We start from the raw sequence: 71604 nt of genomic DNA, 5'->3' as shown, positions 1-71604 counted from the left end.
AATCATGATCTTGTGCCGGTATCAAGTTCACATTTTTTGAGGTCACAGAGAACAATAAAACCTTCTCAAGCTGGATTGATTAATCAAATGCACTCATCAGGGATAAAGCCATCACAAATCTTTTCATACATGACCACCGAAGCTGAAGGGCATGAACATCTAAATTTCCTTCAAGCTGACTGCAACAATTTCATAATGAGAAGGCGCACTGAATTTCTAAAAAGAGGTGATTCAAGATGCTTGCTTGCTTTAGTCTCACAGTGACCACATTGAAGTCAAACTAGCAAAAATGCAGAATCTCTGCCCCCAACCAGAAGAAGTCATAGCCAACAACGAAGACCTCCTTACACAAATCCTCCTGTGGTTGCCAGCTCGATCTCCGCCCCTCTGCAAATGCATCTCCAAGCAATGGCACTCTCTTATATCAAATTGCAAATTCTGTGACCGCCACACCGTCCAAAACCCAAACTCTAAGATCTCTGCTTTCTTCTTCAACAAGTCAAAAACTGAATCCTACTACATATCTCTTCCTTACAATGAAAACCCATCCGGGTGCCCCCCAACACCTCTCAGTTTCATCCAAGACCCTGCAGGCATTCAGATTCTGCAGTCCTGCAATGGCTTGCTCTTGTGCAGCACCTGCTGCCAAGTAAACACAACACGCAGATATTATGTTGTCAATCCCACAACCAACCAGTTCTTCAAACTTCCAGCTACTAGTAAATCCACAAACAATTGGTGTGTTTCTTTGGCTTTTGACCCTTCCAAATCGCTTCATTACATGGTGATATGTGTTCGAAACGCTGCTGCATATTTAGACTATCCACAATTACAAGTTGAGCTTGAGATATATGTCTTCGGAGTTGGAGGTTGGGCATAGCTACTTTCGTTGATGCAGTTGATGCATTTGGTATAGACTTCAGCCACGGGGTATACTGCAATTCATTGGATTAACAGGGCAGGTGTGCTGTTACACTGAGACATAGATGAAGTGCGTTTCCGGGTGGTGCATAGTTTACCAGGTTATGAGAATGGGGAGCATAGATATTCTGGTGAGTCCGGTGGCCATTTGTATCATGTTGAAACTTTTCGGCCTTATATTACTCAATTTGTTGTGCTTGAGATGGAGAGGGACTACTCTGCTGGTCTGTAAAGTACCATGTTGATCTTCACCTGATAATATCCGCGTTTCCTGAGATGGTTCGGGACTACTATGACCCTAGTGATTGTTACTCTTATTCATTTGTTGTTCTCTTTGTTGCTATAGAGGAAAGTGAAGAGGATTCATCCCTTTTGCTGCATATTCCATGTAAGCTCATCTAATATAATCTTAGAGATAAGACCTTTAAAAAACTTTGTGACTTAACTCCCATAGGCACTCAGACTAAGAAATGTTTACAGGTTGGATGGAATACTTATCATTACATGGAGACTTTGGCTTGTGTCTGATGGTATTTCTTTCGAATACAGACTTGTGTTTGATTTTAGCTAGTTGTCTGAATTGTCTATCCTACTTTCAATTTTATTTATGTGAATACAGACTTGTGTTTGATTTTAGCTAGTTTTCCTTGCAACTATTGATATGCTATCTTCAATGAATTTACCCTGTCCATACAATGATTCTCAATTTACATTGTTTAACTTACAATGACAAAGACAACTCTACAAAATATAAATACATAAAAGTAAGCTTAATTGTGCTTAAAATTAAAAGACAAACAATAATGACTTACTGAGGAAACAGGAACCTTAATCAGATTCTTTAGCCAAATTGATCTTCCAGAGCAAAAAGCAATCACATGTAACATTTAATTATCAGCCTTCTCACATTGTTTTCACAACCATTAACTCCAGGCTTCTATTGGGAGTCTATGACTCATCAATGCACAAGGGCATTTTCAATTTCAAGCATCTGCTAAACCCAACATGGATACCCCTGTCTGATCTTTAACTTCTATCACAGAATGCAAACGTGAACCCTCTGGAATTCCTAAGGGAGGGTCCAAACATGAACAATTATTAACTGTATACAGCTCCCACTCTTTAATTCCACACTTCTCCAAAGCAGAAACCAACCTCCTCCTATGCACATCATTTGGGTATGCCCCATCTGGACTGACAAGCACAGCGCCAGTGTAACATTGGCCTGCAACTCGAGCAGCGCCACTATAATAAAACAAACCCCAACTAAGATCATCGGCGACATCCACAATTGTCCAAAACTCATTTGAAACAACCCCGTTGTCCAAGACACTGAAGTGGAATGTCCCAGGGATTTTACTTCTCTTGACACGATACTTTCGCCTCCTCCAAACCATCTTCCCCTCCAATGTTTTCACCTGAAAAACTGGTTCATACCAAAATGATCCTCTTGCCTTCCCCCTGTAAAAGAGCTGGAACTGGCAAGGAAATTGATCATAAGCTGGGTTCTGCCCTGCCACAACACGCCAACTCCAATTCAAACTCCCCAACCAACCAACAAAAAGATCTTCAGCAGTTTCATGGCACAAGTCCTTCCCTTGAAATTTAACCATGGGTGGCACATAAGGTTTGTCAGGGATCTTTGCATCCAACCCAAGACAATTGTTCTTCTGCAACACACACAGAGAAAATGCTTCTAGATTTGGACTCTCATACGAAGCAATGCACCGATAGTTACAGACTTGATCCACGGGACTGCACTCATTCAAGCACTGAAGAGCTTTCCTACAGTTGGGATCCAGGAGGCAGTTTAGTATCTGAGGCCCACAGTTGTTCACCATGCAGCTCAGGGTAGAAAGACCTTTCGATCTTAGATTCTTCAGGATTGGTACCGGCCTTATATAAGCATTGATTATAACCAATAAACAAAACCTTATATCATCAGAATTATTCCGACCCCATGCCTGTGATACAGTCTGAACCACTTCCACTGATTCCCTGTTTTTTTTGGATTGAGAAGTGTCAAAGATTTTTCCAAATATACTTCCCTTGGTTTCACTGTGAATATAAGACCCTCCTAATTTGTTAGTCAAATTGGGAGATGAGTCAAAGCAGATTATGTTTCCAATATTCTCACTATTGGATTGAACCCATTTGACCGATTCTTGATTCGTGACAGAAACCATCACCAAAATATCTGCACGTCGTACCTCCCTCTGGAAATTTGCGGCATTTTGGTTATTAGATTGGCAGATATCATCAGTAAAAACAAGCATTTCATATCCTTCGTCTACCCATTTCAGTCTTTTTGCCTGTTTAAGTACAGAGAAAGCATAATGGCAAAAAAAAAAAAATACGGAGAAAGCATCAGGAAAAAATACAAAACAACCATGCTTTCAGATAACTAGAAACCAAGCACAATCCAAAGCACAAGGATAACTGATAAACAGGGAAGGGTGAGGTCCTTAAGTTATAAACAATCAAAAATGGAAATATACAGGCAAAAGCTGCTACCTTTTGCATAAAAGATTATGGTTCTAAAACAAAAGAGGTGTTGAGAACCTAGACAGCATGATCGCTACCTTTTCTATGTTTTCTCATATGGGTTTGTCTCAGCTAGTAAAGATAATCAACATTTACACCACAAGCTCTATTTTACCAACAATGAAGGCACACCATTTGTAATTAGAAACTTCCCTTTTATGGTGCAATTGATATTAATTCACCTTTTTCTCTTAAAAAAATCAAGACTAGAGAAAGAGAAGTGAGTATTGCGAGTTTCAATTCAATCATTTGTTAAAACTATACCAACAACAAAGTACAATTTTCCTTAAATTGTTTACAAATTTGACATTGAAAAAGAACAACTCCAATACAAAGCAAGTGATATATTGAGAAATATTAATTTTGGGTTTTAATTACTTACAGTGTGGAGCATGACCTCTTCCCAAGGTGCGTCTTTCAGAGGGCTGAGGCTACCTTGGCCCACGAGTGCTACTATTCTCACCGGCTTTTGGTCTGACTGCATCTCCTCCTCCCCCGTCACCGCACCCGCCTTCAATTCCTTAACCGCCAACAAGGTGGTAGCTGGCAAACGGCAAGTCGTTTTCGTTTTCCGAATGGAAAATGGGGAAGCTGGAAAACCGGCTGCATAGGCGGCGACCCGGCGGCGATTCAATGAAATTCTGGTTTCCGGTTTGAGAAGTGGTGGGGGAGCTTCCAGAGCCATGACGACGTGCCTTCTCAATAGTCACTGCTCTCTGTCTCACTCTTTAATATGTTTGGATTATTGTAACAATTTTCTTTCAATTTCTTTTGATAATAGGCCGCTCAACTACATGTTAATGATTAATCCCACATTCCCACTACAAGATATTTTAATATTTTTATTATTATTTTGCTGTACACGTGGCTTATCAATCCACATGGAGAACATATGGCATCCATGTCATTACAAGAGGCCCGTCAGCAAAAGCCACGTAGGCAATTCACATTTTTACTGACAGAAACGTTGACGGTAGCGCCTCATGCTTAGTGTGTGACTCGTTGGCTTTTATTAGAATGAGGATTGAATTAGTGTTTGACTTGTTGGTTTTGTTTAGGATGATGTTTCAGAAAACAATTAAATGTCAACTTTCTAAAATGCCCAAAAGAATGAAAGATTGGGATTAGTTTTATAACTTTAATAACAAAAGTACAGTGTTTTTTTTTTTTTTTTTTTTTTCAAATTTGTCTCAAGCGTTTGAATTTGAAATGGCAAAAAGTATAATACAATGATATTTATTGGGTGATTAATTATAGGTGATTTAGGTTTTTAAGAGTGTTATAGTATAGACATAGTTTAGAAGATTTACTACCTCCCCCTCTCTAAAACCTTTTTTTTCAATCTCTTTCTTCCTCCATCTCTTTTGGGTTGATACTTTTCTCCAATCTTTGACTGAGACGGCTTACATGCGCTCAAATTCAGCTAGCGGCTTCGACATCATGGTTCTCATGATCACTTCACAGTACTGTTTTGTTGGTGGTGCTAAGCGGATTAGGACTATCTAGTTTCGAGAGTTTCTCGCGCTTGAGACTTTCTTGGTGAGTTTGTGGGACTAGCTAAGTGCATGGGTATAATCTACAAATTCTCTACAACTTTTTTCTCGTCCTCGGGCTTGTGGTGCTTTTGGTTTCGTTTGGTGTTGTACTGATAGCTGTTGTTTGCGTGTGCTGGTGTTTTTGTCGATGGCTCTTGTATAGCATCGAGTTGGTGGTGATCTGGCTTAGGCAGAAAGCTAATTGCTTTGTGTTGAGAGTAATGTGGAGCAATGTTCCACATCGGAAAACAAGGCTTAGCATATGTGTTTATAAGTCTTGGGCCTCTCCACCCATTGCCAATTGGTTTTGGGTTGGATGCTCTAATTCTATCATGGTATCAGAGCTTGGTTATCCGCGTGTAAGGCCCAACGGCCACACGTGCTCCCACGTCACCCAATACAATTTACAATTTGTTCACGTGTAACGTGCGGGGGCGTGTTGAGAGTAATGTGGAGCAATGTCCCACATCGGAAAACAAGGCTTAGCATATGTGTTTATAAGTCTTGGGCCTCTCCACCCATTGCCAATTGGTTTTGGGTTGGATGCTCTAATTCTATCACTTTGTTTAGGGTTTGAATTCAATATTTTGAGGAATTTGTAGTTGTTTTGTGTCACTGTAGCAGCCGTTTTCCTTTTTTGTTACTTAGTTTTTTGTTTGGTTGGCTTTTGGGCCATCTATGCATGTTTGTAGTTATGCCGTTGGGATTCTTTCAATATATTTTGTTGACAAAAAGAAAAAAAGGTCTATGATTTAAAATTTATAGCTTTTTCAAACAGTTTTGAATTTATTTTTTTTTAGTTTGTGCAACTAGCATTAGAATTTTTTAGGGCTTTCAACTAAAAGCTAGGCCTATTAATCCTTTAAGTAACTGAACAACTATGATCAAAAGCTCCTGACAAAGTTATTAGAGACTAATACACCATCATGTGGTGGTATTAGATAGATTAGGACATTATTAATATTTTTTTATAACTCCTACACCCATGATACTAAGGCCGTGTGATTTAGGCCCCGTTTGGTATTGCGGTGGAGGACCCAAAAGCTGATGTGGATAACAATTCTCAATACCTTACAACAGTTTTGGTGTTTGGTAAAAAAATAAAAAACTAATTTCCCCCACAATTCTTAACTCCCTACCGCAAAAACAGAAAGCAGGTTTCTAGGTGCTTTTGAAAACTGCAGTGAATCACAACAACAATGAATATTTTATTTTACCCATACTACCCTTATTGATTTCTATAATTTTTATTTGTTTATTTTAAATTAAAAAATATGTTCATTGTTAGTTATATTTTATATTATGATAATTAATTATGATATTTTATTTGTACGAGTAAAATTATAATATACTTAAAAAAATAATAGGAATACGTATTTAATAATGTTATTCTTAAAAACATTAATGCTAATAAAAATTTGTAGCCACAAATTTAAAAAATAAGTAAAAAAACATTTTAGTTTTACCAAACAAATAAGTGAAAGACACTTTCAGCATCATGTCCATTTTAGTAATTATACACAGTCACAGCACTTTTACATTAACATTTACTAAACACGATACTGTTTTTTGCACTCACAGCACTTTTGAAAACATAGTTTATCAAACACTCAACTGCTTTACTTTACTACTGACTTTACTTCACATCTGTTTTACTTCACAGCTGTTTTTTCTCACAATAATACCAAATTGGCCCTTAATGTGCTTTACCCAGGTGTATCTTAGTAGAATATGAGTTTATTATTTTTATTAGATAGGTTAGTACGTGATTAGATTATTCTTTCTTCGTTTCTTTTACTTTTTGTTTTTCAATTTTTCAATTTTATTTTCAAGATTGTCTTAGTATGCCAAATTAAAGGAATTTATTTCTAATATAACAATTGTTTAAAATTCGAGTAGATGTGCAATAACACTCCACTGCCATTACGTACACAGTTTCATTGCAGTAACACTTGCACTACAATAACACCCCATTGTATTGCACTGCGGTTAAACACTTTGGTATTCCTAATAACAATTGTAAATACTTAAGCTAAACTCGTAAGTTCTATAATCCATATGTTTTACGCTTGCATGTGTTTTAATGTCTTTTTTGGATGATTGGGCCTTATTAGTCACCTTTCTTATTTTTTACGAGAAATTATTATGTGTGACTGTAATATCACGTAACATGATGATATAGTGTTACTAATACATTTAAATTATAACACGTGTATAATAATCTCTAATTAATTTCTAAAACCTTAAAATCTAGGAAAACCCCTTAAAATTTAGGAAAAAAATCCTTAAAATCGTTTACGTGTTATAATTTTAATAAATTGTTAACACCACGTCATTATTTCATATGGTATTACGGTTACATATAATAATTTTTCATTTTTTACAATGTAATTACACTTAAGAATGGATGCATTCTTGCAATATATGCAGTTATACACTCAAGAGTCAATGTATTCTTGCAATGCAATTACACGGCTTTTAACTAAAAGGCCTATATACATATTTTAAGTTATAACTGAAAAACTAGGGACATAATCTTTACTATTATAAAGCCAGAAAAGAGATTTAGTGTTATAGGTTTCATTAAAAATGGAATTGCCTAAATTATTTTTCATTCAACAAACAGTCTCATAACAAAAAAAAACCTAATAAATGAGGGCATAGTTGTGAACCATTAAAATAAACTTTAAAAAATAAAAATAAATACAGCTCATTACCTTAAAATATGAAGATAGTTGTAAAAAATTATAAAACTAAGAACAAAATAAAATAAAATAAACACAGTTAATTTGTCAATTGACACATGCGGAGGTGCCAAGAAACTAGTAATATTAATTGAAAAGTCTCTGTTGACTTTTCAACCTAACTGCATGTCAATACATAAGCACTAGACCCACAGTCCGCAGATTACTTCAACATATTTACTTGTTGTATCTAGCTTCTTTTTTGTTTTATAAGGATGACCGTATAATTTTTTATTTAGTTAATTTTTTATAAGGAAATGATTTTGTGCCCTATTAGGGCATAAAGATTTTGTGCCTTAATCTGATATGACAAGATTATTTTGTACACATCACTATTTAATTGCCACATCAAATTAATATCATTTTTGTTAAAAGACTATTTTGCCCAACCTAAATTTAATGATTGAAATTACTACTTAATTGATAAGAGATATGTTAACTTCTTAGATCATGAGTATATAGGGTGTGCTCAATTTCTTCAAAGACATGGAGGTGAGAGAGTGCCATCACAAAAAGTGATAGCATTGCTTTCAAGATCGAATACTAACTGACCATTCATCCACAAAAAAATCTCATTGGGGTCCCTACATTGTTCTTGATCCGAGTCATAAAGCCTTGGTTGAACCGTTGAGCATACTGTAAATTTGCATTTCGGTCTCCATCAGTAGGCCAACCGATCTCTCCAACAATAATTATGGACAAGTTTCCAAATCCATTTTTCTGTAAGGCATAATCAAGAGGGAAATCAGCATCATTGTAGAGGCTTATGAAGGGATATATATTGACAGTGAATGCAGCACCATTGTCGCTCAAGAACTTGATAATTTCCACCATGAGATCCTTGGTGTCGGCCCGAAAGTCAATTTTTGTAATTTAAGTTTTGCAGGTAGAAGTTCAGTAAAACTTACCCATGTGGCTAAGGAGGAAAGGTGAAATTTACAAAAAAGATAGAAAAAATGGTTGAAAGTATTTTCTGTTGTAACACGAAATCTCCAAGTAGCTTGAGTCCAGAAATCTTCGGTCCTGAAAACATAGAAAACCTTCGGAGATAAAGGGGCACCGGTGTGGTGCCGGCCAAAGCTTCTCCGACGGTCAAGTTAGAAAACAAGATCAATTATCAACTCAGAGCATTAGCTTAGAGCTTTGGAATTACTTACTTTTGTGTGATCTTATGAGAGTCTATTTATAGGGGATGATTTAATCCCTATGGCCTTAGGATTGTAAATTGGTTAGACTTGTAATCACCAGAAAGTATAATCCATATTGGATTGAACTCCTATTCTTGAATCCTTGTTTGGAGAGGATTCAAGCCATTTAATTCGTATGAGAGTTGGTTTCCTAGTAGAACATGGAGTTCTTAGGTCCCATTAGTCGCGGGTGGTATGGAAATACCTTCATGAGTTCGCACTTGGATGCCTCCGTGAGTTTTGGGTGCATACCCGGATGTATCCACGAGCTCGGATAGGTCCGGCCCCTAGGCACGGATGGATCCATAGGTTCGGATGTATTCCCGTGTTTGGGTGCATCCGACCCCCTAAGTGAGTGTGAGGGTAGTTGCCCTTTGCTCTATATTTAATGGATCATTTAACTCGTGGTGATCTATACCTCCGGTCCCTTTGCTTGCATGTTATTGGAGAACATCCATAACTTGTAGGTCTCTCAAAACATAGGTCGTATTCTTCTAACATCATGGGTCCTATATTTTCATGCCTTTTCCAATGGACTCATGAGAATGGATAGGTCCTCTCCTTTCTTTATGAGAATGGATAGGTCTCATGCTAGAATAAACCATGGTCCTATGCTAGAATATTTCATGGTCCCACATTTTCTTTTGTAAAGAAGAGAGATCTGAATAGACCAAAACAAAAAGAGGAGGGATCTGAAGGTATATGTAGAGAGTTTAATTTTCTAGTTTCAATCTCGATCATGAGCAATGTTTAGTACGTAATTTGAGATTTTGCATTTTGTTTTTTATAATTCAGATTTCTTAAGATTTATAATAAAGGTTATAATAGTCTTTATATGACAAGTGATTAATGAGATGAAGTCAATAATATTAATATTTTAAATGAAAAGACATTTTCGTATCATTAGGGCACTTTAGCATTGCCCTTTTTTATATGAATGGTCCATAAATAAGGACTTAACATATAGACAATTCGAATCATTAGATTAATTGCAGTGAGAGTTTAGGCGATCTCATTTTATTCTTATCAAAAGAGAGCACCTTAAGAAACTCCTCCTGTTAATGACCATGTATATGAGTAATCTAGTTCAAATTTATTGTAAATAAAAAATAACATTGTTTGACTAATCCAGCTTCTCAATCCTATATTACAGAAAATGCAACGTAGTATTAAAGTTATCCTCTCCAACTCCTTACACTCGCAAGGCCTTACATTATTAATGTGAAGAAGCACATCAAAAATAGTCCTGCAAAGATACTCAATGCATAAGCCACCCTATTCCTCTCTCCGGCACTCTCAATCTGTACCCAGAACCAGCAATCCTCTTTCGAGGGGTTTTGCTCTACAATCACTGCCATCCCATTAAAATCACATACCCGATGGTCTTGGTCTTTGTTTTGGAAGTAGGCATTGAAAGCATAAGAGACTTTCCCGTGGGTGTCCAAATCGCACAACCTTTGAGACCCCAAGCTTGTGCAGTCAGCTTGGGAGCAAGCATATTGGAGTTCAACTAGAGCCAAACTCAAGTTCTTGACATCGCTTTTCAGCACACACCACTGCTGATCCAAGTACTGCACGCCTTTGACGGCGTGCAGCATTTGGGTCCCGGGACCTCTCCCGGAGAGGTCCATAGGGAACTTGGGCTGCCCGTAGAAGCGGAAGATGCCCCAGTAGTGTTCAAAGTCTCTCGGGGCAATACTCTTGAGGTCCTCATCAAAAAGGCCAAACAAAGTAAACTTCGATATCCTCGTTCTTTCGGAGAGGGGTTCCCTCCCCTTTGGCGGGTTTCTGTAGTAGACCATCGTAGAACTTCTTGGCCATGGTCTTATTCGCGCTCTTGTCGCCATGGTCCTCACCTACGTACATACAAAAACAAAAACAAAAACAAAAACAAAAAAAACCAAAAAGGATGTATATAAGAAAGTAAACAATACAAGGAAGGCTAATTAGAGATATGGTGCTTCTCTTACCACATCGTTGTTGATCCTTTATGGGGGTGACAGCTCCTTTGTCCCTCCAGTCCATGCTAGCTTGAACATCACTCAGGCTTTGGTACCTAAAAGATTGATTTGCTGTTGAGTCTGAGAAGGTATCCTCTTGCATTCTGTACCCAGTACGATGTCTGAGGAATTCTTCATGGCTCCTATCAGAAAACGCATTGATACTTAACTTGTAAGTCCTATTCTCTTCACTGTTGAATTTCTCCACAAATTCAACATTTTTCTTGAATATGGCCAAACGCCTCCCCTTCTCTGCGCTGTCAGGGTAAATGCCCAAACTTTTGCATCCACTGCTCATGCTTTTCAGCAATGGAAGCTTCAGACAATTTGCGGGACGTGGCTTGAGATGCCAGAGTCCCAAAGACGATGAATATGGAAATAATCAAAAGGTTTCTTTCAAAAGCCATTGTTTACAGAGTACTCTTCTCAGAACAGGGGCTCTGTAAGAATGGCTTTGATTCTAAGTAGTGATGGATTCGCAAGGTGTGAAGAAGCAAGCATACCGACTTGGGTATATAGAAGACGAGCATATGTATGTTATGCAGAGATGTGCACTTTGATGTAGGGGAGTAAACGAGCCGAGCCAAGCCGAATACCACCGTGCTCAAGCTTGGTTTGTTTTAAATTTTTCGAACAAGCTAAAAAAAAATCGAACCCGATACGAACTTATTAGCTACTTTTTTTAAACAATTAATATTAATTTCTATCGAACATTTTCTTCTTGAAATCATTATAATATGTTAATTTAACTTAGAGTTAATATATATTTTTAATTAAATTAGAGAGGCACTAAAGACTTCTTTAAAACATCATATAGATGAATATGGTTTCCATGAAATACAACTGTACTAAATAATTTTATCTAAACATTGATAAGTTATAATATTTGCAAAAATTCTCATTAAAAAAAGAGACGTAAAGTAATAGAAGTCTTATAACCAAACATTACAAAAACAAAATAGGAAATAAAAATAGCAATTCCTCATATAAGCTATGAAAAACGAGGTATAAAACATATAAACTAGAAAATAAGAGCGCTCACGAACTTTTCAAGCCAAACATACTAAAGCTCAAACTTAGCTTGTTTCTTAAACAAACGAGCTTCGGTTTGGCTTATTTTTTTTCGAGCTGAGCTTAAACGAACCAAGCAGTAGCTGAACTTGATATGAACTCGAGCTGTATCGAGCCGATTTACAGCCTGTAATTCTTACGGTGGCAATTAATGGAGCCAAATTTCCAGCCACCTTCCAAAAGATGATGACGAAAGTTACAGTCAGTCTTGCTGCTAAAAGTAGTTGCTAATTTGCTTTCTGGTGTTCTTCGTGGAGTATACGCACGAAGATCAAATCCAAATTCGGCATGCATGCAGCCAAATCGTAATTAATTAATCCGTCAATTAGCGTACGTGTTCACTGTTCCTGATAGTACTAATTCGGCATGCATGCATGCACGCTGGTTGGTTTGGTTTTTAGTCCCCAATTCCTTGCCGTGTTCACTGGTCATATGCATGGAACATGTTTCATCCAACTAGCTTTCACATTGACAATACAATTGCAGTCCTTGACGTGAACTTGATGTTAAGTTGATGGTGGCAAATAACAATAAAGCTTGATGTTAAGTATTTTCTTTTGTAAAGAGGAGGGATCTGAAGGTATATGTGGAGAGTTTAATTTCCTAGTTTCAATATCAATCATCAGCAATGTTTAATTAATAATTTGGGATTTTGCATTTTGTTTTTTATAATTTAGATAAAAGATTTATAATAAAAGTTATAATAGTTTTTATATGACAAGTGATTAATGAGATGGATTTAATAATATTAATATTTTAAATGGAAAGACATTTCCATATCATTAGGACACTTTAGCATTGTCCTTTTTTATATGGATGGACGTCCTTAACGGATAAACAGTTCGGATCATTAGATTAATTGAAGTGAGCGTTTAACCCACATGCGATCTCGTTTTATTCTTATCAAAAGAGATCACCTTAAGAAACTCCTCCTGTTAATGACTATGTATATGATCAGTAATCTAGCTAGTTCAAATTTATTGTAAATAAAAAATAACATTGTTTGCCTAATCCAGCTTCTCAATCCTATATTACAGAAAATGCAACGTACGTAGTATTAAAGTTATCCTCTCCAGCTCCTTACACTCGCAAGGCCTTATATTATTAATGTGAAGAAGCTCATCAAAAATAGTCCTGCAAAGATACTCAATGCATAAGCCACCCTATTCCTCTCTCCGGCACTCTCAATCTGTACCCAGAACCAGCAATCTCCTTTCGAGGGGTTTTGTTCTACAATCGCTGCCATCCCATTAAAATCACATGCCCGATGGTCTTGGTCTTTGTTTTGGAAGTAGGCATTGAAAGCATAAGAGACTTTCCCGTCGGTGTCCAAATCGCAGGACCTTTGGGACCCCAAGCTTGTGCAGTCAGCTTGGGAGCAAGCATATTGGAGTTCAACTAGAGCCGAACTCAAGTTCTTGACATCGCTTTTCAGCACACACCACTGCTGATCCAAGTACTGCACGCCTTTGACGGCGTGCAGCATTTGGGTCCCGGGACCCTTCCCGGAGAGGTCCATAGGGAACTTGGGCTGCCCGTCGAAGCGGAAGATGCCCCAGTGGTGTTCAAAGTCTCCCGGGGCAATACTCTTGAGGTCCTCATCAAAAAGGCCAAACAAGTAAACTTCGATATCCTTGTTCTTTCGGAGAGGGGTTCCCTCCCCTTTGGCGAGTTTCTGCAGTAGACCATCGTAGAACTTCTTGGCCATGGTCTTATTCGCGCTCTTGTCGCCATCCGTAGGCCACCCCACCTCCCCAATTATGATGTCCATGTTTGGGTAACCCTCCTTTTTAAGTGCATAAATCAATGTGTCATGGTTTGCATCAAACACATTCTTGTACTCGATGTTGTTGTCTCTAACGGGCTGGCTCTGGCCTTCGAAGAAAGCGAATTCGACGGGGAAATGATCGCTCTGGTAGAGGCTAAGGAAGGGGTATATGTTGGTAACAAATGGAGCCTTATGGTCTTGGAGGAACTGCAAAATCTGGACCATTTGCTGCTGAATATCCTTTCGGAAGTGACCTTCGGATGGCTTGCCGGAAGCAGAATCGTAGACGTCAGCATTGAAGGGCACTACGGTTTTCAGTTTTCCCCCATGTCCAGCCTCGTCTATGGCCTTTTGAATGTTCTTCATTGACGGAAGAACTAGCTTCACATAACTGCCATTGTAACTTTTTAAGAATGGCTCGTTACCAACCGCCACATATCTGTTTCCAAAAGTTGAAGCACACCCAATTATTAAACAATAAAAGTAGATCAAGTAACTATTATTCAATAGATGGAATTTTTACATAACATTATTTGAGAGACTAACTCTCAAACTCATTTTTCATTGTAATTCAATGATTTCAAATGTCAAACTCATTTCTCATTTAAGGATCACTGTTGCAAAAAATTAGACAAATTAAGAATCATCTAACAATTTGACTCAATGATTTTTTACACTTACACTACCAAACTTTAGGGGTCATCTTCTACCCAAAAAAAAATTGAACCACATTTCTACCCAAATTAAAATTTGTTGCAATGACTGATACCTAAGTCTATTAAGATTTTTGTTTAAATATAGCAAGCAGTTCGCACGTGATACCTTTTTAAGGGGTATATTTTTCATTTTCTTAATTAGACACATTTTATTGCTACTTGCTTCATTTGAGCCTCATTTTGTTGTTTCTTAGAAGATGGAAAACCTAACGGAATTAGCTAGGCCTAGGTCCCACGTACGTTGCAATAGATCGATATTTAATTCATGTGTCAATGGGGCCGGATCAATTTTTTGTTTTTTCATTGGAGGCAATATGAGATGGCCGGCCCCCAAGTTAGAGTGGTATAGGTGTAAAAAACTCTTTAATTGAATGGTGATCATCTCAGTGGTTATTGGAAGCACTGTATCCATGAACAAGGACTTGAAAAACAGAAGGTTCAGATTATTAAACTATATAGAATGTAGCTAATATTTTTTTGTCTTAAATAAAGTTATAAAAGAGATCATCACATAATGGAAGTTCTCTATGTATATATATAGGTATTGTGGGAGCTTATTCAAGGGATTCCTTGTCGAACAGACTCTACATTGTAACTTGATGATCGAAATATATATTCTCTACTTTAAATCTTCATTCAAGGATCATCTATTTTTTTTTTTTACTATTTGATGAATTGGTGATAATTTTAGTGTTTATCGGAAACATTATGTTCGTCTATTTATTCGATTACAATTTGATGTTTTAATAGTTTCTAATTTGTTTAATTTTTTCAAAGATGATCCTTAAATATAGATTTAAAAAACAAATAGCTTGATCTACAAACTACATTGCGGAGTGAGCCTTATAAGAGATCTCATATATAAAATTATTTGAAGATTGAAAAATTGAGGATAAATGCATGTATTGCATATATGCTAGCTAATTAATATTTTTTTTTTAGCTTTATTCATCAAAATCAAGTTCAGATTTTTCTTTCAAAATGTGTTCATTACAACACCAACATCTCAGATTGAAAACATATAGAACATTTTGAGTTAGTACGTATATGATCTAGATTAATTGTCTGCATATATATATCGTTCCCTTGATCAAAATGCACGGTGACTTAATTATTTTTGTTTAGCATCTTGCCATGCATAACAAACTCAGATTTTGTTTTCTTTTGTATAATATATATGTTTTCAAACCAAAGCAATGATGGAAAAAACAAACCCAAACCTGATATCAACGCCCCCTTTATGAAGATATTTGGTGGCATTTTTTTTCACCCAGTCTTGGGCAGCTCCGTAATCGGAAGAAAGTTCATCCAATTTTTCATTGGGGATTCCCACCATGACCTGGATACCCGACCCGGACAGCGCGTTCATCATCGAGGCCTCTGCGTCGAAAAGCTTCACTTTCTTGATACCGTTTTCCTTAAGCATCTGAACAACACTGTCGGGAGGCAAAGGGTGTGACGCCATTCCACCCCAGTTGATGCCTAAATTTGCATGTGCAAGATCGGCCCAGACCCACATTATGGAAAACATCCATACAACAAACACCGCTCGAGCCATATGGTTAATTTCACCTGACTCTCAGATGTACTATATATATGGTGGTTTAATGTAAACAAGACACAGAAACCAGTGTTTGATACTTAGATAGTGTTGTATAATTAGCTAGGTCTAGGGTTAAGTATGGTGAATATGTTAGGGATTTGACAAGTTTCTTGGATTGAAGAAATTAAGATCGAGTTTGCGAATTGATATGGTTGCAATGGAGTTAGGCAAATCACGGAGTTTGCTAAAGCCATTTGGGGCAAGTGTTACACAGGCCTCTCATTAAGTAACTAATCATTTTCTAATTTTAGTAGCTCATACAGCTTTGGGCAATTTTACCAAAAAAAATTGCACGTAAAACTGATCAATATGTGAGCATTGCACGTACGTAGTTAAAATTGAGATGGAAAATTGTAACAAAAAACTTGTGATGGAAAAACAGAGAAAAGTGTATAGCATTTTAAGGATAGTGGAATTATCAATGCCATATATACTGATAGCCTTGCGGACTTGCACACATTACAAACTTTGCATTTCCTCCACACACACACAAAAAAAAAAAAAAAAACCAAATTAAAGATCATAATTAACAATGTCTTGTGTATATACACTGACAGCTTTAATTGCTTAATTCTGATCTTCATATGATCAATATATGACAATCATATATATGAATAATGTTATCGGATTATAAGTTTGTATTCCAAATAATGTGTACTACATATTGACATGCATTTGACTTATAGTTAATAAATGAGTCACATAGTAGAACTTTTAAATATGAATTAAAGAAATTTGGAATCCAAATGTAGAATCTCTAGTAGTATTTATATGCATATATATTCTCCTTACATTAATGTGAAGAAGGTGGTCAACAATAGCCCTGCAGAGATACTGAATGCATAAGCCAGGCCAAGCCTCTCTCCAGCACTCAGAATCTGTATGGGGAATATGCAGTCTCCTTTTGATAAATTTTGGTTTACAATCTGTCCCATCCCATTGAAATCACAGGCCCTCACGTCTTGGTCTTTCCTCTGGAAGAAGGAATTGAAAGCATACGACACTTTCCCAGCCATGTCCAAATCGCACGACCTTCCGGGTCCTAAGACCGTGCAATCTGCCTCGGCACAAGCGTAGTTGAGCTCTACTTGCGCAACACTCAAGTTCTTAACATCGCTGTTCAGCACACACCATTGCTTCTCCAAGTACTGCACTCCCTCCACGCCTTTAAGCATGTGAGTCCCTTGCCCTTTTCCCGTCAGGTCGATCGGGAACTTGGGCTGCCCGTCGTAGCGGAAGATGCCCCAGTGGCGTTCAAAGTCCCCTGGGGCAATACTTTTCTGGTCCTCGTCGAAGAGCCCGAAAAGGTACACTTCCATGCCCCCTTTTCGGAGAGGAGTTCCCTCATTGCTTGCCAATTCCTTCAGTAGTCCATCGTAAAACTTTTTCGCATTTTTGATATTGGCGTGTTTGTTGCCATCCGTAGGCCACCCGACTTCCCCGATTACAATGCTCAAATCGGGGACGCCGGCCTTTTTAAGTGCACTAACCAATGTGTCCAAGTTGGCCTCAAACACGTTTTTGTACTCTTGATTGTTGTCTCTCACGGGCTGGCTTCCGCCGTCAAAGAAGGCGAATTGTTCGGGGAAGCCCGAGCTCTGGTAGAGACTGAGGAAGGGGTATATGTTGACAAAAAATGGAGCCTTGTGATCCTGGAGGAAACGTGAAACCTGGTGCATGTTGTCCTTGATGTCATGTCGGAAACGACCGTCCGATGGCTTGTTTGAAGGAGATTCGTAAACATCTGCATTGAACGGTACCACGGCTTTGATTTTGCCTCCATAGCCAGCTTCATCTAGGGCCTTTTGAATGTTTTTCAGGGCCGGAAAAAGAGTCTTCACATATGTACCATTGTAACTTGTTAAGTATGGCTCGTTCCCCACACCCACATACCTGTAAAAGTTAATAACACGCCCAAACTCAACAACAGATCAAATAAATTTCATTCAATTTATATATACAGACAACTTCTATAACCAATGTCCAGCCAACAAGAGAGTTAGGACTCCTAAGTCGTCAGTTTAAATTAAAGAATTGCATGAGTATATAGGTCCAAGAGTAATATTAGGAGACAACATTTTGAGTATTATATGTGTACCGTTTATCTAATAAATGTGAATACAAGTAGGTCTTTCTGTTAGAAAATTAGTACATATGTGATACCTAAAATATTGTCTCCCCAATATATATTGCAAAATTAAAAGAATTGATGGTAGCTAACTACTTAATTATATATATATTTTTCCCTTAATTAAAAACCAAATTCTGATATTCTCTCAAAATGTGTTACTTACTACGACAGCATGCAGTATCTTATACGAGGCCTTATAAGATTGTTTTAATCACCATTTTCTTGGAAGTTGATTTCCTAAAGATAATTCTCAACATATATGTCTCTGTAAATTTGTAAGTTCTGTTTGCAAATTCTATAGATTAAAATGCATGATGACCTAATTCACAACATATGTACGTATTTAAAAGACAAGTTAATTCTATCCTTGAATTTTATCAGAATGAATGGTAACATGCATAAGTCACAAAATCCAGAATGTTTATTATTATTATTTTCTGTACAAGTTTTGAAACAAAAAAATATCATGGTTAAAGGAAAAGAGAAAGAATAGAAATCAAAACCTGATATTGACGCCTCCATCATAAAGATATTTGGTGACATTTTCTTTCACCCAGTCTTTAGCATTGCCAAGACTATCCGAAAGCTCTTCCAACTTGTCATTGGGGATTCCAACCATGACCTGAATACCCGACCCGGCCAAAGCAGACATGGGTCCAGGGTCCGCGTCGAAGAGCTTCACTTTCTTGAAACCGTTGTCCTTGAGCATCTTGACAACATTGCTTGGAGGCAAAGGGTGTGACGTTATTGACCCCCAGTTGACACCTATATTCTCATTACCTTGTGCAAGGTCGACCATGGTCCAGACCATCATTATGGAAACGACGAACCATACTAGAGACACGGCTCGAGCCATATATGGTTGGTTTGAGCCAGCTCCGATATGGCAGGCTATTGGGAAGAGAACGAAAACAATGGCTGCTAGTGTTGTGTGTTAGCTATGGCCTAGCTAGGCCTGTCATAAAATTTGGGCAAGAATTGGGAGGCCCTCTTTGAGTTCTTGGGGTACTTGAAGATTTAATGGATGGCTGCAATGGAGTTAGGTACGTACATATATGGGTTTGCCAAGGCCATTTTGGCCTCCCATTTGTTAATACCAAAGGAATCGATTAGAAAGACTATATAACTGATTTTTCTAATTTTAAATATTTAATTTGTAGTAAGCTAGCTACCAAACATTAGTTGGTATGCAAGCTGTAAAATTTTCTCATATAATTTTCCTTTTCTAAATTTAGGCCAAACATTTTTTTTTTTCTAGAATTTCATACTTAAACGTGGGTCTAAAATTTAGGTGGCTTTGTAACAAAAAAAAAAAAAAAAAGAGTACACTACTAAAAAGCCACTAATTAATAACTTTTAAAAATACTCAATTTAAACAAGAGGGCTGTTATTTACACACTCTTCTTAAATAAATAAAAGAAAAATCAATGAAAATATACCAACACACCCCTCCCTCAGTGTCCCTCCTTCCCTCACCCAACTCAGACCAACACACCCATCCCCCTACGTCACCCCGACCACCTCTCCCCCTTCACCCAACCCACCCAACCCTTCCCCCCTCATCCGAACACCTCCCTCCCTCCCCTTCTCTCACCCGACAACCTCCCTCCCCCTTCCCCTCCCCCCCTTCACCTAACCCACCCGACCCACCTCTCACTCTCAATCCCTCATCCACAAAAGTACCAACTTTCCAAATACTAAATAAAAATAAGCAATCTTATATGGGTTTTGAAGCCCACGAGGAGAGGAAGAGAATCGTACCAAAATCGTGGCCATTGGTGGCCGAAAACCATCGGAATTGGCGAAGAAAGCCAATGGCAGCCGAACCTTCTCGGCTTCGATCTGAATTGTACGACGGCGGGATGAAGGATTGAACTCCACATGGAGGTCGGCGCAGTCAAGATGAAGAGATCCCGACCGGTCTCGCGTTGGGAGGTGGCCAGACAGAAAATATCCGGCTGGGTCAGGTGGCGGTCTGATTGGGTGTGCGAGTCTGATTTAATGGGGTGTGTTAAGGAGGGAGGGGTGTGTTGGTCTTTTGCCTTTGGTCTTTCTTTTCTTTTTTATTTTATTAAGAAGAGTATGCAAAAAGATAAAAAAAGGTGTGCAAATAACAACTTCTTAAAGAAAAACCCCAAAAGTAGATATGTGTATTTTTTTTAACATATACATAAGTACATTGGCGAACGCGCATTAGCATTTTTACTTCTCTGAATAGAGTCGATCCCTCAATGAAGCGGTTGGTCGATTGGCTATTACAGTGTAACACTTGTTAGTGCAACTATATAGTGCAAATTTTTTTTTCCTTATCTCCTAGTTTCTGAATATAATTTTTTTGGGTTGATTGGAGGTTATTTGAATGTGCTTAAGCATGGTTTAGTAGGTTTTCTAAAATTTATGAGTTTTAAGATCTATAATTTGAGTTTTTTTTTACTAGGGATATAAGTGTAACTGCAAGAAATGTAAAATTGTAACTACGTACACTGCAGTATCGATTGGCATAAAACTTTGGTCCATTTGAACATTTTTTTGTACTTAGAGTTCAAAAACTTCTGTATGAGTACAGATTAGGTCTTTTATAGTTAAAACTTAAAAAAAAAAAAAAAAAGTTGGTTTTGTTAGATAGTTGCAAATATAGGTAATAGTTATTGGTGAATATAAATGGATAAAGATATAGTTCGCTAAGAGTCGCTAGCTTATGTCTGGTGAACGTAGTAGATTATCGCATCATAAACATGTGTAATACTGTAAGCACTAGAATATATACATTTCTATATATATAATTTTATATACAATTTTTGCCAAAAAAAATTTTTATATACAATTACATTATGTATCATATAATTTTCTTAATAAAATCCTAAGAAAAGTATGATATTAAAACATATTACATTTTTATCTGATGAAGAAGATGTTTTATTGATTTATGTTTCTTTTCCTTACTAGGGAACAGAGAAAATTATTGGCATCAAGGTGAAGTTGCCGAAACCAAATGAAATACACTTGGCTGCTGAAAGCTTCTCAAAGATGAAAAATCTTAAATATTTTATAAACTATAATGCATACGACTGAGTGATACTGCAATAGAAGAATTGTTTTCATCAATTAGAAATCTCGTTGGCAGAGCCGGAGCTAGAATATTTTATTTGGGGGGGGGGGGGGGAAATCATAAAATGCAAAGCTTGATTTTTTATTTTTTTGGCATGTATGGTACATAACCTATTAATTGTATTAGATTACTAAACATTTATAATTGAACGAAAAAGAAGTGGATTTGCTTACCCAAAAACAGTGGCTTTTTACAGTAGTGCATGTTATGCAATTTGACAATTATTCACGTTGGAATGCAATTTGTTATCAACATATATCATATATAAGAGGGGAAGGGGGAGGGGGGCGCAAAGTTTAATCATATTTATTTAATTTCATATCTATGAGTAGGGGTCGGCAATGGGCCAAGCCGATCATTTTTCGGGTTCAGGCTTGAATTATAAGAGTCCAATAGGGCTTTCGGGCCGGGTCGGACTTGAGCTTTAATACACAAGTCCAAGGCCAGCCCATCGGGCATGGGCTAGGCCCGAACGGTAGCCCAGAATGGGCCCAAAGATTGTTTAGACACATATATATATATATGTTCAATAAAAAATATAGGATTTTGGCTATATATGTTGTGATTTGAACATGAGACCTCACATAACAAGTTTCAACTCTCAACCAACTGAGCTAACAGTTTATTTGTCAAGTTTGTGAATCATAACATATTTAATAGCTCTTTCGTTTATTTACTTCAATAAATTATTAATATACTTATTAAGTTATTATATAATACTATTATGTTATTAATAGTGTAATACCGTAAATAATAAACTTTTAAAATTATATACAACATTACAACTATAATAAAGCATAAATGTACATATGTTTTATTATATATTTTATTACATAGTTTTATAAACAAACGATGCAATTGTGTTTTCAACGATCCGAAACGTTCAAATTTTAGTTCCTCACTCAAAGATAATTCATACAAAAAATTAGCTCAATCGGAGATGTAAAAGTGACATAACAGTGGTCGAATTAATGAACGATCGTAGTTTTTTTAATGGTGATCGAATGGGTAGATGAATTTCGATTTGGCCGATTTTTTGTAAGAATGATCTTTGACTATGAACATAGAAAATGAACGGGTTAAATTGTTGAAATCATGTTGTGGTCTTGATAATTATGGAAACGACAAGGTTTTAACAAGAAAGTTATTAGAATTACACTCTTCAAGTGTATTTATATGTAGAAGCTCACATATCGATCGTGTTTTCAACGATCCGAACCGTTCAAACTTTAGTTTCCCACTCAAAGAGAATCCTTGCAAAAAATTAGCTCAATCGAAGATGTAAAAGTGACGTAACGGTGGTCGAATTAATGAATGATCGTGGTTTTTCTAATGATAATCGAACATTCGAATGGGTAGATGAATTTCTATTTGGCCGATTTTTTGTAAGGATGATCTTTGACTATCAATATATAAAATGAATGGTTCAGATCGTTGAATTAATGAACGATCGTGGTTTAATAACTTTAATTATAGTTGTATTATAAAAGTTTATTATAATAACTTTAATAACTATAGTTGTGAATTTGTAATGTTATATATAATTTTAAAAGTTTATTATTTATAGTATTACACGGTTTACACTATTACTATTTACTAACATTATATGATTATAATATTATATAATAACTTAATAAACATATTAATAATTTTTTATAGTATACAAACGAAAAACCTATTAAATATATTCTAATTAACTAATTAGAAAAATAAACTAGTCAGCTCAGTTGGTTGAGAGTTGAAGTTTGTTCCATGAGGTCTCATGTTCGATTCACAATATAGCCAAAATCTTTTTTTTTTTTTTTTTTTTTATTGAAGATATATTATGTGTAAATGAGCTTTAGGCCGGGCCTAAGCGAGCCGGACTTCGAGCGGCCCGTGGGCTTCAAGGCAATGGCCCAAGCCCAACCCATTGACTATTCGGGCCAGCCCGACCCAAATTTCGGGCCGAGCGGGCTTCGCGCCTTGGGCTTTTTGGTGACCCCTATCTATAAGTACACTTATACAAATAATAGTAAAATGATTGAAATAAGTTGGGGGGAGGGGGAGAGGGGGTTCGGCAAGACCCCTACATGCAGGCCTATGCACTGCTATGCAGAATTTATGAGTTGCAACATCTAATAGATCTAGGGAAGGGGTCTGTCTAGGTTTCTTTATTTTTTTTTTTAATAAATATTTCATTTTTTAAAGTTTATTTTACTTTTTTTGTCTATGTGACATTTTTTAAAAGCTATGTCAGTGTGTCATGTAGGTGGTTAACGGCCTCTCAGAAACTTGAAATGAGGGTGTCAAAAAATAGTATAGTTGAGGTACTTATGAGCAACTTTTTTTTTGTTGGGATAGTAACTTGAAATGAGGTGTATATTTGAGATACGTACGTGTAATTTGAGTATAATTAAGTATTATAGTAAACTATTCATAACCCCCTATTTAGAGCTTAGTTATTTCAAAGCCTCCACCCTTAATAAAACTGATTTAAAACCTCCTATTAGTTACTTAAACTCTCCCAAAACCCCCTGGTCAACTAACACCCAGCTAGGTTTAACTTTTTTTTTTTTTTTAATATTCCTATTATAACCCTAGGTCGTTATTCAAAATCAGCTTTCCAATTTAATTTCTCTCATTCTCACGCTCTCTCTCTCTCTCTTATATTCTTGCACCCTCTCTCTTTTCTCTGTTCTCTCTCCTCCGCACGCGGTTGTCGCCGACATATGTGGCGTCGTCCGGCGACAGTTGCTAGCGAGAGCACCACCATCAGCTTCGTCTTTCTCTCCTCTTCCTCTCTCTGTCATTACTCGCCCCGAATCATGCTTAAACAGCCAAGATCACTGCGACTACGATCGGTGGTACTTGCCGGCGATCTACCTTTATCGGCGGAGTTGGAATGCTGGACCACCCAAGTCTTCTTCCTCTTGACGTCTTGAGCACAATGATGTGCTCAGATTCTCCATCCGATCAGCCACAGCGGCAGATCGAAGCCACAAATGCCGCAGCTTCTCCGACCATCGATTTGCCTTTTCCGGTGGAGTTGGAATGTCGGACCACCCAAGTCTTCTTCTTCTCGATGTCCTGAGCATGATGGTACGTGGTCTCCGATTCTCCAACTGACCACCATGGACGGCGACTCGACGCAGATTGAGAAGGTCCAGGACTTACCACAACCGTTGCTGGCGGCAGATTGAAGTGGTTCCGATCCCATTCTTCTCCCCTCGACATGCTCTCTCTACTAGTATACAAGTTTGGGTTCAATTGCTTCGAATTTCAAAAGCCCTAATTTGAAAACCCCAACCCCTTTTATTGCTATTCCTGGATTTCGGCGGCTCTGACCACCTATGGTTATGGTTTTGGTATTAAAATGCTCCTCTCTTTCTGAGTTCTTTATGTTCAGATTTCCACTTTTGCATCTGTCCTCATTGTTTGTTGGAATTGTGTGAATTTTTTTGTGCTGGTAGTATTTGACTATGAAGAGCTTGTTCATTGTTGATTGAATTGATTATCGTTGTTTGGAAATGTGAGTTTTGCAACTGAAATGGCAGATTGTGTGTGTATTGTGCATGAGTGAGTGAAACAATTTCAATTCGTGAAATAGTTTCACTTTGTGAAAATTTAGTTTCACTTATAACTATGTTTTGTATATAATTATATTGTTTTGTTTCATTTCATTTCTATTAAAATTATTTTATTGTTCAACTTCAGTTAGAATTTGAAGATTTGAGGATATGAATTTTTGAAGATTTGAATTTTTGAAGATTTTGATTCAGTTTCAGTTGTAATTGAAAAAATTCCCAGAGCTTTATAACTGTGTAACTATTTTTTTTAGTGTTTATGTGAAATTGTTTCATTTTAGGTGTAATATAATGTTTAAGCAGTGCAACAATGTAATTAAATTATTTTTTGCGATGCTATTTTTTCAATTTAGTTACAATTTGAATATTTCATTTTGAGGGAATATTCTATTTTCAATTTCAGTAATTATTCGATTTTCAGTTTTAGCAAAATATTGAGTTTCAGCAAATTCAATGTCAGAAAAAATCAGTTTTAGCAAAATTCAGTTACAGTGGCGTCAGTATGCGTTAGTGCGTCAGAAATGTAAGTTAGGATTATAAGTTATAGAAGGTTTTGAAAGTGTTTTTAGATGGGTGGGGGTTAAGACAATTTTTTTTTGTGGTTAGAAGGTTTAAAGTTACATATTATTAATTATTAAATGGGCAAACTACATTTAAGACATCAACTTTGGGGTCTCTTGCAAGTCGATATCCCAATTTCAAAAATTGGCTTTAAACTATCTCAACTTCATATTTTTGGCTTATAAATACCTCCGTTAAGTTTTATGTCCATTGCTCCGTTAAATAATGACATGGTGTGCCAAATGATCGACCCAACAAAAATGCCACATGGCATGACACTATGTCATGTAATATAAATAAGGGTGCCGCTATTAGGACCCAAATATTTTATCAGTAATTCCAACACAGTTTTTACACCCAACCCAAAATTAAAAATTTCAAAATTTTTTTAGTATACACAACAAGTTTTTCCAAATTACCCTTACTAAAACCCAACACCACATCCAACCTATTCTACTTTTTATACCCAACATAAACACCCAATTCCATCTCCACCACCACCACCACCAAAATTCATGGGTGTATAATTAAGCTTGGGTATGATTCTAACTCGTTCTCAACAAATGCACTTGTTGACATGTATGCAAAATTCAGAAGTTTGAAGATGCAATTTCAGTTTTTGAGAGATTGCACAACCCGATTTTGTTTCTTGGAATGATGTTATTGCTGGTTGTGTTCTTCACGAGTACCATGGTCGGGTTCTAAAATTGTTTGCGATAATGAAAGGGTCAGGAATATGTCCAAACATGTTTACATTATCTAGTGCACTTAAAGCTTGTGCCAGATCGAATGGGGTTCAAGAAATTGGGTAGGCAATTGCACTCTGTCTTGATAAAGATGGATACACAATCAGATTCGTTTTTCAAAGTTGGACTGATAGATATGTATTGCAAGTGTGAGATGATGGATGATGCAAGGGTGCTTTTTTTTTATGATGCCAAAGAAGGACATAGTTACATGGAATGTTGTGATTTCTAGACATTCACAGAATGGGGAAGATACAAAAGCTGTATCCATCTTTTCTGAAATGTATAAGGAGGGACTAGGATTCAACCAGACTACCCTAGGATTTCTTAGGGTTTTGTTAAAAGGAGATGTGTGTAGAGATGTTGGAAAAATGAGTGGAGATGTTGGGTATACTGATAGTGTTGGGTATAGTTTAAGTTAATTATTTTTAAAATTTTTTAATTAAATATTTATTTTTAACAGTCAATTTATATTAGGATAAAATTAATTTCATTAAATTGTTGAGACTATTGTTAAAAAAATTGGATCCGAATAGTGGCACTCTATAAATAATAGAACAAATTACATTTTAGTACCTCAACTATTGATATTGTTTAAAGTTAGTACATTAACTTCCAAAAATTACGTTGTAAAGGCGTGCCTCAACTACCATTTTTTGACAACACCTAACCTCCATCAAGTTTATCGGTTGATGTGATGCAATAACATGGCTTAGGCCTCACCAAAAAGCCCAAGGCCCGAAGCCCGCCCGGCCCATTAGGCCCGAAGCCCGATTTGGCCCGAAAATTGGGCCGGCCCGGCCCGGCCCGAAAGTCTCTTGGGTTGGGCTTGGGCCATCCCCTTGAAGCCCATGGGCCGCCCAAAGCCCGGCCCGTTTAGGCCCGCCCAAAGCCCGACCCAAAGCCCAATTTGGAAATCATAACATATTTAATAGGTTTTTTGTTTGTTTACTATAATAAATTATTAATATGCTTATTAAGTTATTATATAATACTATAATGTTAGTAAATAGTAATAGTGTAAACTATGTAATACCATAAATAATAAAGTAATAAACTTTTAAAATTATATACAACATTACAAGTATAATAAAATATAAATGTATATGTGTATATACAACTTTTATAATACAAGTATAATTAAAGTTATTAAACCACAATCGTCATTTCATTAATTCAACGATCTGAACCGTTCATTTTCTATTTTCATAGTCAAAGATCATCCTTACAAAAAATCGGCTAAATCGGAATTCATCTGCCCATTCGATTATCATTAGAAAAACCACGATCGTTCATTAATTCGACTACCGTTACATTTAGAAAAATCACTTTTACATCTTCGATTAAGCTAATTTTTTGCAAGAATTCTCTTTGAGTGGAGAACTAAAACTTGAACGGTTCGGATCGTTGAAAACAAGATCGATATGTGAGCTTCTACATATAAATACACTTGAAGAGTATAATTCTAATAACTTTCCCGTTGAAACCTTATTGTTTCCATAATTATGAAGACCACAACGTGATTTCAACAATCTGACCTGTTCATTTTCTATGTTCATAGTCAAAGATCATCCGTACAAAAAATCAGCTAAATCGAAATTCATCTACCCATTCGATGATCATTAGAAAAACCACGATCGTTCATTAATTTGACCACCATTATGTCACTTTTACATCTCCGATTGAGCTAATTTTTTGCACAAATTATCTTTGAGTGAGGAACTAAAATTTGAACGGTTTGGATCGTTGACAACACAATTGCATCGTTTGTTTATAAAAATATGTAATAAAATATATAATAATACATATGTACATTTATGTTTTATTATAGTTGTAATGTTGTATATAATTTTAAAAGTTTATCATTTATGGTATTACACTATTACTAACATAATAGTATTATATAATAACTTAATAAGCATATTAATAATTTATTGAAGTAAATAAACGAAAAAGCTATTAAATATGTTATGATTCACAAACTTGACAAATAAACTAGTCAGCTCAGTTGGTTGAGAGTTGAAGCTTGATATGTGAGGTCTCATGTTCAAATCATAATATAGCCAAAATCTTTTTTTTTTTTTTTGAAGATATATATGTGTCTAAATAGGCTTTGGGCCCATTTTGGGCCGCCCGTTCGGGCCTAGCCCGGCCCGGCCCTCCAAGTCCGCAAGCCAAAGCCCGATGGGCGGGCCTTGGGCTTGTGTATTAAAGCCCAAGCCCGGCCCGGCCCGGCCCGAAAGCCCTATTGGGCTTCTATAATTCAAGCCCGAGCCCGGCCCGAACCCAAAAAATTTGGGCCGGACTAGCCCGGCCCGGCCCATTGCCGACCCCTAACATGGCTTTAAAAAAAATGTCATGTAAACAAAAAAGAAAAAAATTAATAAACTTTTAAAATTAAAATAATTAAAAAAACAAAACAAAAGAAGAAACAAAAAAAAAAAAACTGCAGGTTCCACCCCTCAACACGTAGCCCCTCCTCCCTCCCCAGTTCCCACCATCTCCACCCTCACTTGCTGAAAAAAATGGATGCCCATGTGGGTGAACCAGTAGATGAAGGAATTGATCATCATCGACATTAAAGATCCAACATGTTCACAAGAGAGGGAGCTAACGCCTCCACCACTATTTGTTTGAGAAATTAATGGCCCAACAAATATATTTATAAATTTAGGCTTAATTATCGATTTACAACCTAAAACTATAACTCATTCTCATATTACTACATGAAAGTTTTTTTGTCCCAGATTACCACCTATAACTTACATCTGTATCCCATTTTACCTTGTTCCGTCAACAAATCCGTTAAAAATGATGACTTGGCCGTTATTACTGACGTGGCGCGCTGGATGTGCGCCACATGTCACATTTTTTTCTTGTATTTTTTTTCTATTTTTATAAACTTTAAAAATTAATTAAAAATAGTTCTGAACTCAGAAAAATACACGAAACAGACTCGTCTTGACTAGTACTAATTTACTATAAGGTTAAAATACCAATTTTCCCTCTAAAAATTTTCAGAACAATTTGGGAAGTCTAAATTTATTTATAGAAAATTAAAATACTCTAGATTCTTTGGAAATTCATAAGATAATCTCTAGAACTCCAAAAAATATGAGGTCTACACCGTTAGTCTTCTAAAAACTAACAATACCTTTCTCGTGAACACTTGCTACCCAAAAGACCTCTCGGTCTCAGAGGAAAACAAATTTCCCTCTATAAAATAAATTCTTGAAAAATTCTAAAATTTCTGTAAAGTATCAAAATAATTCTCTAAAACAGGTTTTTCATAATTTTCAAAATATTTTTGAAAATTCGTCCGAGAGTTTATGAAAATTCTAGAATTTATTTAATAGAGGAAAATTTATTTTAATTTTCTAAAAATAAATTTGGTCTTCGTAAATTTTCTGAAAATTTTTAGAGGGAACATTTGTATTTTGACCTTATAGTAAATTAGTACTAGTCAAGACGAGTTCGTATGAATTTTTTTGAGTTCGGAGTTATTTTTAATTAATTTTCAAAATTTATAAAAATAGGAAAATCAAAAAATCAAAAAATAAAAGTAAAGATGTGACATGTGGCACACATCTAAAGCGCCACGTCAGCATTTTTAACGGAATTTTTGATGGAATAAGGTAAAATGAGATACAAATGTAAGTTATAGGTGGTAATTTGGAACAACAAATCTTTCAGGTAGCAATATGAGAATAAATTATAATTTTTTGTGTTAAATCGATAATTAAGCCATAAATTTATAATAATAAAAATAAAAAAACTGACATTAATATTTAATATAGTAGATGATTACTATTCATTAAAAGTTTAAAACCATAATTTCTCTCTCTCTCTCTCTCTCTGTCTCTCTCTCTCAATCCCTCTCATTCTCTCGTCGCTCAATCTCACTCTGTTTGGACAGGTCGGTTTGGTTACTGGTTCGGATAACCGAACCGTGTGCACCCCTTACCAGAATACCACAATTCCGCTCATTCATTTCGTACTGTCTCCATCTCTTTCCCTTTCTGTTTTTCTTTTCTTTTTTCACTCTTAATTTATACAACTATAGTTTCGTTACAATTTTTCCTTTTTTTTTGTTTTTGTTTTTGTTTCCTGTGCACTATTCTTAGAAAATTCAAGTAATCGTATACTTGGTTGGACAGATATTGGACCTCAATGGGTCCTCTTACGCTAGCAGTTGATGTGAAAAGCTCCTCAGGAGCTTCATCAGGTAAACCATGTTTTCAATTATACTCCTATATGAACATATGTATATATATATACTTACTTATTTTATCTTGGTTTTTCCCCTTATATTTTGGTGATTATTGGTATTTATATAGCAGAATATTGACTCTTACCTTCAATATTTGTAAAGCAACACATTATATAATGATACATAGCTTGGTGTTGCCCAACACATTACACATTATCCACTATGTAATAGATATTAATTTGGAAGATTATTTTGTAAATTGGAGAGGTCCAGAGCCCTTTTTTAGTAAATTTCCCTCTCCAATGTTAACTGGGGAAATTTATAAAACAGTTGCTATAATCTCTTTTCAATTCAACATATATGGATATAAGTATCACATTTATAAAAACGTTTTCCTAAATTCAGTAATGGTTCTCTAGAATAATACCCCGGTTTTACAATGTAGCTTACACTTAAGATATAGGGATTATAGAACATATAGAGATTTAATGTATGTAAGCTCTTTCTATTGACGATGTTGGGTTATAGCACATATAGGTATTTTTTATTGTATGCTGTTGCATTTTTTTGTGTTTGAACAGGTAATATGGTTTTGCAGATGCATGTAGACAGAAAATGCAGATTGCTACATGGAAGTCTTTTGCATCTGTCAGCATGCATGAAGATAAACCATTTGATTTCTTGCGTACTTTTTTTGGTATGTTTAAAATTTGCAAATGAAGTTCCTATGCAGCATATTGTTTAGTGTTGAAGTTACTTATGTATTGATTGCTAGGTTGCATTTTACTAAGAATCATAATTAAGTTCAATTCTTTGAGTTGATCAATGTATTAAGGACTGCTAATCTTTAATGATTTAATTTACAATATATGGATTTCATTATCTCTTCAGAAGACCTTGGATTGTAAGATGTTTAAAACATTTTTCTCTCTCAATATTTATTTTTAAACAATGAAGGAAATACAGGAAATGCTTACAATTTATTTTTTTTTTCTCTCCCAATTGGACGTGCACAATTCCCTTTTAGCCTTTTCATGTCAGAGCGATTGTACAAGTTAGCAATTCTTTCTTTTTATTAGAACAGAAAAATAAACAACAATAACAAGCTTGTGGTTGAACGGAGGGGAAGGGGAAGGGCAATAGCTTTTGAATTTATAACATTGTCTATTTCTTCGAGTATGTCAGGCCTAAGTTCATTACATACTGTATCCTTTCTTTAACTAGTATGGTGGATTTTGCAGAGGGTGTTATAGCAGGAGGTACAGCTGGTGTTATTGTTGAAACAGCTTTATATCCCATTGATACTATAAAGACAAGACTGCAGGCAGGTTAACTATGCAAATGCCTTATTAATAATTTATGTTTTTAAGTTTGATGGATTTGCACCTCTAGTCTTCTCGTATTTCGACTATGGTAAATTTTTTTTATTAGATAGAAACAGCTACAATGGCTCAGGAAATCATTAATATATCATAGATTCCTTGTTATTTTTATTCTGGCATCTATTTTTCCTCTTTCACACTTGTTTAGCATATGCATGTTGCAGAAATTGTCTATCTGGAAGCCCAAGAAGGGTGTATCCAATACTAGCTCCTTTTCATACGTTTCAAAAAATTTCCTTCTCTAACAAGTTGTTTATGGATACTATTGTGGAACTTTGGATACAGGCTGCTCGTGGTGGAGGGAAAATAGTCTTGAAGGGCCTTTATTCTGGATTGGCTGGAAATATTGCCGGTGTCTTACCGTAAGTACCTTCTGAATGTTGTTCATGCATCAGCTAATTGAATTGATATTACTGAGGATCATGTTTGTTGTAATGGCTTCATTTGTATTCCATGAACATGGATAGTGGAGAATTAGTCCAGAAATGACTCGGTTCAAGTTTATTAGTTTATTTATTACTTAGAACTTTCATTAACAAATAGTTTCCTGCAATAGACATTGTCAGTATATGGTCCCATTATGGTTTTTGGTCATTTTTTTTTTCTGGATTAAGTGGAGTTCCAAATTTTTAATAGACTTATTGGGTGTTGACACCAGCTATTGCAGCATGGTTCCAATATCACAAAATTGTTTTTTTATTTTCCATTATATTTTGCATGAAGATAGTTTAGTTCAGTCCATTTAGTATCACAGTTTTCGGTTGGGAAATATAAATTAGACTGGTAGAGATCATTTCTATGAGCTCCATCTCTCTCTCTCTCTCCCCCTATATATATCTCTGTGTGTGTGTGTAGAAAGCTTATCTTGAGGGATCCTTTACTTTTTAAAAAGTAAGGGACACTGTGGGGCCTTAACCCGTAATGTGTTCCAACGAGCCGAACTGTCCGCTTTTCAGGTTCCCATTCAAGAATCATCTTTACAACAAGATTAGCCAAATTGGAAACCATTTAGATATCTAATTATGATCAAAATATATAAACGAACACAAAGTTTCTGATAACCATTTAATTGACCTGATAATGTATGATTCTTAAAAACTGTATATGCATCCTTGCTTTTCAAACTTCTTAAATGATACTGGTTTTGTATCCACAATTTCTGCTTCTACGATATTGCTTTGATTTTGGTATAGTTATATGAAGTATCAACTCATTAAGCATTATGGAGTACCCTATAAGTGTTATATATTGTTATTATTTATTTGAATTAATTTGTGTTTAATAATTATTTTTTTGTGTACAGGGCTTCTGCAATTTTTGTTGGAGTGTATGAACCTACGAAACAGAAATTGTTAAAGATGTTTCCTGAAAATCTAAGTGCTATAGCTCATTTTGTAAGAGAAATACCTCTGTTCCTCACTTAATGTTTTATGTATTTTGTTTGGGATCATGACCAATGAGGCATGAGTGGTCTGGAAAGTCTTCTCAGCATATTATTTTATGTATGAAGGCCTTTCGCAGCACAAAGATTGTTGCTCTCAGGATGGTCTTTTATAGCACTAGTTGAAGTCTCAAACATGTTTTTGTGCTTTCCTTTTACCATGTCTCACCAATTACCAAATGGGATCAGTAGTCTAGTATATTTTACATTACATGACGTACCAATTTATGATCTACATATTCTATGACATCAACTACCAAAATAGTACTTTTGAAAATCTATTTATTGCCCTAAATGATATAGTCCAGAAATCCTTTGAAGCTATTTGGTTGCTTGATACTTAAGCTGATAGTTTGGAAGTGTAAACTGTTTTTCTTAATCGAAATCCTCTTCCTCTTTTTTTTTTTTTTTTTTTGAACTTTATGTAGACTGCAGGGGCTTTTGGAGGCATTGCTGCTTCACTCATTCGTGTTCCAACAGAGGTAGCGTAGTTTACTTATGCACTTCCATGTTTAAATTTACTTTACTTAAACCATTTTTCTCTTTAATATTTCTCAGGTTGTTAAGCAAAGGATGCAAACCGGGCAATTTACATCAGCCTCTGGTGCTGTCCGCCTTATTGCTTCTAGGGAGGGTTTTAAAGGGTTCTATGCGGTGCGTATTCCCACCATGGGGACAATTCAAGTCCCCATTTCTCTAGATAGATGGATTTCCAAGTTCTTATTGCTGTTCCTTAGTCAAAAGGTCGAAATAGTTTGTGAGTCTGTTCTCACTGTTTTGTTCTCTGTATGTGTTAGTAAAAATGGTATTTATATGCATCCTGGTCCTGGATGCTATTCAATGGTTGAAATGGTTTCTTTATGAGAGGGTGTCTTTTTTCGCTGTTCTGTTCTTAGTATGGTACATGTGACATTTTTATGCAATCTGGATGCAATTTAGTGTGGCTTTGTTTGGTTCATATGGACATCTGGTCCGTTCTAATTTATTCTTTGTTTTCCCTCATTCTATAATATTCTTGTTTCCAATAAAAAAAAATTGCAACCTGGATTCCATTATTATTTGCATTTCTTAAGTTATTTTCAATTTAATAACTTCCACTATCATTTTTGAGATAATAGGGATACAGATCCTTCTTATTGAGAGATTTGCCATTTGATGCGATTCAGTTTTGCCTGTACGAGCAGCTTCGAATAGGTTACAAAGTGGCAGTAAGCTCTTCACCACCCCTCATATGTTTGTATTTATATTGCCTGATAATATTTGCCATTTACTTGCTTGATTGCACAACATGCTGATGATTGTGGTGATGCTTATATATGAATGATGCATTTAACATGTTCATGATTTGAAGACCTTTGTGTATGATATGTTGGATGTGATACAAGTTCCTTTTGGTTCAATCCTTATTCAAAGAATATTACCTGCAGTTCATTTTCATGATTTACCCTTTTTGGTAATTTCATGACAATTTGTAAGGCCTAGAGATCCTTTAAAATTGAACATTGAAGAACTAAAAAAAGAGATTTACATATGAGGTTAGGATTTTAGGGGTTAGAAAAGAAAGACTTACATGTGATATTTATTGATTTAGAAAAGACCTATGATAGATTCTGATAGATTCAAGACCTAGTTGTAGGTTTCTTTTTGTACTTCGGTGGACTCCTTGTCCGTTGTTTTGCACTCTTTGTTTGTTTTAATGAAAGGTTTCTGTTTCTCATAAAATAAAAAATAAAAAATTCTGATAGATTTAAGAGATATACTTTGGTGCTCCTTACAAAGAACTACAGTTCACATTACATGTGGAGAAAGTAATGACTTTTCAATAAAACTAAATTTACACTAGGAATCAGCACAAAGTTCCTATTTTTTTGCAATATAGTTGGATGAAATTACAAAGGATATACCAGAACACATTTGATGGTCTATATATTTTCTGATGAACATTTAAAGAGGCAATTTCCGCAAAATTGGAACATGGAGAAACACACTAGAATCAGAGGGTTTAAGATTAGCAAAAAACACTATTCCTTTTCTTTTTACCTCACAAAAAAAGATTATTTTTTTTTCTTTTCTATAGGAAAGTAAAACAGAATGTACGGAGTGAAATGCAATAAATACAGAAAATAATAGTATTTTAATAGAACCTTACCCTTTCCCCTTTTGCCACCAAAAAATGACATAAATCAGAAAATAACTGATGCCTTGAGAAAATCAGCTGCCCTAAACAACCTCCAGCATTTATTCAATGCAACTGGGAAATGAAGGAACAAGTGGTCAGCACTTCCAGCTTCCCCTTTTCACATACTACACCAATGGGGAGAAAGACAAACATAAGGTCTTCTCCTCTGAACCAAATCATCAGTGTAGCCCTACTGTGAGCAGTAATCTATGATTATGTACCAAGACATCATTATTTGTATAAAAAAGAGTGTAAATGTGAGACAAAAGGACTCCTGCTGTATGCACAGCAGTGGTGCATCTATAACATATTTATGTATATGTGTGTCTGTGTATATATATATTAATGTAAGAAACTAAGAATTTTATATGTATGTGTATTCATGTTCTTGTTTTGCTATTTATTATCAGTTTTTTTATCTGTATTCTTTTTGTCAGGCAAAGAGAGAGCTGAACGATCCTGAGAATGCTATCATTGGAGCTTTTGCTGGTACATAGCTTTGACTCTTCCCTTTTGTAGGAAATCACTAGGTTAATCATATTGTTCTGTTTTGTAAATACGTAAAATCTTGTCAATTGTGCCTTTCCTGAGGGGATGGTTTAGGGAGCTTTCCTTCATGCAGAATACTAATCCAGTGCGTTTTGACCCTTTTGTTTTTTTCTGCGGTCCCAAGTGAACATTGTAGTTCAAATTCTAGCAATTATTGAGTGTGAACTTTGGCTTCTGAAAAATGGTTATACATTGTACCTGAACTTTACTAAAAGGGAAAATATTACAAATAAAAAATTGAAACTCTTCCAATTGTGCATATGGTTGGATCATTAGCACACTATGTTGGATTCAGTAAAATCCTTCCGAATAAGGTTAATGCTGTATGTAAAACTCCATAATTGGATTATATCCTGGACCTCTGATGCAAGGAGACTTGTCAAAGAGGGTTTGATATGTGTAGGACACCACCATTTGTACAACACTCCAACATGTGTTATAAACGATAGTATGTTTTAAATTTAAAATAACTAGTCAAAGGCCTAAACTCGGAGTGGGTATTTTAATTAATATATCTTAATTCTCGTATAAAATTGCTATTATAATATTATCTCTATTGCTTTTATTATTGCTATGGTTAACCCAGTCATTTCTAAGTGCTGATATTGCTATAATATCAAAAATTGACTTAGCACAACGCTCACATCCCACACATAAATATAACTAGAGTACTACAATAAAATTATGCTATCTCTGTGCACTTAGTGGTGGTAACATAGGAATAGGATAATAGACAGATAACAATAGTTTCTTTTCTTATCTTATTTTTTACGAGAAACAATAAGTTCTGAGATTAAAGGATTTGACTTGCATGCCCTTAGAGACCACTGGACTGCATCACCAGTTTTTCTCAGGGTGTGGCACATTTTGTTTATGATACTGTTGAATTTACATCCATGGAATCAATGCACAGAGTAGTTACTTTGCATTAACTGAACAATTCAAAATATGCTGCCTATGATCCCAAATATGGTTAATTTTTTTTTCTCCTCACGTCTAGTTTCCCTCTTGACATACTACTGTATTCTTGTATGCCTTTTTTTTTTTTTTTTTTTTTCTTTTGCGGGTGGGGAAGGGGTTGGTTTGGTTGGGCTGAATTCTTGTCTGTCTTCATGGACGAGTGTTGTTCTTCTTTCTCTGTTATCTTGAATAGAATTAACCTCATTCTCCCTTTGTTTGTACAAAACTAACCTCATCATAATGTCTGTTGTCATATGAAATCTCTCTTGCATTGAATATCAAACTCTTGTAGGTGCACTGACTGGAGCTATAACCACTCCCCTTGATGTGATTAAAACCAGGCTAATGGTACAGGTAAGGCCAATCTGCTGTTCTGCTTCCTGCTATTCTTCTCCCCTTGATGTACATGCAAATAATATGTGCACCCAGTGGCAGAGACTCAAAATTATGTCAGGGTTGCCATATTATATACCATAATTTGAGATAAATAAAGAAACTCATTTAAGTGCTAATATTAATTGGAATAACAAACTGACAAAAAAAAGAAGGAATTACAAAACAAAAATTTGAACCACTTCCAATTGTTTGACCTTTGCTTAGATTTTCTGCATGCTTGGAATCATGTGCATGTATGCTCCTCAGTTATTAAACAGTTATATGGCTTGCTTGCTCGTTTGTTTTAAGGGATCCGCAAACCAGTACAAAGGAATCATTGATTGTGTTCAAACAGTTGTAAGGGAAGAAGGACCTTCTGCTCTTTTGAAGGTATGTTTTGAGCATCCTTTATTTTCCTTTTCATCATTGCAAGTTATGTTTCTTTGGGAAGTGGAATTTATTGATGAGTGAAGAAGACAAGATAGGATGTATGCCTGCCCGTTTCTCTCATGCCTTGTTGATCAAGATTTTTGTACTTAAGTTGACTGAATCTCACTAATATGGTACTTTTTTTAATTTTCTTTTTGACATTTACTAGAGGTTATGTTTGAGTATGAGGTCGGTATAACATACTTTCAGCTGGATTGAACTTCGACTCATCACTAACTTTCTTTTATGATTAATGAAAGACTTATCTGATCTTCCAGTACCTAAAACTAATTTTCCACTGAAAGAAAGCATCTGCAAACTTATTAGACTCAAAGTTGTTTATTTCACTTTGTTTCTTGGTTTTGCTTTCCATTATTTTAATTTATAAATTTACAAGATTTCAGGATTACATTACTAACGTGAGATGACTGATTTGAGACATTATTGATATAAGTGGGGAAGGTCGGTCTCTATAAATTTTTTCTCCTTCCCGGCGCCTTAAGGACTTGTTGTTTCTCTATTTGGTTCTTGGTTTGAATATGACTGGACTAACATCATTCCATTCTTTGGCAAACTCTCTATAATCATGTTACATGATATGGCTTATGGTCCAAAAAGGAGAAGTAACTTCTGTGACGCATTCAACTCGTTACAAATCATGGGTCATGGATTTATGATGTGAAAGTTAGTGGAAGAAATCTCTTACCTAAGTGTTGCTTATATTTATGTTTGCTTCAGGGCATTGGGCCGAGAGTACTGTGGATAGGCATAGGTGGCTCAATCTTTTTTGGTGTCCTTGAGAGTACAAAGCGGTTACTTGCTCAGAGGCGACCTACACCTCATGAAGACCCAAAGCAGGAGTAAAATTTACATATACTAAGAGCCTTCTTTAAGGAGACTTCTCTTATAAAGTTCTTTTCTATTTTGTGTTCTCCATTCCTTAAAATGTAAAATGCCTTAAGAATTAAAAGTTAAGCTTCCTGTTTGTATTATGATATGTTAGGGCTACTAGCTTTGCATGCGTGAGAAATGAACTGCTAATCTTTGAGGCAAGCTTCATTGGTTTTGACCAAAGAAAATTCTATTTATCGCAACTTTTTCTCCCAACTTTCTTCTCTCCCAAGTTTCATTGGTATTAATAAAATAACAAAATTTTGTAGAACCAATATGAGAATGGCATGTATGTTGGGATTAAAAATTGGGAGAGAAGTTGGGCTAAATAGCATTGTTCTTGACCAAAAAGCGAAAATTAGATTATTACTAGGCTTGGTTCATGGGCCACAAGTAAACTTCAAATGTTTTATTTCTGTTTTGTTTGATCGACTAAGCAATATATTGGATGTAAAACAAAACCACCTTAATATTTAGTGTGTTAATACATTTCACTTCTGAATTATAGTACCATTTTCACTTTAGTACTTGATAATCGAAAAAAAAAAAAAAGCTTTTTTCCTGTTATCATGTCCACTAGTCGTTAGTCTTTTCGTCATAATGGACTTTTTTTGGCTTACCCGATACAATTGGGTTCACAAAATTGATGACAAATATGCCATGTAAACCAAGAAGTAACAAAAACGCTAGCTCACATTTTGTACAATAAAAAATTAAAAAGCAGAAAAAACATGAAAATTTGAATTTGATACAAAATGTAAAAAATTTCACCAAAGGAATGCTAATCACGTTAACAATTATGAACTACCATGCAAAGCTATACAAAACTATAGTATTCCAATGGGGAACAACACCACATTTTCACACTACTCATATCACTTCTACTCTTCCTTTTTTTTTGCCACTATATCACTTCTACTCTTGTTTTCCATAGAAATAGTACAAAAATTCTTCTCCTCCCTATCTCTCTTGGTAACACACGACTGAACCCACTTCACTTAGGCAAGTCAATCAACTCACCAAGAAATTTTATATCTTGGAGTTGAAATTCGGTATTTGCTTGAGGGCGTTGCTGCAGCTGACTAATGCGATATACAGGAGAAGGGAAATGCCACTAGGGTGGAGAAAGTGGATTTATTGTTATTATTTTTCTACAGCCCTTAATATCAAAAGTAGAAGATGATTAATAACCGTTGGGAGATAAGGCTGGTTTTTTTTGCCGACTTACCGATCAATACTGACGTTTGACCCATTCCGTTCTGATCTGTTCGGTGGTGGTTTTTCTTCCATTTTCGGTTTCAGACTTGGACCGATTCGTGCCGACAATAATTAGAGTCGGAGCCAGTATTGAAATGCCCATACCGGCAGTATTCCGATACCGAAAACTACACCGACTGGTCAACCCATCCAACCTCGCCGACCTCTCCTTTGCAATCTCTCCTCATTGGCCTCCCTGAGAACCTAACAATCTCCTTTGCAATCTCTCTTCATCAACCTCTCATCTGCAAACCCAACAACCCTCGGCCAACCTCTCATCTGCAATCTCTCCTCGCCGGCCTCCCTGAGAACCCATCAATCTCCTCTGAAATCTCTCATCGCCGACTTCTCTACAAAACCCAGCAACTCAACAATCTCTCCTCTACAACCCAACACATCCACTTCCTCCATAAACCAGCAACCTCTCTCAATCTCTCCCTCTTTATATCTCCCTCTTTCTCTCCGATACCGACGTCCACCGACCGATACCGAAACAGGCAGTAACTGACAGTGTCAGTGACAGTGGCGAATCTCATCATTCCGTTGGTTGCGGTTCTGTAGTTGGTGGTGGCCAATCGGTCGGTTACCGAATCGATTCCACCCCTAGTTGGCAATGTGTTTAATTCACTATAGCCAACAGAAACAAATAAGGAACTTCACATTGAATAAGTATTGACACCATCTAATTTCTTTTTTCCCAATACTTGCAACAAGGAACACTAATTCATTGACATTTGACGCAATGGAAAATACAACTGCCCAAGTTGTCAATAAAAGAATAGGCGGTGACAAAGAAGAAAGAAAGAGCAAAACCACACTACACAACTTTGCTAATCTACATGCTTTTGTTTCTTCTATCAAAACTTTTGGCTGCTTCTGGCTTGTCAGATGAAGCTGAAAAAGAATAAGAATCTCTGAATCCTGTCAACTAATTTACAATATGTCCCAAATTTACATACATATCCTGCTGTTGTTTCTATTTCCATTCCTATTTATTTTCCTCTTCCCCTTCCCCTGCCCTGTTTTCTCTTTATGTAAGAATCCATTTTTGGGTTCACATCATCATACCATGGAACCGTATTGCCTTGTACATCACCATTGTCGTTGTCGTTGTCGTCATCAGCAACATCACAATCAGTGAAAATTTTGGAATTAATATTAAACTCACATCAGTGGGAGATAAGCACCCCCATGGCCTTTTCTCAGTACAAGTGGTCCAACATTGTCAGGGACCCTATCTAATTCCTTCATGCATGCATCAATTACATCTCCAAAGCCAGTAGCCACAGTAGCCAGCTGCAACCGCAACTTCAAATCTCTAGTCCTTTTCAACAAGCATCTAAATGACCTCCCCAGATATTTAGCCCATTCTGCTGGCAACCCTCCCCCAGTTAGCCAAACTGAGAATTGGGACTGGTCCCCTCTGGCTGCCACCTCCGCCCTATAAAATCTTGCTAGATCAGCAAGCATTGAAGGCTGGAGAGGAAGCACAGCCACAAATTCAGCCACAAACTCTTCCATTACTTCTGGTTTCAGCATCTGGTTCCAAAGTACCAAAGCCCACTCACTTGGCTGGTTAAGACCATAGGCTTCTGCAACAATGAGGGCCTCTTGGAAACGTGACTGCTCAACTAGGGCCCTCCTGGCATTGGTTTCAGATCGGTACAGCCACTGGAAATCTGGCATTCGAATTTGAAGGGACACGAGGGAAGCCTGAGCGCATGCTCTGCGTGTTTTATTGCCAGCATCGATGGATTTGTGAACTTCAGCAGCTTCAACGTAATAGCGCATGGAGTCTAAAAGGTCTTCATTCTGATCCTTGTCATAACGGTGGAACCACTGCTCCGATGACTGCTCTGCTCGTGACTCTAAAAGAGCAGCTGTTTCATGTTTCATGTCGAAATGATTGTAGACCTGTGAAAAAGAAAGTGTACAATAAGAATAAATGGTATATTTCATCAAATAGTTGTTTCTGAGTCGCACATTAATGCAATAAATTTATTTTATAAATCTTCTCAAAAACATGTGTACCAAATAATTTGTATGGTTTACAGGAAATCATAACTGCATATACTAACCATAGCAAATGCATCAAGGTCATTGGGATTAAAATGCTTCAGTGATGTGAGAACAGCCATTCGAAATCCCCTGACCGCCTCAGCAGTGCCAGCATTTGCATCTGCAGCGGCTGAATACTTCTGAAGAAGGAGATCGAGTTGACCATTTTCAATAAGAATTCCAAGAATGAAATTGAGGGCGTGGAAGTTTCCTACTCCAGTTATGAGACGGGCTAAACATGAAAAATCACCCTCAGATACATAAGCTTCAACCCTAGTAGCTGCAAGGGCTACAAGGACATCAACTCCATCAAGACACGATGATAATTTGTAGAAGTGGTGGGACAAAATTAGAAGCTCAACCTGGAAACATTTTAAGACCCAAAAAGTCATCAGCTCATGAAAATGAAAAATGTTCTGATCAACTGCATCAACATCTGATCTTTCAAATTCTCTTCTTGTATTTTCTCTTTTAGTGTCCAATTCTCACTCTACCTATTTGAATCTTTTGACCAATTGCTACTAAGGATCTAGTTATGACGCATGGTGTAACCAATAATCATCACACAAATTAAAGTCACATTATTACTATTGAAGACATCCAAAATAATATAATCAATAAGTTAAATCCCAGCAACCAGGTTTGACTGAAACTATTAGTATAATATGCTTAGCTTTAATAGCTTAAGCTTTATTGGTATCAATGGCAACTCAACCTTCCAGTCCTATGTTTGAATCTTTGTAATATTGATGGGTGCGTTTCTTAAAAACTTAAACTTTTTAGACTCAACAACAGCATAAGATACAATGTTATCACATTTTGATTTAGTCAAAATTTTAGTATTCATAAACATTAGATATCACTTTTGTCTATCAGAAAATTTTTATTGGTGGTGTTATTTTTCTTAAAAAGCTTGAACATGCTTGGTACAAAGGATAACAATATGAAACTATCTCTATTATATTAGTACCTCACAGGCATGTGGTACTTCTTGTCCAGTAATAACCAAACGCATTAATGCGTGTCCAATTTCTTGTTCAGAAGGGCAAAGCTCTGCCCACTTCAAGAAGTCTGAAAATCTCCACAGTAAAGGAGCAGGTCCTTCTTCCTTTTGAGAATCCATATATCCCCCACGATGAGCAGCCAATAAGCCCTGGAGACGTAATTTTCACATATTTTAAAAATAACATTTTTGTTGTGCATACACAAGTCAACTTGGTAAAGAACAAAATAATGCATGTGTGTGTGTGTCAAGCATATTACATTCGTGAAATCATGTCTGAATGTGTTTTGAGTGTGTCTTAGGTATGGTTCCATGTATGTGTGTGGGATGCCACTATGACTACAGGCATATGGTCTGACCCCAAAACCCAGACTTTACCCACCCCAAATAGAAATACTTGTTGAACTTCGCCAATGAAGTAATATTTAAAAACAAACCTTTAAAAAGGATTCCGAAAGAATTTGAGCAATACTGGCTGCTGGCATTGAATGAGTTCTCACAAGGAGATGTGCCTCCTCGAATGATTCTTGTGCTTTAAGGGAAAGCAGCTGTAGTAATTCAATTGGCTGCTTATCAAATGCCTCTGAAAACGAAAGACCTAAGATGGTTGCTGCTTTGGCAACTGCTATTATCCTCTTGCATAGTCCACGCCCACTACCTTCAGTAAAACTAGTTGCTAGGCTCTCCAAAACCTTCCATAAAAATATCACGTTAATATAAGGACATCAAGTGCATCAGTCAAGTAACAGAGACAAGAAGGGATAACTGTTAGAAGAAAACTAAGGGCGTATGGCATGAATAGCTATCAAGAGGCCATTGAGCATGAATCAAAATTTCCTAGTTGGAAGTCTAGTATATACTTTATACACATGAACAGAGTATGAGCAGCAGTAAAAAAAAAAATTGCACTTGCGCATGTGCAAGAGAGATAAAGAGGGAGGAGGGAAGGCAGATTTGGACAATAACCTGCACTGGGTCAACTTGATGATGGTCAATTGGTATATTGTATGACTGAATAACTGAACGCAGTTCCTCATCAAGCATTGATATGGATACTTTTTTACTGAAAGTGGACATAGCTGCAAACTTCAATGCAGCATCCACTAGTGCAAATTCAGATGGTATTTTTACTGGAGACAGCTTATGTTGGAGCTGCTTTGCAGCTGCTATTTGTCCAAACTCCAATAAAGAAAGAACAGCCCTTTCCAGCTCTGCAGGTCCAACCCTTTCCTCCCACCGCGAAAAAGACATTTCCATTTTTAAGTTTTCATCCTGAGAGGGCAATTCATTTCTAGTGTTGAGAGAAGTGGAACCATCATCAGAATCCGCGCTTTTCTCTGCTGAGTCCAGTAGTGGCCGTCTTAATGGCGCATAGCCTTTTGCCCTCCGCTTAGTCTTTGTATTGCCCCCTGTGGTGGTTGGAAAGCTAGCATCTAATACTTGGTGCTTGTGATATGCCTGGTTATTTTCCCTCGCATCATGTTTCTCAGCAGTTCTATTCTTAAGCATACCAATATGGTTATCCATTTTTGCTATTATAATTGCAGTTCGGTCAATAATACTGGAGCAATTTTTAAGAACAGGTTCACGGCTGGAATTGCATAAATTGAAGTCACCTTCACTCTTAACCTGTGCTTCGGATTCTACCGCCAAGAGCCACACCTTAGTCTCGATTTCTCGAATAAGATGAAGTGGATAAACTCTGGTAAATTGATCACACCAACAAGTGAGGATTTAAACAAAGACATAACAAAATATTAACTATGTTCCATATAACTTACGGACTGGACAGGGTTATCATCCCACTAAACCATTGTAGAGAAAGCAGCAATAACTCATGAAGCTCCCTAGCTGGAAGATCTTTTTCCAAAGCTTCTGCATGTTTGAGGAAAAATAACCCAGCCTGGAAACCATTACATAGGAAATAATCTCAGAAAACAAAAAAGATGGCAGAAACAAATTTTAGTTAACAACTCCTTCAAAAACAAAGAGAGTACCTGTAAAGCAGGGAAGGAATATCTGATGAACAGCGTTTGGCAATGGCCCCATAAAGCGATTCTCTCTTCTGGAACATCCCAAAGAAACTCCTTCCACTCAGTCACCATAGATTCAGCCTAAAGTGGTCAAAGGTAGAAAATAAAACAAATTAGAGAGGGAGGGAGGGAGGGAGGGAGAGAGAGAGAGAGAGAGAGAGAGAGAGAGAGAGAGAGAGAGAGAGAGTGATGTAATTAAAATAATTTTCACATTGCAGGGGATGTAATATTAGCATGTTCAGTTTCTCTTAACTCAGGTTAGCATTTTGACCAAGGGAATAAATGGCAAATAAATTTAAAGCTTTACATCAAATATTAACCAAGGCGACAACTTGACTGACCTTCCTTAAGATGTCAAATCATTTCACTCCCATCAACAACAATTTACTAGGTTATCATCTTCACCCAAAACTTCCCATATATAAAGTATAATGTACTCAAGAGAGCCAAAGATAAAAGTAGATCACTAACTTCTATGAGCCAATATAACCTACCCTCTACCAGTCATAATTCATAAACAAGTGAATATGACATCTTCATTTCATCTTTTAACTCAAAATTAATAAAATCATGTCTCTCAGTTGGGTTGGAATGTAAAATATTGTCAAGGAATAATCTAAATTTTGAAAGGAAAAATAGGTATAATCAGATTTATAAGGTTCCTCACTTCATTTTTCCCTTTTCTTTTCAACTGTCTTCAATGAAGGCTATTAGCCTATCAGGAAAGTAACCATATCTAACACAAATAGGTATCTGTATTCAAACAGTACCTGAGTTTCAGTTACATGATGAACAGCAGATTTCCAAGGTCCACCACCGGCCTCCAACTGTCTGGCCCAGTTGCGTGCTTGCTCCCAATGCCTATTATTCTGCAATGCTGTTGCAAGTGAAGCATCATCTAAAGTCTCGTTACCAAGGTGTAAAATGTCATCTTTGCGTAATAAAGGCTCCGCTAAATTAATTTTCCAATAAAGGCGTCGGTAATATGTTGCTGCAGACCCTCCATCACCAAAATCAGTTGCAGCAAGGAGTTGTAGTAAGCATCTTTTTTCATAAGGAGATGGACACGTCAAAAGCATAGCATCCGCAGCTTTAATAGCAGTGGAGCTTATCCATGATGTACCAATCTGCACTTCTCTTCCTACATTTGTCTGTAAGCGGGTTGATTCTTCTTTAATTCGGGCAGAAAAGGAACCCAAGTGTGCTGACGCTTCAGATAGGCGCATTTGTGAAAATGCCTGAGGTGGGAGAAGAAGAAAAAAAAATTAAGCCTTGTACAAGATATGACCTGTGTTTATTCATTTCCAAGCCACCAAGAAGTCAAATTGAACAATGTCAGAAGGTTAGAACCAAATTATGAGAAAATGTAAATAAAGTTTGTAATAAATATTAAATTAGTTATATTAAGTGTTAATTAGTATTATTTATTGTAAATTAGATTTAAATTAATGTGTACGATGTTGTGAATGATTAAAATTCAATGAACAAAATATACTTTTTCATCTTAGTGTTTTAGTTTCTATGTCATACTTGTCATTGGTGTGAACTGTATTCACCCATTTCAGAAGATTTGTCACTATGTACTATTTATGAAGTTTATAAGTACAAATGATGTCTTATTAATCAGTTTACTATTCCTCAAATTTCATTCACAATTTCCATGTTTTATAGAAAATTTCCAACATTAGTTGATTCTACGAGCATTTCCACCTATATCGATAAATCCGTAAATTTGGACTACCAATCATTCCACCAACATCGACAATTTCATCCTTGAATGGTAAAGAGAGGTCCACATGAGGAATGTAAGAATATAGGACCACATGAGGAATGTAAGAATATAGGACACAGTTAGCCCACATATAACAACTTGAACTTTAACAGTGTCACAGTGACGAACCAAATTTTTTTAAAACACAATGCAAAAGCATATGCCAATGCTTGTTACCCATTGGACACAGATATGAAGTATCCACACAAACTAGCAGCTGTAGAAGAGTACATTACACAGTTAGACAGATTCCTCGTAGGCAAAGGAAAAGGATCAACACTGCTCTCTGACACAGTCAAGACTCATATTAAAGAGAAAGGAATTCTCATCGAATTAAAAATCCATAGATGAAGGAAAGGTGAATTTTAATTTTGTTCACAAACCTGAAGAGCACGTATAAAAGGTAAGAGAGAACATGAAGGAAGGAACATTTCAAATGATCTTAACAAAGGCAGGAACAAGTGTTGTTCACATAGCACTGCAACCATCTTGGACAGCGAAGCAGGCCCTTCATCAGAATCACTTGAAATATTAATATTTTCACCAAGTTCGATATTTCTTTCTCCTTCAGAAATAATGCCCTGGGTGTCAAATACTTTTTCACCCACAGGAGAATTTGAAATATCAGAAATTGTAGTAGCTAAGGGATCTCCTGATATGGGCTCCAGAAGCCGCCTTCTTTTTGAGTTCTGCCTATTGTAATGAAATGTAAGGGCTTTACTTCCTGCTTGCAGGGAATTAGTTGCTTCCACAGCTGCTCCAACATTATTTGCAATCCTGGAAGCAATATCATTCACCTTAATGGATGAAGTTTCCCTGTGAGAATAAAGTTGTAGTGAGATCTAAGCTTTGAAGTTTGCAAAGTACTGTACCAGAAAGAGAAACGGAGAAATTCACATCACAAAAATACTTAAAAGAAGTGTAGAGTCACTACATACAAATGCTAATATATATATATATATATATATATATATATATATGAAAGAGCATTGGAATAAAAAATCCAGGAAGGGTGTTCGTAAATAGAGATATCAGCAGTAACCTTGCTGCAGTGATTTCCAGCCAGACTGTCAGGCATGATATTGGAGACACATCTGGAAAGCATGATGCAATCATTGCCAAAATCGACCAGGACAACTCCTTTGCCTTCATCAAAATGGCCTCTCCAGGATTTTTCTGCTTTTCACATTCTGCTAATATTCTAAAGAGTTCAACTGGGACACAAATGGTTTCATCTGGAAAGGAAGCTTCACTCTTTTTTTCTGTAAAATCTGAGAACAGAGAAGAGCTAGCTTTTTTTCTTGATTGTATGCCTTTCAAAACTGTTGAAATATGAATTTTGAGGCGTGGATTACTAAACTCCTTTGATGCCTGAAACATGAGATCATAACGAGATAAAAATGGTGCAATGTCATCAAATATCTGTCTGGTTCACAACAAAAATGAGTAATACATGTTAAAATAGGAACAAGATGTACCACTTGGACTACTGTGTCAAAAGGATATCCTCCAACCTGAGCTTCCGACAAGAATCCAACCTTAAAGAGACAAGAAAATTTGTAGTCACAAGCCAGATTCATTTTATAATTAATGAAAATCATATAAGTATGATGTATACAAACCCAATCATTGTCTCTTGCCAATACAGAAAGGTATCTTGTGCTCAAGGGAAGGTTATGCATGCGACAAAAAACTGTTACTAAATTCCAGTGGTGGCTTGCAGCTTTCTGTTGAGATCTTAACTCAATCCCATCACCATTACCACTCAAAAGCCAAGACCCACATGTCTTTCCATCAACCATTGGAGGAAGGCTAGCCTTTTCCAAGTGCTGTAAGACAAGCATGAGAGCTCGTGAAGGTTGTTTACCAGCAGCAAAAATTGGAGTACCCTTTTGCTTAGCAGTGCTTGCAAAGTCCTGGTGCAGATATTCATCTGCCAGAGCTCGAGCAAGAGACTCTATTATGTCACTTTCATGGCCAACTGCATGAAGTGCAGAACCCTTGGTTGAAAGTTTCCTTAAGTCCTCAATATTTTCACTAGATTTGTAGAAACAAGACATCCGTCTCAAGGCAGCAATGTCTATGCGGAGCATGCTGGCAGAAAAACCACAAAGCTCCAGGAGAAAAGCACATGAAGCCACCAACACAGAATCCTCAAAATGCATAATTGCAAGTGGCATGACCTAGAAATAAAGTGCCACAAGAAATGTCAAAGCACCATCCAGTCCAACCCCCAGGGCAATTTACAAGAAGAAGAAAGTAGGCCTTTGATTTCAATGTTTTTACTAATGCAAGGGTTTCAGAAATAAATAAATTTATTACAGAAAGGAAAACAATTGAATTAGCCACATTAGTGTATTTTTATACCACTAAATCTCATTCACCAAAGTAAAATACCAACGAAAAGAAAAATAAAACTTACAGATGAAAGAAGAGACTCTTCACTTTCTGTTATAGGTCCGAGAAGTGTTTGAACATCTGCTTGAACATTTGTTTGTCCATGTTCTAGCCCTTCTGATTTCAATTTTTGAACTCTGACAGTAAGAAAATGATTAAAAGCAGCTAGTGCACGTCCGCGATGCAAATGGTGCTCAAGCCCAAGTGCGTTCTCCTGAAGTCCATAAAACTACTAAGATGAGAGGTAGGAACAATGTAATACTACCGGAGATTTCAGCAATATCCAGGCAGCTATTTTGATTCTTTTTTTATTTTTGGACAAATCAGTATTTGAACAATTCTAGATTAACACCAACACCATCAAGAACTCATACAACCCCAATATAACTAGAGAAACAAGAATATAATACAACAATTCAGTTAATCAGTAATTTTCCAAAAATATACTGACCATAAGAAACATGAATAGCTGAAAGCAATAAAATGGAAATCCAGTTCCACAGAGAAAAGCCAATGAGAATCACTTCCCTTTACAGGCCATCTCTAAGAAATATATTTTATAGTTCCACTCAGAAAGATATATATCTACCATTCAAATTCAAGAAAAAAATAACATTTATAAACCCGCTTCCTGTGCTCCCCTCAACTTCACCTAAATTATAATATCATGATGCAATTGCAGTTAAAATCCCTGCACCAACAAAGCTATTGACACTGGATTGTACATGGTGAAACACAGGTCTCTTTAACAGCTCACTCTGAAATTCAGGCTAAAATTAGTGACATGAATAATTGTCTCAAGAGAAGTAAACCCATACCTCAAGTGCAGAATTATAGAGTTCCTCCTCAATGTGTTTTTGGATGGTAGCTTCCAAGGAGATTGCGCTGATCTCAGCATCCTCGTCAGCATTTATGACAAAATCTATATCTCTATTTAGTAAACCTTCTCCGAGAGGACCCTGAAATACCATGCAAAGTACATGACATAATAACCCAATCCAAATTAAGAACGTCAACACCGCTAACAAGAAATGATCACGGGGGAATCTGTATGAAGCAACTAACATGCCATAGTTCAATAAGCTAACTGCTGCTGTATGTGTGCGTGTCAAGATAGAAGCTCAGTGATAAATGACAAATAACAATAAGAGACCTGGGCATACAGCTGAATCAACCTCCGTACAGCCTTAGGAAACCAGCATGGCAGCATTTGTAGAAGTGAAGTATCACGTCCAGAAGAGAAGAATATGTTGTCACGCCAATTTAAATAATCTGATAAAGCTGAATTGACAAAATTGTAAATTGTAAGGCATAATGGAACAAATCATTATACAACTAAAAGTACTCTACAGCTACAATAAATTTGTTAATGAAACAGGATGACTAAAGCTAACCATTCTTTGCTTTAGGCCCCATGAAATTGGAAGTTGCATCTTGCCCGAAACATGCTGATACAAATGTGTGCCACAATGTAGGGAAACGCTGAAGGATGGGCCTAAGATTCTCTAGGGTGCACTGGGCTGATGTGCTACTATGCCTCTTTACACTACCACTACTCAGGCAACTTTTAATTGGGACAGAGGCATACATTAAGGTTGCCAAAGCTGCCAATTCCCCCCCTCCTTCTGCAATGTCATCGACAGTACGAATTATTTCATCCATCTCTGGAACACTGAGGTTACTACCAGGAACTAGGTTGTGTGACATTATCGTACGAGCATTGGAAAATGATGCTTCATACTCACACCCCTTAACCCTAGAGAGGAGCAACCACCTTGCCCATTCGCAATCTCCCTGTATGAATGCATTGCAGAAAACAGATGAGACAGGAAAGGTTTATTTTCCCAAGGATAAGATGGGGAGGGGAGAGGACCATATATATCAACATAACTAAATAGAGGTCATGAAGCAATTTAGAAAAGTAACAGGCACATCACACTCCAAAAGCCTAGGAGACTCTTAGAGGTGTACAACCCTGCAAAAGTACCACTTCTAACACCACCGCCTACCAGATGTTGGATGAGATAAGAAAATTGGCATGAAATTAAACATAGCAAGCATCAAACCATACTACATATATTCTGAAAATTACACAATAGTGTTGGATTCAAAGTAATCAAAATTAATGTCCCGGAAATCTATTGCAAAAAGAATCACAAAATTAGAAACATTGCATTTTTCAAGAACTACCAAATATTAAATCTCATCTTTTATCAAAGTTTGGTGGTGTGGATCTAGTACAATAGAAGACAAGATGTTGTTGCAAGTGATTATGCTGAGCATGAGATGACAGAGATATTAGTAAACATAAGGATTTAGAGAACAATTAAGGACTGTTGCAATTTTAAGGGAATTAGAAAGATGGAGAAAAATAGAGAGAAAAGAAAGTAAAGAAAAGACTATAACGGGGTAGGGGTGGAGGAGCTTTGGGACACAAAGTCAGATTCTGGCCTTCCCTTTAGGCTTCAGTTTCTTCAAAATTAAGCATCATTTCTTTTTCTGCTATATTATCAGATTGGAGAGCAGCTGTGCTATAATTTAAGCTTAGTCCCTGTTTTCAGTTGTAGATTCGAAGGTTTTTGTGGTGCAAATTGTGTTGTAATGTAGTGTTGGCGTGGACTTCTTGTCCACAATTATGTAATTTTTGTGTGCTTAACAGTAAAGCTGTGTTTCCCTTTTATAAATCACTTAATTTTCACTCATCCAGAATCTAATTTTCTTTACAAGAGACACTCTTAGAAAAAATAATATGAGACTTAGAAAATTCAATGAAATCGGGTCTTTATTAGACCAAATACATTGACTGTTAACAACTCTTGACATTAACTCTTAGGTTGACTTTTGACATTTATTAATTTTCATTTAATGGCCAATCCTTACACTGCACATGACATTCTCTTTAGACCCAAAAGGCACTCATTGTAGGACCTGAGCCAACCAGCTTGGTCATGTGCTTCCAAAGAGTATATTTTTTTTTAACAAAGTTGTTGCTATTGCATCGATCTTCTTCAACATTTGAGGCTTTTCCCAGATTTCTCCTTGAGAAATCTACACTCCGACGGTGTTTGGGGTATCATTAATCCTTTTTTTAAGATAATATAAGTCCATACTTAATGCTGTAAGTGGGCTAGATTTCACTCTATTCATCTCATAGAGAAAGGTAGGTTAATTGCATTTTAACACTAAGCATCTAGCTGAAAATACTATAGACGGTTTTCATCCTGAAAAACAGACTAAAGTTACTAAACAGGTTCAAAGTGAAATAAGAGGCAAACCAACTCAACCTAAAAGCATAAACAAACATAAACAGCCAATGGACTAGATAGATGGAAATCTTTGGTAGCGTATAAGCAATCAGAGTAGACTAACTTGTGAAGCTCACTAGATATCATGAAACTTACTGCAGCGTCCTGTAATGAACAAAGTGAATCATTATCTGGTAATAACTCATGCTGGTCAAGGTAAAGGTCCAGAAGGTATGGCAAGTTATACTGCGCACAGTGGTGTATAAGTAGCTTATGTAAAGCCTGCACACTGTCGACATGAAATGTTCCACTGCCATCTGGAAATTTTGGGACTGATAAACTCTCAACTTTATCATCCTTGGAAGGGATTTCATACTTGCTAGTCATGAAGCCAGCACGGGCAAGAAGAGATAGAATGTCTGCTGTGCCTTCCCAATATTCCTTTAAGAAAATAAGTTTCCTCGCAAGTTTCTCTTCCATCAGCATCCTTGACCATATAGAGCACATAATATTACATGAGAACCTGAAAACTTTGATTTCTGGAACATCCATGCAGACAGCATCCAATTCTTCAAGAGAGCATAGATAATTGCCATAGTCAGATCCCCTATTGCATCCAAAAGTTGTAGAAGGCTGTAACCCATCCAAACTGACTTGGAGGTTTCCAGAAACTAAAATATGTGGCGGAATCAGGTCCAACAGTCTAGAGACTTCCTCCCAGTCATTGTGGCATATGTGGTACTCAAGCTGTGATTCCCACAATACATGCACGCCCATAAAAGACGACTGATCCAAAACAATCTGTATTTGAAGAGATTTATAAGCTTATGTAGTTTAAGAAATCAGCCTTTTCAAATTACTAAAAGCAATAAGGTATCAAGCAAAACGCACACCCACGCAAAATAAAAACCCTTAAAGATGCAAAAGGGTGCTTTGAAGTAGATGAAAGTTAAGCATAGTAAATTGTTAATAACATATTCTTTAAATACATAATTCATATGATATAGTTATTGCTTAAACTAGAATTTCCAAATTATATGTAAACCCTTTCAACCGTCAAGTTCCAAAGGAACTTAAATTCTAATTATACATTCCATAGAAAGCTATCAAAATTCAAAATTCCCTAGATATTTCCTTTATTGTCCAAAAGAATGTAACCAGTAGGTTCAAAAAGTAAGTGTTGCGATCCCTGAATTTCAGTGTCGACCGATTGGCACTCGTAGTGGAACAAACTCTTTTTTTTTTTTTTTAGGGTGTAAAGGGTAAGGTTTAATATGGCTTATGGGTTTTGGATTTAGGATTTAGAGTTTTAAGTTTTAACCCTAAACCCTAGAGGCTAAACACTAAGCCCAAAACAAGATCCTTAAAAATAGATTATTGGGGTTTATTTAGGGTAGGATTTAGTAGGGTTATTTGGAATTATTCAGGTAGGATTTAGTAGGGTTATTTGGAATTATTAGGGTAGGCTTTAGTAGGCTTTAGTGGGTTTTGGTTTAGGCTCTAGGATTTAGGGTGATACTCCAAAATCTTAGAGCCTAAACAGGATCCTTAAGAGTTTTTAATTTTTTTATTAAAAGTGCCACATTTGTAAATAGATGGAGTGTTAACAGGGACCTATTAAAAAAATTATGCTTTCAGGCTTTGGATAAAGTAAACTTGTGCTAGGGACCAATTGTTAAATGCCCCTAAATTCAAAAGATCAAAAAATTCGTCCCAGGTCTAGACTTATGTTAGCAGTAAGACAAGTGCTATACAAGTACCTCCTATGGTACGTGTGTTAGCACGGATTATTACTCATGGGAGGGTTACATTTATGATATGTTAAGACTGTTCAGGGGGGCTAATGTGTGTTGGGTCATTCCAGCTGAGTGTGACTTTATTTTATGAAAGGCATAAGTTTTCTGCGGGGGTAAGAAGAAGGTATGGTACTGGGGAGAATGTGCAGTGATGGGCTATTTTCGGGTAATTTGGGTGGAGAGGAAAATGCGACGAGTGAGGAGAAGGATCATCTGTGGGAGAGGGTTTCCTTTTGGGCAATCTATGGGCTTCAGTCTGTTCAGAATTTAGGGATAGTTCTTTCTGTGTAATATTTTCAAATTAGAATGCTAATGTTTATTAGTGTTTTTTTTTTCTTATCCTGCTGGCCTTTTGATGTAGTTGAGGTTGTTGCTGGGGTAGATACCTGCTGTATAAGGCACCTCAGTTCTTGAACCCAGTGAACATATTGTCCATTGCACTGTTCTATTTCATTTTCTTTAATTAAATTTTGTTTCCTATCACAAAAAATAATAAAAACTTGTATAGTGACTGTTAAATTTCAGTAAGATTTATATGTTTCATTTGAAATATTGTGGACGTTCATTTCAAAAAGAGACCTAGCTCATCTTCTCTGCAGCAGAAGCAAGGAATATGCATGGAATATCATTTACCCTTGTTTTTTGCATAGCTTTATTGATCATATATAAAATTGACAAAGGTTCATCGTGGTTCAGAGAAGACCACTCAGTAGCATGACCTGGACAAGGACATAAGTTGTGAGCTCAAGTGGGACAAGAGCTCTGCATGGTATGATTATTTCCATGCCACTTGTGTTTCAGCACAACATAGCACCTTTAAGAGAGACCAAATTTCAGCATCTGAAAGTTTGAGACGAAAAAAATATGGAAAGCGACTTACACGATCAATGCTTCTTTGGTCATAGAAACTAAACCATACAGCAGCAGCAGCCCAGTATCCAGCATAAGCATTATCTACATCAACCATAGGAGCAGAAGGATTTTCATTGACATTTGTCCATGAACCATAGACAACTCCATCAATATCATCACACTCAATGGTAAAGTTGTTAAATTGATGCGAATGCAACAGGCGCAAATAATATCTCTTAGGCAAACTTGAACTTGCTTGAACTCGCATGAATTGTTTCTGCCGTCCATGAAGCGTCTTCCAGAAACTACTGCTTGGGTAAAGCCTCTATTCCAAGAAAAGTTTAAACAAATAAAGATAAGGCAATTCTATCAACTCCATAAGGAATAGTTGGGTGGTAGTTGAAATCAACCAGACATGATTGTAAGATGAGAGAGAAATATAACTATACAGTTTATGTACCTCAATGAGTGATATGCTATCCAATATCCGCCACTCGTATGGCCCCAAGTAACCATATCTATTCATCTCCTCAGTGATTTGCACTCGAAGAGATCTTCTCACTGTGCCAAATAATAACTGCTTGAGGCTAGTTTCTACGTCCTCTCCAAGCCTTTGCAACGTTGCCACAGCAAGTCCAGATTCACCCTGTAGGTCAAGTAATATTATCGCTTAAACATAAATGATAATATTTTCATGTAGATTTAGCTAACCATCAACAAGTACCTTTAAAAATAGGTCATAAGCAATAGCCCTTCCAATGTCACGGACTTCGGTGAAAGTATCATGAGGCTCTTTTCCGGAAAATGAATCTCTTGAATGATGAAGATGTAGTTGAAGAACAGCTAAGGGGAGACGACCAGAGAGTAAAGCATCATTAACTACTGCCTTAAGGTCTAAATTATCTATCTTCCAACGTGCAATCATCTCTTTGGGATTTTCCAAGGGAAGAATTTTCTTCTCTAAGATCCCCCCTTGTGGCACAAGAGCAGATACTTCACTTAAATCCTCTGGGTCAAAATGGACTTTAGGGTCCACAGCTGTCAAAGCAAGACTCTCAGTATAGTTAAAACCTGATGTAGATACAGGAAAAGAAACTTCATGCTGTTTTAATGCGTCCAAAGATACGGAGTCCACAGAAATAATTGATAATTGAGACTCATCCTGTAATAAATCAGTGTCCACCAATCTGGATGTCTCCCCACTATCCACCTGTAATATAGTGATAAGATAATACTCAAATTATTTGTTGTAAGAAAGAATAGGGAGGTTTTAATATGAGAGAAGAGGTGGATTTTCTTTGGGGGTGGAGTAGATTTTTGGCATCCTTGTGAACTTCTTTGTCAAAACATTTTGCAAAGATTCCCTTTAGTTTGATTTATCTTCACTATTAAAAGGGAGGAGGGGGCAGTAATGGTACGATAGTTCTGTTTGTGCAGTTAGTTTTTAGTTTATTCTTATCTGAGGTGGACAAATTTTCCGTCTGGAATACAAAATAAAATATAAAAAAAGGGGAAAAAGAAAGCGGATGGACAATCTGCTCAATCTACTTCACAAAATAAACGCAATCTGCTTGAACGAATCGGGATCCCGCTCCTGCAGCTACTCGTGTGTGTGTGTGTGTGGTGTTTGGGGGGGGGAGGGGGTTTGGTAAAGTTCTTTTGTCAGAATGAATCTGGACCAGGGATTAAGTTTATGTTGCCCAAATGTGTGGTCGAGATTTACAGTCGGGTAAAATAAGCTTCTTATGTTGCTTGAGAACATAAGCTGTCTGCAAGAGAACACTATCTTATATGTATACATATATATATATATATATATATATACGAGTCTCTACAATGAAGGGATTGTCAATTCACTTCATTTTTTCAGTGTTTCTTGTTGTTTTTTTACATCTTTTATTCCAGTCTCGACAGTGTTTACTATTTTGGGGTATACAATTGTCATTTAGATATTAGGGTTTAGCAATCGAGTTTTGGACATGAACCTAAAACCCAGGAGGTAAAGCCTAAACCCTAATATTTAAACGACAAATCAACAGAACTATCAAAGGCTGCTTGAGAAGATTGGGATCCCGCAGACTGATATCCCACTGTACAATAAATATTATTATATATATATATATATATGTACAGGCTTGATCAGGTGCGGACGTTCGCACGCACCTGAATAAAATTCTATATATGTACATATGTATATATATATATATATATTAAAAAAAATGTGGAAACAATGATGAATCAAGAGTAGAAGAATGACACAGCATACCAATTCTTGGCCTGGCCTCTTATATTTTGAGCCCAGTCGAGATTGCAGATTTCGAATTATCTCCAAAAAGTGTGCCATTTCACAAAGCCTTCTGGAATTTGCCATTTCATCTTGTACCTTCTCTGGTAAAACTGGTGGAAGAGAAAGCATTTGAGTCCTACCACATTCATATTCTTTCTTATGTTCTAGCAACCAATATTTACGAATCATTTTGGTCGCAAAGCAAGTGGCCAATGCAAGAAGCCTGAAATACAAGAATGAACAAAGTTTCACAATCTTAAAAATAAATAAAGATCATATACGAGACGAGTACTTCCACTCCCCATAGCCCTATTTGGAAAGCACAAATTATTATCCAATCATATCATATATTCAAAAAGAAAAAAGAATAAATGCACAAGGTGGCCAAAGAATCCAAAGCATGACTTATTCTTCTAATTATAGCATCATTTGTCCATAGATTTCAATTTGTTTAACGGTGATAAAAAAATTAAATGAATATAAGATTTATACCAAATTATTTACCCTTAAATGTCTATTTGAACAGCTAATGCAAATTCCTAGTAACTTGGATAAGAAATGGTAACAAACATAATGCTCATTCCTCAGAACATCCACCAAACTGAATGCAAACTGGTAAAGGACTTTACCTTGATGCAGCAGAAACCTCATTATCATTGCCAACTTTATGAAGCATCAGATAAACAGCAGCAAAGAGCAATCTTAATACACCTTCTTCTGCCAAATTGACACCCACAAGCATTTCTAATGATCTGTTCAATCACCAAGATGACTGAGAATACATTCGTGATAAAGAAATGAGAGAAAAAATTAATTTCAATGTTTTTCATCAAGCTAGCATACATTAACAGAGGAACAACACCCCAATTAGGTGCAATATATCTACGTTGTTGAAGCAGATTGGTTGGCACTTTTCTTTTCTTTTTTTGTTAGAGAAACAGATACTTTATCAAAAGGAAAACAACCAAGAATCAGATTCTGACCAATTGGCGTTCAAATCGTCCTCTGGGGGTCTTATAATGAGGATTGGGTTGACACTTTTTGAGTTTGTATGAAGCTTTCCATGCTTTGTTTGGTAGACTAGTATCAAATATTTTATTAATGTTCGGCAACTAGCTACTGAACAAACTTGAAATGTTTGGTGGTACACTACCGAATGGAATTTGGAGAAATAAAAAACATGAGTTAATAACATCTTCACTACTGGTCCACCGAAAAAAACACAAACAATAAATCAGTTAAACGTTTGACAAGAACCCTCCAACAGACAAATCACGCACACAAAACAAAACAAAAAATTCACACCAAATGATCGAAATAAGCATAAAATTCACAAATTGATTAAATTAAGTTATTATTAGAAGATTTTTACCTTGGATTTTTCAAGGTTTGGTGGTGTGGACTGTGGGGAGAGCTTGAGGTTTGGTGGTGTGAGCTTGAAGTTGCTTGATGTCCATTGGTGGTGTGGGTGGCCAGGTCCAATGAAAATTTTATGGGAGCTTAGATGTGTGGTTAGAGGTGGGAGGGTATAACAATTAACATGATGTTGGGTTATGGGTTTACATAAATGGGGGGGCATGGGTAGGGGGGATGTGATCACTAGTCCGTAAGACTTAACATAGAAATTAAACAGAGGGTCAACATTGGCCAAGTGCTATGCATTGTAAGGGTCAATGTGCAAACATTAGGGTATAAATTGATCAAGTTGAAACATTATGGACCAAAGTGAAATTTTGCTCATACTACAGGGCAAGTTTAATTGACCCTTACAAAATTCAGTTTGCCATTGTTTAAATCATGTGCCTGCCTAATTTTGAATGATACTAGACATTTTCCCATAAATTATCCTACTAGGCCTATCTGTTTCCTAACCTTCGCATGCCTTACCTTCACAGGTAATGCAGAAAATTACATAAAAAGATACATATTCAAATACCATGATCAAAAATATTTGCAAGAATCACTGTAGAATATCAATTTTCAAACCAGGCAACAACAATGTGGCAACAAAAAGTATTGAATCTTACCTCTCTATCCCATCAAATTTCAGGTAGTCCAATGCCAATTGCAACCGACGCATTCGAGATATTTTCAGGTCCCACCCTGACATTGCAGTGATTGACACAGAATTTATTTCAACATGCCTCAAGATGCAGCAACTATAAAACTTCCAGCACCCAACAAATTTCAAAATAAAAACACAAACAAATAAAATAAATCTTCCATGTCGTCTTATTTGTGCGTTGGTCTTTCTATGCTTGCTGCATGGTTTCAGGACATCCTATAAAAATAACATCTATGATAGCTTCTGCCTATTATAGACAATGCAAAAAAGATCACTAGTAAACAATTGGATTAGGATTCGAAAAGAGAACAAGGCTTTCTATATACACCTGCTGATATAGCACTGGGAGAGAGGTTTAAAACAAAAAGGAAAAAGAAAAGCAATGAAATTTTGTTAAATATGCAAGTAATAAAGAAACTTAGAGAAAAAAAAAAATCCAAGGATGAATCAATGGAAGAAAGTGAAGCCTGTATGACCACCATTACAAGAACCATTGGTGTAGAACAAAGTATTTAATGATGCCTAGAGAATTGTGAAGATTAGTCGAAGAGTCTGTAAATAGCCCAACTTGACACCTGTAAATAAATGACAATCTACTAGTACACATAATAGATTAGTCAGGTTAGTATCTATTTGTGCCATGTTGTTGGCCTAGCTATGTCACATGGGAAAATTGTAAAGGGGAGGGCCCTCTCCTCTATTATAAGAGGGGTTCTCTACCTCCTTACACAGGAACCTCTCTTATGCCTCTCTTCCCTATTGTACGCTATAATCTTTTTATTCACTAAGAACACCAAAATACCCCATGGAATTGGCCCAAATTGAGTGAACAACGTAAGCCTTGCGTGTCTCGAGTGATTGTGATTCTAAAGCTACCCTTTGATAGTTGAGTTTCCTTTTTGGATCAACCCAAACACGGCACTATTACTATGCATGTTTGTATAATAAGTTTAATTAAACAAGTCAGGTTAGTTTCTGATATTTGACATCAATTCATAATGTCACAATCCAAACACAACTTGATTGCCAGCTAACAAAAATAGGATTCCATACAACATGGCATCCAAACTTTATGGATTGTCTCTCTCATTTCTTTCCAACCTCTCTCACCCTTTATCTCCTTCCCTTCTTTTTTTTTTTTTTTTTTGATAAGAAACAGACTTTCATTAAAATAAAATAGAGCAGTACATGATACAATGCAGTGGACAAGATGTCCACTATCCTACAAGCTCCAAGACAACAAGTTTTAAGAGAATAAAAGATCCAAACATACAACGGTTTAGGAAATAATCTCCCTAATCCCTAATACACAACAGCCCTCAATTAGACAAGATTACAGAAAATGAATAATCCCTAAATATTGGAGTGACTGATGCCCATAAAGAAGCCCAAAACCGAATTCTCTCCCACAGATTATCGACCTCTTGCCCTTCCCTTCTTTCTCTCATATATTTCTTTTCTATCTCTGTAACTTAAGAAAAAAGGAAAAAATAGAAGAAAGTTACCAACCTGATCCTTAGCTATCCATTTTTCTTTTGGTGGGTGATACCACTTTTTCTTTTCCCTTTTTTTATTTAGAAGGAAAAAAAAAAACTTTTATTGCACATATTCAACCTTATAGTACAATCACAACAGAACAAAACAACCAACTCAACCTTACAAACACCTAAGTAACAGATGCTTTCCAATCCAACAAAATTGATGAAAGACTTACTCCCCAAAGAACATTTGAACAGATTCCAAAAAGGATGACCAACAAATCACCCTATCCCACAATTCTTCCACCCGACTAAAATCCTCAAAGAGTCCCCTGTTCATTCCATCCAAATAACCATATACTGCCAATACTCTGCATCTCCACAGAACCTTGGCTCTTTTTCCTCCACCAAACCATGATTCCTTACACTCAGAAAAGAATAACATCCCTCTCGAGCTTCCCAGCCCAATTCCACCTCTGTGAACAGGTTTGTCCAAAGCTTTGAAGCAACTGAACTACGAATATGTGATTCCTCTCGACAAATAATACACCAATTTTGGGATAAACATGCATCTGGTCTTTTCTTCTGAAGCAAATCACACGTGTTCCGCTTTGCATGTGCTGCAACCCAAGCCAAAACTTTGACTTTATGAGGAACTTTAGCTTTCTAAATTACAGGAGCTGGTGTAAAATTTGGAGCACAAACATCCTCACAAAGGTCCTGAAATATGATTTACAGGAAAAACCTCTGCAGATTCTAGCCTCCACACCCTTTAATCTGATATTGACGTTGCCAAGCAAAATCATTCCAATATCCCTAAAATCTTAGTCAGCTCCTCTAACTCAAAGTCATTCAACTTCCTACTAATGGATGAAGCGGGCTGTTTGACCTGTTGGGAAAGCGTAAGAAACAAAGAGCTCTTTGGGGCTATTGACACTGGCTGTATGTGAGTAATCTGGATGAAGCGAAATAAGAGGATCTTTGAAGAATATGAAGGGGTGGGAGTGGATGAACTGTGGGAGAGAACAAGATTTAGGTCTTTTCTTAGGGCTTTGGTGGCTGGAAAATTCAAGGAATTATCTTTCTCTACTATTTATTTAGATTGGAGAGTAGCTGTATAATCATGATTACAGATGGGAGCTGCAGATTTCTTTCTGGTCCTCATTTGGCTCTCTCAGAAGTTTAGCTGTGGGTTTCTTTGCGTATTTGGGTTTTATGTTGTATTTGTAGCTATTAGTGGTTGTATTGAGGTGGACTCCTTGTCCGTGAATTGTAAATAGTTCTGTTTCGTTTGAACAAATATATATATATATATATATATAACATACATTTAGGTCCTTTAATTTTACATATACCGACTAAAGCCTTACGGCTCTTAGAATTCTAACTAAACTCCAATAATATTGTAACAATTTCACGTTACTTAATATTGGTCCATTAGCTTCTATTTTTGTTCACACATACCAGGAGCCGAGCGGTGGCCATTGCCAAGTGTTCAGCAGTGCATTTTTACTTCTTCCTTGAGCCCTCGATACTGGTTTGTTGGCTTTATATTAGGTTTTAACTCTAGGATTTTGGGCAGACAACCTCCATAAACCTCATTCTACATCCTAGGAGGATACGGGATAAACTCGTACCCTATACCCTCAAAAAATAAAAAAAATTATGACATATTTCTTTGACATGGCTGTGGTCAAAGGGCTTTATTTAGAAAAAAAAAAAAAAAAAAAAAAAAAAAAAAAAAAAAAAAAAAAAAACCCATAAAGTTTCAGTCCAAAGAAAAAATGTAATAAGGACAAAACTGTAATTTTCTGTATATATATACATATATCAGCAAGAGCAGTTTTACCAAGCTCTTTCATATGATCATAATATAATCACTAATTTCATTATAAAGCTCTTTCGTTCTTCTGCAAACACACAAAATGGAAACACAAGTCAACAAGATACAATTTCTAGAAATCAAAAACTTGCATGCCCAACAGGCAACCTATGTGTTAAAAGAACAATACGTGTCGATAAATCATAGTATAGTGATTCTATTCTCCCCTTTCTTTTAAGGGCAACTAGCCTCTTGACATGCACTTCCGCACATGTCTAGAGGCTTTTCTTATGTGCAGAGAACTCTCAATTTTGCTACACATGAATCTTCTTTCTTTTTTTTTAAAGTTACGTGAAATGATATTGATAATTTTAGTCACAAATGACTATGACTAAAATTATTAATATCATTTAGTCAAAAATGAATAAAATTCTTAAGAAGTGATTTATCAACCTTTATTAGGCTAGAAAAAGTGGGCTGATCCTAGGAGTAAACAGATAGAACCGCAAGCTTACATGTGTTAATTGGTAGTTCATCCCTCCCCCCCCCCCCCCCCCCTTTTTCTCTCTCTGCAGGTTAATGTAGAATGTGGCTTCTTTTTGTTTTATTTTTATATTTAGTTTTAACACATTTATTTTACTATTTTACCCTTCAATATATTAGATTTTTTTGTTTAAACTCATTTTTAATGAGGACTATTTAAAGGAATTTCAAAAGTTTCACTAAACTGAGTTGTTCTTTATATATATATATATATATATTAATTATTGGATTATATATTAATTATTGGATATTGTCAAAAAAAAACAAAAACAAAAGAAACAACATGTTGCAGAGACAGGATGACCAGTGGTCAAGTTTATGAGCCTAGCATACCAAAGTTGCTTATGTATTCACCTAGTTATATATGTAAATTACTGGGAGTAATACCCTCCAGATATACTAATAGTTTGAACTTGATGAGGAAAATACCCTCCAGATATACTGATAGTTTGAACATGATGAGGAAAAAAAAAAGCATAAGAAGTAACTAATTGTCAATTAACCATTTCATCAGCTTGCCAGACCAACAGAATTAAAGTATAACATGAAATGCAGATCCAGCAAGGAATTTTGGACACCAAATTATTGAGGATATGAGGTTAAATAAACAAATTTTCTTGTACTATGCATTGATATGAAGTATATACTATTTAATTCATCAAAAAATATACTATTTAATGCCAAGCTAAAGTTACTTAGAACACAAAATTCTCACCATTTTCCAAACATAAGCGATCTGCCTCTTCAGCACTTTCATACAGAAGGACTCTGTCCAAAATTTCAAGGTTCCAGGGTGACCAAGGCTGTTTACATTCTTTCATTTCCATTATGTCCTTCACTTGATATCCAATACCTGAATTGATACACAACTGACGACTTCCAATAACTTCAACAGGAAGAAAATTTGATGAAACTGATACAGATGGAAGCACCACTGAAAGACCTCCTTCTGTCACCAAATAAAAACATCCCTGGAAAGTGCAACCCACTGCCTCTCGGATAAAAGATTCTTCCTTACCTTGCCCATAAAACATTTCACACCCAGTATTCAAAAAGTTGTCATCACGAACTACTGACTCAGCCTGCAGATTTAGGTGAACAATTTGAGAACCCCTCAAATCCTTCAAATTGTGGTTCTTAATAAGCCGAGTAATTCCTAATGGAGAAAAACAGATAGAATCATCCTCACTAAATCTATAAGTGGGAAGAAAGATCTTGCGCATAAGGTGTGACTTCTTTTCAGAGTCATGAAACTTCTGATCAGTTACTTTTGAAGAAGCAGCAAAACCACTTAAACATGAGCTGTATCCCGTCCCTTCTCGTTGAAGGTACAATTCTTTGTTTCTCTGGAGCACATTACTTCCACAATCATCCAGGAAAGGTCTTCCATTCATCATAGATGGAATAATAGAATTCCGTGAACCAGAATATACCCTTTGGTGGCCTATATCAGAACCACCAACCTCCCAACCAGCCAACATACCAAGTCCTAGATGCTGAATATGAGGAAGTAATTTCTCATTTGTATAATACTTGTCTGGTATATAGTCCCCAGCAGAAATCACATATATTACACCGTAATCATCAACAGCAGCTATAAGGGAAGTATGTGAAGCAGCAATCAACCTATTAAACACTCTCCTACCAGAATAATCACCACGTTGCAAAACTGGTTTGTACTGAACTCCATCGCCTTGAATAATATGTTTATCAGAACCTATAGACGATGTTTCTTGCTTCTGAAAATCCAACTGAGGGTTTATTCCTAAAGTCTGTAAAATATCTAAATGTGCAACATACTCACCAGACATTGCTGCATAGAAAACAATTAAGCCAGAAGCATTAAGACAAACAAGAAGGTTATCAGAAAAGTGGAAGTCTGTCCATTGTACCGCTGACCCAATATTAGGACTTTCATCAAGCTTCACTGAGGAAACCCACTGAATTCCCCAGCTGTCTAACCTAGCAACAAGAAGTACACTTTTGTTCTTGATTCTTTCACTTTCATCGCTAGTATTGACAAGTACAGGATCAACCTGTGTGAAAACGAATCCAATAAAGTAATGTGAATTGCTTGAGAACACTCTGGAGCATTTGTATAAACTATTCATTCCAACACCAAAAATATTGGACAAAATCTCAGACTTGAAATGTGGACCAGATGAAGTCGAATGTAAGTTTATTGGTTTATCACTCTCTGACTCAGGAACTGTTTCCTTATTTGATATGGTATTGCTGTTAGAAAGGAAGTCCAGAATTGGTAAATTGCTATTAAATAAGCTAAATGAAACAACCTTTGCAGAGCAGGGAAACAGTGACTTTTCTGGGAACCTGGTCAATATGTTACCATTATATTCAACATTTTCCACTTCAGTCAAAAAAGATTTCAACCATCTCTTAGAAGCAACACTTTTTGGCACCTCATCATTCCCATCCATTATACAAATGTTATGTGGACTTTCACTGTTTCCGTTGGCTCTGTTTATATTGACATTTCCAGTGGCTTCACAACCCATGCTGGTAGGTTCCTCCACCTCCATATTTTCAACTAAAGAGGCAGAAGGCCCCCATTCCACCCACCTTCCTTGCCCATACCCACTTTCCAGTGCAGTTCTGGCAATTGCGGTGTTTCCAGTAGATTCAACAAAAGCATGGACCATCACCCCTTGCTTGCCAGATACAAACAAAAGTTCCCTAAATAAAGCATCCTTGTGCTGATTATAAGTATCTTCACAGACACCCCAAGCCAGAGAGTTAACATCACCAACAAAAGGGTAGCATTTAGATCTTGAAATTTCCCTTCCAAAAGTGAAATCGTTATCAAAATCTACTACTGATCCAGAGGTGCATGGCATATTGTCCATACTTGAATCTGACCTACCAGGCGCTGTCAATGCTCGTGGGCTGAAAGCAGATGAACCTGGACTCTGAAGAATCTCATCCAAATTAATTTCCAAATTATTACTAGCTGTAGAATCCCCTGAAAGCACAAACAACAAAGACAAATTAAACACAATCATGGCAGCAACATAAAGGTAAGAAAATTCAACTATAACACATGCTTTATGCGTGTCTGAAAAGGGACCAAACACAAGTAAGGGAAGGCAAACAAGGTAAGAAAATTCACCTGTAATCAAAGGAATCAACAAAGCTTCACACTGATATGAAAGCAATAATAATAACTGTCTTGTAGGAGAAATAAAAGCTTCACGAAATTCTGAAAGGTTTAGTTGGGCCTGAGAGGGGCCCCATTTGTGCAGCTGCAGTATAGCAGGTCCTTTATCACCCAAGGACAAATCCATTATGATCCTTTTAATGGATAAAAAATCAGAATCAAGTATTGAGTAAGGTACAGTAACACTGTTGCCGTAAGTTCGTAACTGCATTTAAGAACAAAGAAAAAGCAGCAATAAAATTAGGCTACCAATCTACTAAATATGCAATACAGAAAAAAAAATTACAAAGATGCTAAAGCTCTCTTAATGTCACAATAATCGACATTCATTCAAAAATGAGAAGTTAACAATAGAAAGGAAAATTTATGTTCCATGTTTGTTCACTTGAGTAGGCTGGCTTTGAATCTAAACTGTATGGTGGCTAATTTGGTGGTTATTAATTCTTCAGGAGTAGGTTGGAATCTTGGATTTAGAAGAAATCTTCGTGAAAGAAAGGGTGAGGATTTTGCTGCTCTTTTGGTAGTTTTGGAGAATGCCCAAGTGGTTGATGGATGTCTAGATAAAAGAAGATGGAAGTTGGAGGCTTCTGGGTCCTTCTCTTGCAAATCTTTTTTTAAGCATTTATGTGAAAAGGGATTTTCAGCTGTTTTCGAGCCTGCAAAATTCATTTGGAAGTCGCAGGCCCCTCCTAAAGTCCGTGTTCTGGCATGGATTATTGCTCAGGGGAAGTTAAATACGTGTGATGTGATATGCTTCAAAAGAGAAGCCCCGTACCAGTTTGTCTCCTCATTGGTGTGCTCTTTGTAGAAAGGAAGCTGAATCTGGGAACCATCTGTTTCTGTATTGTCCCTTTGCTTTGGGCTTATGGGGTTATTTGTTTGAAGCTGCTGGTATCATCTGGGATAATCCTCAGTCAGTATCCGCGTTGTTGTGTGAAAAAGATGTTGTGTTTGGGAGGAGGGGTAAGAAGGCAAAGGTCCTGTGGTCTTGTGGTGTGATGGCGGTGGTGTGGGTAATTTGGTGGGAGAGAAATAGAAGAATCTTTGAAGATTTTAAGGGAGATAATGTGGAGTGTTCCTGGGACAAAGTGAGATTTTGGGCGCCGTTATGGTCCTCAGTTTCTCCAGCTTTCAGATATCTTTCAGTTTCTTTAATTTTGTTGGATTGGAAAGCTGCAGTTGGATAGGGTGGTTTTGGGGTTGTGTGGGTTTGTTTATGTTGTTTGGTAGTGTGCTTTGTGTGTTTTATCTCATCCTTTCTTTATTTTAGTAGCTGCTAGTAGGCTAGTGGACATCTTGTTCACTGCTTCGTTTGTTTGTTCTGTTTGTTTTTGTTTAATGAAAGTTTGTTTCTTATCAAAAAAAAAAAAAACAATAGAAAGGAAAATAGCAATTATAAACTTTCCTTCTACAAGAAGCACATGTATGAACAAGTACGTTTGTGCCTGAGTGTGTATGTGTAGCTTTTGAATTAAACATTCTATGCGTTGCAAACTATCCATCCTTAAAAGTGCCAAAAGATAGATTGAACTGAAGTCATACATTTCTTACAAATATCGACCCGTATCGGTGTTTCCAGTAGAATCAACAAAAGCATACGGGTGAAGATTTTGCTTCACCCCCTTAAACCCTAAACTGAAGTCATACATTTCTTACAAATTTTGAAATGTCGACCGAAATATCTGTTTCTGGACTACGCGATATCAAAAAGGGGTGAAGCAAAATCTTTACCCGCATCCCCAATATCGCAGATATTTTCTACAAATCTCTCATATCCCCGACATTCTACCAGATATTCACCCATATTCAGAGAAAAAACAAAAAACAAAAAAACAAAAAAGGGGAGAATGAGAATTAAGCCAAATACACCCTAATTTTCCATACCCATCTACTAATTCAGAAACTTAATCAATGAATTAACATAAAACTATAAAACCCAATAATTGAAAAAGAAGAACCTGACATACATTAGCCTTTACATCCCATCTACTGTGATGATGCCCATATTGTGGAGTCTGCGAATACACAGTCTATCGACAACCCAAAAGAAATCCCATTTATCATTCTACCCCAAATTTAAACTTTTTATAAATTGCTTCACTACAAGTCCATCATGCATATGATCGTGAATCACTTTATAGTGATGAAAGTAACGATTACTGTTGCATCAGACCAAATCAAAATCATAGCAAATAATCCAACGTTTCAAATTGAAAATCAAATACTGAAAAAAAATATAAAAGGTTCAAATTAGAATCTACAAGTGATAAAGAAGGTACGAGAAAGAACCGGTCGTACGGCTTGCTTAATTGGCGAACGCCACCATTTCTGAAAGTCGAAGCTCTGCCCTCTCTTTAGGTTATTCGAACTCCATATTTGGGGATGAGATTTTCAGTTCCCGATCGTGGACACTAGGCACCAAGGTCTTGGGGCTTCCAGGGGAGCAAAGCCAGAGAGCTTTACAGAGAAGAAGAGGAAGGGAGCAGGGGCATACTCGTAATTGCGTTGAATCTCGCGTGTCGGAATCTCTGATGTTAATGTGTGTTATCAGTACAAGTTAAACGTTTCATTAGTTTTCTTCGGCCAAAAACAAAAACAAGGAATAAAATTTGGAGTTTCAAAAAAATTTTGATGAAAATTTTAAAGATTTTTAAATTTCGACAAAAATTAGACAAAATTAATAAAAATTAGTATCAAAATACGAAAATTTTGAATAAAACTTTACCATATGTTTATTTAACATATTATCTACTATATTGATAAAAAATATTGAAAAAACCAAATTATATAATAGATTTTATGTGATATAAAATTAATATAATATGCGCTAGAGGCAAATACTGTTAAATAAAATTAATATAATGAATAAATGAAATTTGTATATTTTTTATACTTTATAATCTATATACTAAAACTTAATATTAAACTTTATATACTCTATATAAAGAGTAAAATTTCGGTTTCGAGAAAATTTTCGATTGAAATTTCGACAGAAATTTTCGTGGAAATTTCGATTAAAATTTTGATTTCGACAAAATTAGATAAAAACGACAGAAATTGCTATCAAAATACGGAAATTTTGAATCAAACTTGACCATATGCTTATTTAACATATTATCTACTATATTGATAAAAAATATTGAAAAAACCAAATTATATAGTAAGTTTTATGTAATATAAGATGAATATAATGCGCGCTGGTGGTAAATACTGTTAAAAAAATGGATCACTAATTAATAATTATATAAATAACACTTCAAATTTATTTATATTACAATTTTAAATCATGAATTAAATAAGTATTCAATACCACATAGAGTTTCTAGCAGGTTCAAAATTTCCGCTGTCTTCAGTATTATCATGTCTAGAGTAGGTTAATTGCGAAGAATAATCACCCCAAGATACATCTCCAGCATAACTTTGCATATAATTCCCAACATGCCAACCGTATGGATCAGAAGGTGGTATTTGTGGTGGGATTTGCCCATAGCCATACTCATTTGAAGAGCTACTGCCAGACTCACCTAAGTAAAAGGGATATGGTGGGTAGACTATTGGAGGGTTTTGCCCATAATTGTAATTATCATCTGCTACCCCCATAGAACTAAAAGTGGTGGATAACGAATCATCTTCTTCTAGTATCATACCCACATTACCTCTTTTCTTGCGATTGTAGTCCTTTCCAATAGCACCAATTCCCCGTCATGCACGCCTACTCTCATGATCCTCATCTTGTGTTGCAAGGGTGTAGTTTTCTTCGCCAGTAAATCGAATGATATCGTATTGATCATCTCCAGTGTTATCTTCATTTCTACCACCACCACCACCCTCACCACCACCTCTACTTCCATTGTTGGTAGGTGTGTCTGATCCTGTGTCAGAGTTGCCTGATCGAGAATGATTAGTAGGAACATTTTCGTTGCGATTTATTGGACCTCGCATAAGTTCCTCAAAACTCTCAGTAAGGCCCACCTCCTCATTAAGAACTCTTTCCACATTGATACCTTATTGGCGTGCTTGGGCTACAACATCAGCATCTGGATTGCCTGTGTCATCATCTAGATGGATGGGCCTGATCCACTGATAAAGCTGGTTTTCCTCTGCATCATCATCCATCATACAATTTTCAAACATATCTAGCGGATCTTAGTTGTCGACGCGATCTTCCTCAGCTTGTTTGTCTCGAATTGCAAGCTTCATATTATAGTAGCAATAAACCATATTTTCTAACCTACTATATGAAAGTCTGTTTCTTTGCTTGGTGTGTATGAGAGCGAAAGTGCTCTAGTTTCTTTCACAAGCGGATGATGACGCCGTTTGTGAAAGAACTTTGATGGCTAATTTTCTTACAGTAGGCGCATCAGTCTCATACATGATCCACCATTCACCTGAATTGTACAAAATTATGAGTGTAAGTTCAACCATTCAATTGATCCAACTAATAAAAGTACGGTGTATACTCACTAGAAGACATTTTTGATCTAGCGGCAATTGCAGCTCGCTCTCCGAACATTCTTTTCACATCTTTGAAATAAGTTAGCTAGATACAAATCATACAATATCCATCAAAATATAAAGCTTAAGACAATTAAATTTTTTAAAGTGTTATGGCAAGTTATTTTCACAAAGTAAACTAAAGTTTTATGGCAAGTTATTTTCACCCCATTTCCAAATTGGGCAACTTCTGTTGAATAAGGATCCAATGTTTTATATACATTGTGCACAGCCCGAATAAGTTCACCATCATTTGCCACGCCTTCTTTATATTGGTAGCGAGGATTTAAATAGTGGGCTGCATCAAATAAATATTGAAATACATATTTAGTAACAATAATTTAAAGTTAGATAACTTAGATAAATGAAAAAACATGCGGAACTAAATTTAAATTAAACATATTTAGGTTACCTGCTGCATGCAAATCGTGTTGTAATGTTTTAAATCATCGATCATCGATGATTTTTACCACCCACCGTGCACCGTGTTTAAGTAATAATTCTTCCTTTACACGACGCATCAACTCATAAACGGATCCCATAGTAGGATACACTTCTGTATCGACAACACGTAAAACTAGGTATAGAGGTTCTAACAAACCGCAAATCTTAAGTACCTGTTGCCAAAATGAGTGATCAAGTACTATGGATTCCACATGTTGTCCTGCTTCTCCTCGTCGGAAGTTGCTATTGCCCCAATTAGTACAAGT

General features: G+C 36.4%; 5 protein-coding genes and 3 pseudogenes across 10 annotated transcripts; 3 read left to right on the top strand and 5 right to left on the bottom strand.

Annotated features, from left to right (window-relative positions):
* Positions 1 to 92: 92 nt before the first annotated feature.
* LOC147283869 (F-box protein At5g07610-like) lies at positions 93 to 1323 on the top strand (annotated as a pseudogene).
* A 267-nt stretch (positions 1324 to 1590) lies between these two features.
* On the bottom strand, positions 1591 to 4218 carry LOC147283868 (violaxanthin de-epoxidase-like protein). Of its 2 annotated transcripts, none has more exons than XM_086244179.1 (2): positions 3848 to 4218; positions 1591 to 3233 (listed from the first exon to the last, which is right to left on the bottom strand). In XM_086244179.1, the coding sequence occupies exons 1-2, from the start codon at positions 4148 to 4150 to the stop codon at positions 1905 to 1907; spliced, it is 1632 nt and encodes a 543-aa protein (XP_086100305.1). In that variant the 5' UTR covers positions 4151 to 4218; the 3' UTR covers positions 1591 to 1904. The 2 variants fall into 2 exon arrangements, with proteins under 2 accessions (XP_086100305.1, XP_086100306.1); XM_086244180.1 differs by having other exon boundaries at positions 1591 to 3137.
* A 4081-nt stretch (positions 4219 to 8299) lies between these two features.
* Positions 8300 to 8578, bottom strand: LOC147283867 (glucan endo-1,3-beta-glucosidase 5 pseudogene; annotated as a pseudogene).
* A 4520-nt stretch (positions 8579 to 13098) lies between these two features.
* LOC147283866 (glucan endo-1,3-beta-glucosidase 8 pseudogene) lies at positions 13099 to 16044 on the bottom strand (annotated as a pseudogene).
* An 833-nt stretch (positions 16045 to 16877) lies between these two features.
* On the bottom strand, positions 16878 to 19076 carry LOC147283865 (glucan endo-1,3-beta-glucosidase 8-like). Its single transcript, XM_086245281.1, has 2 exons — positions 18724 to 19076; positions 16878 to 17982 (listed from the first exon to the last, which is right to left on the bottom strand). Exons 1-2 carry the CDS (start codon positions 19074 to 19076, stop codon positions 16878 to 16880), a joined length of 1458 nt encoding a protein of 485 aa, XP_086101407.1.
* A 10967-nt stretch (positions 19077 to 30043) lies between these two features.
* On the top strand, positions 30044 to 38722 carry SAMC1 (S-adenosylmethionine carrier 1). The gene is made up of 13 exons (XM_086243512.1): positions 30044 to 30196; positions 30360 to 30427; positions 31011 to 31109; positions 31654 to 31736; positions 32080 to 32156; positions 33098 to 33188; positions 33664 to 33717; positions 33794 to 33889; positions 34354 to 34443; positions 35852 to 35903; positions 37216 to 37277; positions 37608 to 37688; positions 38466 to 38722. The coding sequence occupies exons 2-13, from the start codon at positions 30373 to 30375 to the stop codon at positions 38589 to 38591; spliced, it is 966 nt and encodes a 321-aa protein (XP_086099638.1). The 5' UTR covers positions 30044 to 30196; positions 30360 to 30372; the 3' UTR covers positions 38592 to 38722.
* A 623-nt stretch (positions 38723 to 39345) lies between these two features.
* Positions 39346 to 68911, bottom strand: LOC147283862 (spatacsin carboxy-terminus protein). 5 transcript variants are annotated; one of them, XM_086243147.1, is made up of 26 exons: positions 68680 to 68911; positions 66353 to 66605; positions 63941 to 66205; positions 59345 to 59420; positions 57947 to 58069; positions 57297 to 57540; positions 55755 to 56240; positions 55491 to 55676; positions 55059 to 55355; positions 52539 to 53183; positions 50532 to 50931; positions 50291 to 50418; positions 49956 to 50096; positions 49163 to 49351; positions 48363 to 48923; positions 48219 to 48278; positions 47783 to 48111; positions 47124 to 47556; positions 45740 to 46207; positions 44934 to 45050; positions 44718 to 44839; positions 43903 to 44638; positions 43374 to 43628; positions 42904 to 43086; positions 41954 to 42295; positions 39346 to 41789 (listed from the first exon to the last, which is right to left on the bottom strand). In XM_086243147.1, the coding sequence occupies exons 2-26, from the start codon at positions 66525 to 66527 to the stop codon at positions 41040 to 41042; spliced, it is 9711 nt and encodes a 3236-aa protein (XP_086099273.1). In that variant the 5' UTR covers positions 66528 to 66605; positions 68680 to 68911; the 3' UTR covers positions 39346 to 41039. The 5 variants fall into 5 exon arrangements, with proteins under 5 accessions (XP_086099273.1, XP_086099272.1, XP_086099271.1 ...); XM_086243146.1 differs by having other exon boundaries at positions 68690 to 68911; XM_086243145.1 differs by having other exon boundaries at positions 68699 to 68911.
* On the top strand, positions 66816 to 67587 carry LOC147283863 (uncharacterized). Its single transcript, XM_086245604.1, has 2 exons — positions 66816 to 67138; positions 67209 to 67587. The coding sequence occupies exons 1-2, from the start codon at positions 66816 to 66818 to the stop codon at positions 67585 to 67587; spliced, it is 702 nt and encodes a 233-aa protein (XP_086101730.1).
* Positions 68912 to 71604: the final 2693 nt, after the last annotated feature.

The sequence above is a fragment of the Dryas octopetala genome, chromosome 5 (genome assembly GCF_963921425.1).
Source record: "Dryas octopetala chromosome 5, drDryOcto1.1, whole genome shotgun sequence".
In the NCBI taxonomy this organism is placed as follows: domain Eukaryota; kingdom Viridiplantae; phylum Streptophyta; class Magnoliopsida; order Rosales; family Rosaceae; genus Dryas; species Dryas octopetala.
The sequence above is the reverse complement of the archived record's forward strand: the minus strand, read 5'-3'. Positions and strand labels throughout refer to the sequence as shown.

Coding starts and splice junctions, on each gene's coding strand:
- LOC147283868 (XM_086244179.1), bottom strand. CDS start 4,150: ATGGCTCTGGAAGCTCCCCCACCACTTCTCAAACCGGAAACCAGAATT. Junction 3,234..3,847: donor AAGAGGTCATGCTCCACACT/GTAAGTAATTAA, acceptor GTACTTAAACAG/GCAAAAAGACTGAAATGGGT.
- LOC147283862 (XM_086243147.1), bottom strand. CDS start 66,527: ATGGATTTGTCCTTGGGTGATAAAGGACCTGCTATACTGCAGCTGCAC. Junction 55,677..55,754: donor CTTATGACCTATTTTTAAAG/GTACTTGTTGAT, acceptor CTTGACCTACAG/GGTGAATCTGGACTTGCTGT. Junction 44,639..44,717: donor ATGATAACCCTGTCCAGTCC/GTAAGTTATATG, acceptor TCAATTTACCAG/AGTTTATCCACTTCATCTTA.
- SAMC1 (XM_086243512.1), top strand. CDS start 30,373: ATGGGTCCTCTTACGCTAGCAGTTGATGTGAAAAGCTCCTCAGGAGCT. Junction 32,157..33,097: donor AATATTGCCGGTGTCTTACC/GTAAGTACCTTC, acceptor TTTTGTGTACAG/GGCTTCTGCAATTTTTGTTG. Junction 33,718..33,793: donor TCATTCGTGTTCCAACAGAG/GTAGCGTAGTTT, acceptor AATATTTCTCAG/GTTGTTAAGCAAAGGATGCA.
- LOC147283865 (XM_086245281.1), bottom strand. CDS start 19,076: ATGGCTCGAGCCGTGTCTCTAGTATGGTTCGTCGTTTCCATAATGATG. Junction 17,983..18,723: donor GATGGAGGCGTCAATATCAG/GTTTTGATTTCT, acceptor TAACTTTTACAG/GTATGTGGGTGTGGGGAACG.
- LOC147283863 (XM_086245604.1), top strand. CDS start 66,816: ATGGTGGCTAATTTGGTGGTTATTAATTCTTCAGGAGTAGGTTGGAAT. Junction 67,139..67,208: donor GCTCAGGGGAAGTTAAATAC/GTGTGATGTGAT, acceptor TGCTCTTTGTAG/AAAGGAAGCTGAATCTGGGA.